This window comes from Mirounga leonina, unplaced genomic scaffold, assembly GCF_011800145.1.
Source record: "Mirounga leonina isolate KUSES-001 unplaced genomic scaffold, KU_Mleo_1.0 Mir_174, whole genome shotgun sequence".
Taxonomy (NCBI): domain Eukaryota; kingdom Metazoa; phylum Chordata; class Mammalia; order Carnivora; family Phocidae; genus Mirounga; species Mirounga leonina.
Genome location: NW_023270451.1, coordinates 16,387,098 through 16,459,186, shown reverse-complemented (window position 1 = coordinate 16,459,186; position 72,089 = coordinate 16,387,098). Strand labels below are relative to the sequence as shown.

Here is a 72,089-nt window from a genome sequence, read left to right as displayed (position 1 = left end):
CCAGTGCACAGCATATACAACATCTTCTCTTTTGTGTAAGAAATAGAAGAAAGTAAAATTTGCTTGTGTGTGTGTGTACATATTTTTTTTAATTCTGACAAGACACATAAGAAATTGACAACAGTGGTTAACAGTGACTGGGGGAAGATAGAAAATGAGCAGATGGGGGATAATAGTGGGATGCAAGATTTTCACAGAGTACTTTTTATTTCCTCTAAGCTTTGAAAAATTTGAATTGTCTTTAAGAAAGGGGGGGATGTAAGATTGATGGGAGAAAGTTAACTGTACAAGCTAACATAATGACTAGGGAGTCTGTCAGGATGTTCAGACTGCATGTGGGACAGCTCAGTGAGGAGCCCCGGGCAGATCAGCAGCTGGAAGAGTAAATGGGTTCCCTGCTGGGCCCACACAGTCCCAGAGCAAGGCAAACCACTGCATTCACAGCTGACCCCAGATTGAAAGGAGAAAGGAAGATGAGTGGCCTATTGTAATTTGGGCATATTCTGACTTCTGACATGTACTTTGATACAGAATCTGGATCTGGATGAGTTTAAACTGAGCAGGTCTTGGGGAAAAAAACCTTTTCTTTTCAATAAACAATGTACCTGCTCTAAGTGGATGACACAGTGAGGGAGAGGCTTATCAATGGGCATAAAGATGAAGGCAAATGGGTGTCCTCCCAAGAACAGATACACACACACTCATGTATGCATAAAAGTCCAATCGTAAGGCTAATTGTTGTAAATCCTAAAGCCAGTATATTGTAAATCCATTTTTATTTAACTCTAGAGAAATGTAAATAAATTTACCAAAACACAAAAGGAAAAACAAAACCATATACATGAAGCTTTGTTGACAGAAACATATTAACAATACCAATACTCTCAATCCTATACTTGGATACTATAAATAAGAAAATTATGTGAAACAGGGGTGCCTGGGTGGCTCAGATGGTTAAGCGTCTGCCTTCGGCTCAGGTCATGATCCCAGGGTCCTGGGATCGAGTCCCACATCGGGCTCCTGACTCAGCGGGGAGTCTGCTTCTTCCTCTCCCTCTGCCTCTCCCACTGCTCATGCTCTCTCTCTCTCTGTATCTCTGTGTCTCAAATGAATAAATAAAATCTTTAAAAAAAAAAAAGAAAGAAAATTATTCGACCAAAAGGATGAAAATATGATTCTCCACCACAGCATTACCAAGCAAAGGCATAACTGTATTCCCATGGTTGCTGGCATAGTTAGGCTACCTAGAGATTTCCCAAAGCTGTTGACAACTTGTTTCTCTCTAAATCTAAATGTTATTTTCTTTTTTGAAATGAAGTCAATATGAGAATTACACAATTTACACTTCAGTTACTTTATCCATAATTTTTAAAACATGCCATTGAATTCTGAGGGCTTGAAACCTCTAAGTGTGTCACTAAATCATAGCACAGAAAGTTCACAAGACCTTTTTTTCTGGCCACTGTCTACCAGATATATGACACAGTTCCTTTAAAAAAAAAAAAAATCTTCTTAGCAAAGATTACTGATCTTTCAAATATTCTACATAGTAAATCTTGCTTTTAAATTGTAATACTGAACCTTAAGCACGAAATCCAGGAGAGTTGTGAGCGCACTGGTTCTCCACTAAAGGAGGTTTTGTCCCTCTCCCCATGCCTGGGATGTTTGGCAATGTCTGGAGACATTTTTGATTGTCACAAATGGAGAGGCGGGAGAGGCTGGTGGTTCTAGCAGCATCTCTAGGGGGTAGAGACCAGGGAGCTGCTAAACACCCTACGTATACAGGACAGCTCCCACTGCAAATTATCTGGCCCCAAAAGTCAACAGTGCTGAGGTTAAGAAACCCTGATCCTGTGTTATCAGAGGGCTAATTATGTTTACATTTCTCAAATTAAACTTGGAATTTTGGCTAAAGCATGAAGGATTTTTTTTTTAGGGGTAATTTTTTTATTATATCAAAGTGTACTCATGCTATCATATGAAGAAGACAGATGCTTCAAACCACCTGCATTAAATTATATTTTTAATACAATTAAAGAGTATTCTTTAACCTGTTTGTAATCACAAACTAAAAATGTGTCATGTGCTTGCCTCCGATAAATCATCATACATAAAGCTCAGTAACAGAAGGGTTGTTTTATGCCTATGGTATTGAATATCAAGTCTATAACTCAGAGATTTTAAGTTGATCAGTTGCTATCAGTTTCTGTTATCAGATCCGTTCTTAAGGTTGACTGTTGTTTTAAGTCTGTCTTGACACCAGTACTTTAGAAAGTGAAAACGAGATCGCGTTTTTTAATGTGCTTGAGGTTAACAGGTTTTGCTTTTTTCACCAGGAAGCACTTTCGTTTGTTCACAATTCTGACTCAAAGGACAATGACAGCCTCGGGAACAAAAGGAGAAAATAAAAACGTTCTAGATTTTGCTCTTTTTCCTTCTCTGATACAAATCACAACCAGAGTTGTCTTTAGGTATGACACGTGTATCTGTACTACTTTATAATTTGGCACATTATGCCAGATTGCACCCAAAACATTAGCCAGGTCTATACAACCAAAACATTACCAGTCATTGACGCTGACTGGGTCACAGAGTGGGAAGAAACATAGCCCTAATAGACCTGTTTTCTTATCATCATTGAAGCCATGCAGTGAAACTGTGATTGAACAAACCAACCATTTGGACTTCACTCAATCTCTCTACAGTTACATAGATAGAATCTTCACATCCATTTTAACCATCCCCATAACATTACAGCTCCTTTTCAAACAATTCCTCCTGCCAAAAATCTTGACTTTTTAACCCAGGTCAAGTGGAGATAAAAAGTAAACAAACCAGTGACATGAGAATCCATTGACCTCTATTGAACTTGCTACACTGGGGAATCTGGAGTTTACTAAAAGAAGCCCGGGTGGGAGGGTAGGGCTGAATGTGAGAAAACCCAGGACTTCCGATCTCATGGTTTAGAAGTAATACCTTTAGTCAAATAGTATATGTTAGTAGTAATATTTGATTATTTTCCAGAAATAAGAGTTCATAAAAGTTTTATCAAAACCCTGCAATTTTCTAGGAAGGTAACTATGAAATGAGGGTGAAAGGGGGCTTTCACAATAATGTGGAGACACCATTTCAACCTAAATTTAAATGTGCTGTTGAGTTTGCATTAAGGTTCATGAATATCCATCATTCACAAAGCAATTTAAAATACATCTGTGACCATGTGTGCTCAAAACAATTCTGTTTTCTTTGGATTTTGTGTGTCATATAAAGCACTTCACGTGCCCAGGGGGACACGAGCCTCACACAGAGTCGCTTTTTTTTTTTAAACTCGTAAAGATCCCACAGACTGGTTCCTTGCCATGACTTTCTCACCTTATAAAAATGGATCCTGAAAGTCAAAGTGTATAAAGTTCAAAACGTAAGCTGCTGTCTATGGTATGAGTCACCTTGACAGTTGGAAGACTCTGACCCAGACTCCCAGGGCCTCCGAGCTCTTTTTAATGTCCCTGTTCCTCCAGTCCATGGGTTCCCATCATTGTCACTGATTGGTCTTATTTTTATCCCTCAAGGACAACATTTCTTTCATTTCTGTACCCTACAGCACAGCCCTGAAAGACTAAGCAGCAGCTCAGAATATGTAAGCTGAATTTTTTAAGCTCTCAAAGAGTGAACCCAAGGAGTCCAGACATCAATTAAAAAAACTTGGAAACAACATGATGCCCTGTACCTCTTAGAGGCTGGCCAGGAGAGATTTTGTAGGATCCTGTGTAAACCTTCCCTCGTCTTCTCAAGACTGATTAGACCGGGGGCACCTGGGTGCCTCAGTTGGTTAAGCGACGGCCTTCGGCTCAGGTCATGATCCCGAAATCCTGGGATCGAGTCCCGTGTTGGGCTCCCAGCTCAGCGGGGAGCCTGCTTCTCCCTCTGACCCTCTCGCCTCTCATGCTGTTTCTCTCTCTCTCTCAAATAAATAAAATCTTTAAAAAAAAAAAAAGATTGATTAGACCATGCCCATGTCTTACTGACAGAAAAAGCAATTTTGAAGAACAGTGATATTGACTCACTTTTTTCAGCAACTTATTATTTGCAAATGTCTTTCTTTCAATCCTCATAACAAGCATATAAATGAGGCATTACTTGCCTTTATCAATTATATTATTAATATTATCATTAATGTTATTTCTGTTGCTGAGAGGGAGCTCTAGTGAATTGGTCAAAATAAAGACAAGTTCAGAAGGTCTGAGACTGCCTTTTCTGTATGGTTTATCTATATAAACTCAAGCAAACTACTTTCATCTCTCTGAGGATCTGTCTCCCTATCAGTAGAGTTGTCCTAAAATAGATATGGCATAGACTTCCAGGGGAAATTAAACAATAAACACAAGTAAAAGGGTCCTACACAGTGCTCACAACACTGCTTACTTAATCCAATTTTTTAAATCCCATTTTTTTTTCAAATGAGGTCATGAGGTCTCAAAGAAATTAGGGAATTTCCCCCAAAGTATCACGGGAGAGTATGGTAGAGCAGAAGTGAGATTTAAGTCTTTGGAGTGGATGCTACGGTGAAACAGCCAGATCAGGAGTCAGGAGTAAAGCACTCATTCCCCCAGGTTCTGGTAGTGCTGGTGGCTGAGAGCTCACTGCAGCACCTTCTCCAAGCATTGCCCGAGCAAGGCCTAAGGGAGCTGCATCTCCTGACAGGAGTCCCTCCCCATACTGGCCACTGCAGGGTACAGAGGGGTCTGGCCTCCTTTCCTCACTTCCCAATAATGCTGAAGGTCCACCCAGGCTCCACAGATCCCTGTAGGATGGGCTGAAAGACCTGTTGCAATTGCATCATACTGCCCCTTCTTCCTCCACCCAGTCTTGTCTCCTTCATGCCTCACCGGTACCAATCTCCAGGACACTCCCTAATAAACCTCTTGCCCATAAATCTCCATCTCCCAGTTTCCGAGTAACCAGATTTAATACAGTCTCCTGGCTCCAAATTCCATGTTCTTGGCACAGCAGTACATGTGAGAGTGGGCAAAAATTTCTTCACAATAAAACTCTATCTGCCTGCCAAGTTATCAGCAAATCTCTTAGGAATGGAAAATAGAACCTGTAATTTTGGATAGCTGTGGGGCAGCTCCAGGATCATGAAGAACAGGGCCCGAAGCAAAAGTAAATACAAAAAATATCCCCTACCCTTTATTTTGTGCAAGGAGGTACAAAATGGGGTAAAATTGGCCCTTACTGTCAAGGACTCTGCAACCAAATTGCCCAGGGTATTAACTCTCCACAGAGAAAGAGACCAGAGATAGGGTTACTACCCAGAAGCCCCTGCTTCAGGGGTCTGCCTCCATCAGAGTGCATAAACAAAGCCCATGGGTGATCGCCCCCAGAGCAGGCACATGCCACTCCAGAGAAAGTGTCTATAGAGCCTGGATGCTGCAGCCACCGCTGCTAAGGCCCCTGAGCAGCCCTGCTTCCCAAGGCCTAGATGGACCTCTTCCCTGGATTCTCCAAGATACACCATCAATTTTCCAGTTGATGTTGGCTAAAGTAACCTGGGTTGGATTCTGCTATTTCAAATCCAAAGAAACTTCACTACTCCAAGTCCTCTGCAAACTTTTATATAAGGTCCCAGAAACTTTAATTACGCCTTTGGCAGAGACAGAGCATTTATCTAATCTAAACTGTCTCCCACATGCTGATGTTGACAAAAGCGACAGAAAATTTGAAAAAATGTCCTGCTGTCTCAATGCCACAGGACAAGACCATGAAATTAGAATCAGAAAAAACCCACGACAGCAACCAAATGTTAATAGGTCACATCACTTCTTTCTCAAAAGCCTTCACTAGCTTCCTATCATGTTTAAAAAAATACCCAGTCCTTACATCAGCTGGACCCTACGTTACCTACCTTACTTGACCTTTGGCTATCTCTGACCTCAACTCCACCAACTCTCCTCTTCACTTACTCCATCCATACACACCAGACTCTTTGTTCTTCTCAACCATACTCCCACCTCAGGACCTTTGCACATAGTTTCCCCTATCGGGAAATCTATCTATCCTGCAGATATCTCTATGGCTTATTCTCTCTCTTTCAGGTCTCTGCTGAAATCCCATCAGATGGACCTTCCCTCTCCTCCTATCTAAAAGAGTAGCCTCTCCCTCTCCCTCTTTATCCTCATATTCCACTTAATTTTTCTTCCTAGCACTTGTCACTACCTACCACTACATTACAAAACTGCTGCATATTTGTTAATTATCTGCTAGATTTACTAGATTATAATCTCCATCATGGTCATGACTCTGTATACTTTTGTTCAATGTGGAGTTCATACCCTTTAGAAGTACCTGACACATGGAAAGGTGTCCATTTATATTTATAAATTGTTTGAATAAACAAGAAATTAAAATGTAAGCACTGAGATATGTCTACTTGGAGGCAGAGTGTCAGGACTGTAGGTTCAGGATTATGAATGACTCTGCTTCAGTCCCTCACGTTTCTTGGGTTGAACAATGACGGGAGATGTGACTCCCAGGAGAAGAGTGTAGGCTGAGGTCCACAAAGGGAGTCACTTCAGCACGTATCTGCTATGGGATCAGGTAATGAGGGCCTTGAGCCTTTAGGAAGACAGAAGTCCTCTGTGAGGTAGAAAGCCAGGTGGTTCTAGTGGCTGCAACCCAAGCAAGATGGCAGTGAGAACTGACAAGAGCAATCCCAAGCTGGGGTGCAGGACAGAGAGACAAGACCTGGGGAGGAGGCAAAGAAGATGTCAGACTAGTCAACTCTATGGAGATATTTGCCCTGAAAATTGCAAGGTCTTTCCCTTCTTGCAAAATAGTTTTTCTAATAACTCTGTGTACATTAACTAAGCACATTCTCTTCTAGCTTCGAAATCTAGCCCAAAATGTGTACCTTCACCTTGTCTTACTCCGTAGTCTCACTTCCCTTAGGCTCAAAGAACAAATCAAGTTCCTATATATTAAATTTTACGACTTACCAAACGAATTTTGTTTGAGAGTTTTCTTTAAAGCCCATTTGTTGGGACGCCTTGGTGGCTCAATTGGTTAAGTATCTGCCTTCAGCTCAGATCATAATCTCAGGGTCCTGGGATCAAGGCCTGCATTGGGCTCCCTGCTCAGCGGGGAGCCTGCTTCTCCCTCTCCCTCTGCCTGCCACTCCCCCTGCTTGTGCTCTCTCTCTCTCTCTCTGGCAAATAAATAAATAAAATCTTTTTTAAAAAAGCCCATTTGTTTGCAACAGAATGAGCCAAAGCAGTAGTATAACTGCCATTCTGATTCACACAGCAATGGAGAATTGGACTGCATTATGATCTCTAAACAAATATGGGTGTGGTATGGCATGCTCTGAGACATTCACGCCACACAATGGCAGGTGTTTCCCTGCCATTCTTACACACTGGACACGGGTGAAGAACCAGGTTACCAGGGGCTCAGATGAGAAAGTGTGAGGACAAATCCATGACACATGTGTCCTTATGCTATTTTCCTCAATAGATAAGTAGATAGACAGATTGATCTTCATTTTACTTAGTGTTCGGGAATCAAACTAGCTGACAACTGTATATAAAATTCATGTTTCCAAGAGCAACAAAACTATTAAAATATACCCTTAGAGCCTGAAAATAGGTACAATCTGTTCAAGAGAAAAATAGATCAAAAGCCTCAAAACTGTACTACTCTTTGATCTAGTGTTTTTATTTTTGGGAAATTAGACTAAGACAATCATCATAGATGTGCAGAAAAATTCAGTTACAAAGATGTCGGCATTGTATATAATTGTAATCATGACAATTTGGAAGTGACATAGATGTCTAACAGCAAGGGCTAAGTAAAGCATGCCATGAAGAGCCATGCAGGGAGATAGGATGAAGCCATTAACATGGTATTTAGATACTGAGAGGTTTTAAAAAGTAACTACAACATCGTTTTAAGGTTAAAATACATTATTATTTAAAAATAAAATAATTTTAATATACTCTAATGGCAATTTAGTTAAAAATAAATATGCATTTTTACTCAAAAGGTTCTGGAGGGAAATACACCAAACATTATTAGTAGTTGTCCCTAACTATTTGAATTATACACAATTTTTATTTCTTGCTTTTTATATCCTTACTCCAAAAATCAGCTCTAATGAATGGATATTGCCCTTCAAATAAAAAAAAATGCTACCTATTTTTAAACTGTATGATAAAGAAAACACACTTTACGTGCATCAGAAGATTGGAAAGAAACGCAGCTCTTCGTTGCAAAGGCAGAGAATAATTTGTGTGTTACCTCTTAGAGATATAGTCCTATCTTGCCACCTTGAAATGATAATAAATAACAAGCACTCTTACAATGAAGCAGTGTCAGAGTGCTACAATGGAAGCCAAAGTAATATTAATAGTCTCAAAGTCGTATGTCAAGCAAATGCAAAAGTTCCCCAGAGAGAAATGCTGGTAGAATAAATAATCAAGAATAGTAGACTATACTTCCAGTAAATAGTGCTCTTTTGTGAGGTGGCATAAACAGAGGAAGTTTTAACAGCATTTAAGATATTAATCACTATACTAATTTTTGATGCATGGTGATAAGTATGTCAAGAGTGATGTTATTAAATTCATACAGTCACTACATAAAGAGTCTGTGAAAAGAAACATTTGGGAAATTTGGATCCACGTAACCACATTTAGAATTTATTTGTGTTAAAGCATTTATAAAATCATTGTATCTGCAAGTTTACGAATATATTAATTCTTCAAATGTAACTTCCTTTCTTAAATTTCTCCTTATCCCACCCGAGCTTACATACTCCCTGATACACACACACGCGTGCACGCACACACACACACACAGACACACACACACTCATTCTCATCCTATTGCCATGATAATCGAAAACAACTCGCATTTCTTTGCAGTTTTACCTGGCAAATTTTCTGCTGTCTGGTTATCCAGTTACAATAGAGCCTAAGTTTTTTATTTTTGCTACCTAGGGAAAATCCAGAGGAAATTGAGTTTCTTTGATTCATAAAGCCACTGCTAAGCTTATGAGCTTCTCTTTTTCATTCAAATCACATTGACAGTAAATTGATCAAAGAAGAAAGGTGTAGGAGTCAAGTTCCATAGAAATAGTCACCTTTTCCTCCCTCACTGCAGAAAAGGAATTGATCAACTCTGCACTTTCATTCCAGCCTAGGAGGACAAATTTTTCTCTATCTAACAATTTAGGAAGGGATTCTCACTGCCTTGCTGGGGGAGAACAAAGAGCATGTATGACATTCTGATCTGGGGGAATCAGGAAGTTATGTCAGCAGAGCAGAGAACATTCTAAACTGTGAGCTTTTCAAGGCGGGGAGCACTGTGGGATTGTCCAAATGGGCACAGTCTGGGCTTTACGCTATTTCTTGTCCAGTGTCACTTAACGGCTCACAATCCCTAAAGAGAAGGCCTCAGGAAAAAGACTTCACTGTAGGTAAAAATTAAATACAGAGCGTTGTGGTTTGGGTTCCCCAGGAAGTAGATCCTGAGGTAAGGATTTGAGTGAACATTTACTTGGGAGGTTCAGGAAACTCCAGTAGCAGAGTAGAAGAAAGATACAGGGAGGGGAAGGCAACAGAGGGCAAGTTGTTAAGCAAGTGCATTGGTTAGTTTGTGCCACATAACAAACCATTCCAATGCTTACTGACTTTAAAATGGAACGCGTGTAGTTTCTCACACTTCTGTGAATCATCCAGATGGTTCTTGTTGTCTGGGTGAGCTCAACTGATTGCTACATTCAGCGGGCTACTCTACTGGGGCTAGATGCCTTCAGTGCTCAGACACACTTCTAAAGGTTGGCCTAGGGAGCTCTCACTGGATAAGCTCATTTCTAAGTCACCTCTCATCTCCAAGAGGTGAGCCTGGGCTCCTTTAGGCAGTAGCCTCAAGTTCCAAATGCAGCAGGAAAACGAGTCCCAGCAAGCAAGCACTTTTCAAGCTTCTGATTGTGTCACGTTTGCTAATTTCCGGGTGGCCAAAGCAAGTTCACACAGCCACTAGATTCAGGGTTGGAGAAATGGATTCCACTTTTTGATGGGAGATCGGCAGTGTCACATGACAGGGGAGAGGAGGATTTGTGCTTATTTTACAACTCACCACCACCAGCAGCCATACTGGGAGGTTGGCATTTAATCCAGCGAGGAATTTCTGAATTAACCTATGCTTCAGAATTAATGCGTCCTATGCAAGGTCACACAGAGGAAACTGGGGTACTTATATGCCAAATCCTCTAGGTCATTGGAGGCCCCCTGCAGGGTTGGTAATACCAGGGCAGCTATAACGGCTTAGTGTGCCTCAGACAAACTGATCCAGATACTGGCAGTCATGACCCTTCTGTCACGCCCAGAAGGAACGAGCTCTCGGGAGAATATGAGACCCTGTCTGTGAATGCTACATACAGCACATATTTACCATTCAAAGTGATCTGAAGCATCCAAGGTGAACAGCTTCAATCAGTTTGTTTCTAATTCCGACTCTGCTGTGTGTGAGGTTTCTGTTGCTGTTGTTGTTTGAATTCCTGAGACAATACAATGCCTGACAAGTGGCAAGTAACAGCCCTTATCTGATTTCTGGGTAAAACACTGGCATAGTTGTTTTCTGGGCCCCATTAGGCAGCCATTTACCAATTGGAAATGTCTGAGAATTTGAAATCAAAGTCAACTTGTTCAATGAACACTAAAGTGTTCGAAGATACCATTCCTCTTCACACAGAGAGGAATGAACTATAAGCTAGCCTAGTCTTAGCATCACACTGCATCTTTGCAGTGAATAAGGATCAAGTCACTGGCAAATATTTTCTGAAATGGAATTGTCAGAGAAGAGTAGTGATAACATTACTTCAGTCACTTTGAATGAGGTGTTGCCAAAGACTCAAATCCACAATGTGATACTAAAAACATTACATTTTTGGTTAACAAAATATTTGTTTCATATAGTGAGAGGTAGTACTATGTAGTGGTCAAGATCATAGACTCTGAAGTCAGATACTTGGGTTGGAATCCTGGCTGGGCCACATGTCAGCCACCAGCTCGAACAATTCTCTAAAGCTCTCAGTGCCTCCACTTTTTCATCTGTAAAATGAGGATAAGAATATTGCCCACCCCAAAGAATTGTTGTAAGAATCAATACATATAATATTCTTAGAAGAATATGGGACAATATGATAAATGTTAACTAATTTAGTAGTGAATTACCATTTCTATATACTGACTAGTGCTCTATTGGCTCAAGTTATCAAGAATTAATTGAAAACAGAAGAAAGCTGGAAACAGTTTACAGATTTGATTTAATTGTACCTAGATGTTAGTTAATACCTTGAGGAAATCAGACTCTAAAATCAGAAGCAAGCAGTTGTGACTCCAGTTGATTCAAACTTTTCTCAATGACGTCTTTGTTTTTAAGTCTTTTTTAAAATTATTTATTTATCTGAAAAAGAAAGAGAGAGAGCACAAGCTTGGGGGACAGGCAGAGGGAGAAGCAGACTCCTCACTGAGCAGGGAGCCCATCAACAGGACTCGATCCCAGGACCCTGAGATCATGACCTGAGCTGAAGGCAGACGCTTAACCAACTGAGCCACCCAGGTGCCCCTCAATAACTTCTTGGTAAGCAATGAATTGTCCGTTGTACACAGACACCCATTTACAATACCCAGGTCCACACCACACACACATATATAAACAAATGTATTTGCACATACACACCTAAAAAGTGTTTCATGAAGTAGCACTCGTTGTGATATTCTCTACTTTCTTTTATTTCAGTTTATTAAAATGTTGATAGTGGGCGCCTGGGTGGCTCAGTTGGTTAAGCGACTGCCTTCGGCTCAGGTCATGATCCTGGAGTCCTGGGATCGAGTCCCGCATCGGGCTCCCTGCTCAGCAGGGAGTCTGCTTCTCCCTCTGACCCTCCTCCCTCTCGTGCTCTCTGTCTCTCATTCTCTCTGTCTCAAATAAATAAATAAAATCTTTAAAAAAAAAATGTTGATAGTAATCTATCATTGATTTTGCCATCATTAATGGGTCATGACCTCATATCTAAAAAAATTCTATATAACCAATCCTTTCAATGAGATAATTACATGCGAAAAATGTGTTCTCTTCCCATTTCTGGCTACTCTTCAGCCCAGTCCTGCACCGTAGTACTAGGGTTAAGCTCTCCTTAGTACAAAGGGAAACAGAGACTCTTAAAGACTTTCTCAAAGATTCCCAACTAGGCCAGACTACCTCGATCTCTGACCCTGTCATCAGCTACTGTCCCTTCTCAGCACTTTCTCAAACATGCAGGATGTGAGAAATGAAGGCTTCTGCCTGGGAAAATAAAGACAACTCTATGATCTAAAGTTCTTCTGCCTATTGTGGACGTGGGAGACATGAGGTTGTAGCAAGAAGGGGTCATTAAACCTCTGGAGAGCTGTGAAGAGCCTCTTTCCAGCCCTAGAATAGAAATTATGACCGCTGCCCTATCATCCAATTTGTGACCAAACAAAAACACAGTACAGCATCTAATCTAATCCTTGGCAATTAGACACATAACAAGATTTTAGGAATGGAAATTCTGTGGCAACAAGGTCAGGTTGAGTATATTTTTATTTTTATTTTTAAGATTTTTTATTTATTTATTTGACAGAGAGAGACACAGCAAGAGAAGGAACACAAGCAGGGGGAGTGGAAAAGGGAGAAGGAGACTCCCCGCGGCACAGGGAGCCAGATGCAGGGCTAGATCCCAGAACCCTGGGATCATGACCTGAGCCGAAGGCAGAAGCTTAACGACTGAGCCACCCAGGCGCCCCAGGTTGAGTATATTTTTAGATAAATGGTGCTTATCTCCTACCACAAAAATCACATAAACCACAGTCCACTTGGTTTTTCCTCTTTTTCTACTCGTGCCAACTGCACATCATTAAATTCTACTTTTAGTCGTGATTCACATTTCTTATAAAGTCGTTCTACTCCTTGATTTCTACACCTGGTAGGTTGAACTAGAGATGTGAGAATTTCACCACATGAAGCAGTATCAAATAACAGTTCTAGAGATAGATGGAGGTGATTATGATGGCACAACCATGGGAGCATACTTAATGCCACTAACCGGTACACTTCAAAATGATTAAGATGGCAAATTTTATGTTATGTGTATTTTACCTCAAATAAAAAAATAATTTTAAAAAGTATTACATAAAAAAAGGATTACATAGAAGTTTTTTTGAATTCAGGTTATATATTTAGACCCTCCTCCTACCTCACCCCCTCATTACTAAAAAAAAAAAGAAAAAAACACAAGCAAGTGTTACATTTTAGTTTGTTAGTCAAGAAATATTTAGTTAGCTATTTAAATCTTTAAATCTAAATGTCATCCGTCACCACTTGCTAATGTTTGTGGTTGTGCAGAATAACCAGAGGAAATGGAAATACCCCTCTTGATCTCACTCACTCAAAAGTTTCCACACATCCAACCACCCCATCACTGAAAAAGTTCTTCATAATAAACATGTATCCATAAAAGACTGATATTTTTGCTGATGCCAGAATTGACATATTAACTTAATCTTTGTGTCAAAACCTACTGACTCACTCAAACTGAGCAGTCAAAAGGAATAAAGATATATTCAAAGAATTGTATAAATATGCTAGTCCAAAAAATATGAAAATGGAGGACTTATTTAAAGTTTCTGCTTGGCTACACCTTGAAAAATCAAGAAAACAAGGACATTTTATTTGGATGCCTCTATTAAATGAGAAGAAAACCAGGGGAGCAGTTCATTGAACATGTGTTTCTCATTGACCTTGTGAGGCATCCGTCCAGCATCTTTAACAAAAGAACACTGTGAATAAGTATACTCTCTCACTGTTGAATTTTGATGGCCTTATAAGCCACTAAAGCTTCACCTTCCTGGTTAATGTATCATCAGAATCTGTTTCTAGTCATTTTGTGGATAGCTTTGTTGTAGCTTCCAATTATAGTAGTATATACACTTCTCTCTCATGCTCACCTTATTACCCAAACCAAACATTCTACTTACTAAGAGCAATCTTATTTCATGTCAGATTCATTTTCAAAATCTTTTAAGTTTAGCTTTTTATCACAACCCTTGAATAATGCATTTAATATCTCAGTCCTAATTCTGATCTTGAAATCTACCTCATTCAAACAGCTTTGTAGCACTCTCATGCCCTACCCTCCCACCATCCCTCCCCCCCCAATTTTCCAACATAATTGATTATACAGGAAATACAGTATGACCGAAACACTCTTCAATTTTAAGGCTAACTATGCAAACGCCTGTTTTTCAATAAACAAGCCTGCTTAAGCTAAAGTCATAAAGTAAAGCATATTTTGTGGCACTGTCCTAATCTAGAACTAAAAAGAAGTTTTAAACATAAACAGCAAGTCCAAGTTTCAGGTCAAAAAATCTATTGTTCTGTATTCTATTTTGTAGTACACGACCTATCCTGTAGTACATAATCAAAGAGTTGAAGAGGGGTAGTCAAATGTATCTAGAATTTCAAGAACAAACAATACAGATAGCTCTGGCAAGATCACGTTTCGTACAACTACCAAAGACCAAATTATATCAACAGCAAGACTTTTTTTTAATTGCCCAAAGAGATTCTGAAATTAACATAATGATCAAAAGATGAAGATTTATACAGACAGGCACACTTTGCAGTACAAACCTCTCTATAAATAAGGAGATCTCAACCTTGAAGCCTTGAAGTCCTAAATCTATAAACAAGAAAGTGTTGCTCACTCAAAATGTAACTGGCATTTTATTTGCACTAAACAAAGAACTATCACATAGTGAAGAGGGGTAAAAGATAGCAAACACATTTCATACACTGGCCAACTCACATTTCTTTAATCTTTGGATACTTCTCCTGAAATCTTTAAGGCCCACATCCAGGAAACTCTTTCAAATGACTCATGTATATCAAACTCTTATTATCACAGTCTAGCTGGCTTAATCTATGACTTCCAAGAACTATTACTTTTTCAATGCCCAACCCTAGCCTTATTATTAACCTCCTCCACTCAACTCAAGAATAAGAAAAGACATGGGATCGGGAAAGTAAAAAGAGGAAAGCAGCAAGGAAACAAGGGGGAAACATGAGGAATCAATGGAAGGAAAAAAACAAGTAAAATCATGATTACAATAGGGCAAAATACCTCATTCCATTATTTTCCTTTTCCCCAGTTTACTAAATTCAGTAGAAAACTTTTCTATATTAATAATGTTTGCTGAGCACCTATTATAAGCCAGGCACTGTTCTAAGCACTTTACAAATATTATCTCATTTAATACAATTCAATGAGATAGATACTATTAATGTTCCATTTTACAGACAAAAAAGCCAAGGCACAGGGACCCAGATCACAGAGCTAGTACGTACCAGATCCAGGATTCAACCCAAGCAATCTAGTTCTGGAGACCATATTTTTACCTAGTAAGTTATGTGCAAAAGAACATGTTACTGCATCTACTTGTGGGTTCCATGTAATTCTGATATGGGAAACAAAGGCAGAAGAAAAAATATTAAATTTCCTTACTACCTACAGCCCACTGACAAATCCTTGAAACAGGCAGAGTGAGGTTACTCTAGGAACTCATCTGCCTCAATATTAATACTTTGCTAAGGGCAAAAGGCAAAATTCTAGCCCTACCCCCAGGATCCTGTAAGTCTACTTTAACATATAACAATTCCTTTGGAAACTTCCTTTATCTCTACCCCCCAAGATACATGCTGGCAATCATCCTCCAAGTATATGACCCACCGATATATAGCTGAAGAGTCTCATAACTGAGTTTTTACTAAAACAGTAATAAATGACCTTTTCCTAACAATAGCTAGCCCCCTCAGGATCCTGGAAACCTTGTTTCCAAAAATACCTGGGAGGCTTACACTATCCCTAACCCCCTCCTAACTTGAAAGACTATAATGGGCCCAGAGCAGCTCTTTCTGCCTGTCCCCTTGCTTTAATAAAACCACCTTTTTGCACCAAAGACTTCTCAAGAATTCTTTCTTGGTCATTGGCTTTGAACTCTAACATCTTCCCTACATCAATACTACTTTGTAATACTACAAACTAGGGGGGAGAGAGACCCTAGGGATCCATTCCTTCAATAAGCATTTATCATGAACAGACTCTAGCTTTAACTTCTTGAAAGGAACACAAAAATGAACAAATCAGATTTCTAGCCTTAGATAAACTCAGTCTAGTGGAGGATATATTATTACAACACAATGAAAACCGTGCTTATAGAGCTTTGTCCAAACTGCTACTGGGGACACGGAATGGAATGACTAACTTCTTGGACAGTGAGGGGAACATATCAAAGAGAGGTGATACAAAATCTAAGTCAGTTAGTTAGTTAGTTAGTAGGTAGGCTCCACACTGGGCATGGAGCCCAACATGGGGCTTGAACTCACAACCCTGAGTTCAGACCTGAGCTGAAACCAAGAGTTAGACATTCAACCAACTGAGCCACCCAGGCACCCCCCATAATCTAAGTTTTTTAAAAGACAAACAGGAGTTTCCAGAAATAGGATGGAAGAAGTAAGTAGGTACCCATGTTTTCAATAATAATGAAGATTCATTTATTAATTTAAAAAAAATGTTTTGGTGCACATAGCCCACACATGTGGGCTAAGTCCACAGAAGACATAAGAATAAATAAATTACAATTTCTTCTTTCAATAAATGTATCATCTAAAAGGGGAGATAACACACAAATGAATATTACAAGGCTATATGGGTTTTTTTGAATGCTCTAGGATTTGTAGGATATGCCCTTTAGATGATCTAAGAGCTTCTTAGAATGAATCCAAGAATTCTGGGAAACTGATGCCTATTCTGCTTCTATAAGCCTGAGTTCAGGAATGTGGCTGGATCAGCTGAACTATCCTCAAGCGTCTGAGGGTAATGGATAAGACTGCATATACTGTTTCAATCACATTTTGCACTCTATAATTTTGAGACTGATGACCTGGAGCAAGTAAGGAAGTATCAGCATGTATCCAGACTAGACAATGTGTAGGCCCTCTCCAGCTTTATGCATAAACACTGGGCATGGAAAGGGACAACTCACACTTCTAGAAAGACTTGCAATCTGCACTCACAATTACATAATCCCTGGTTAGAGGAGGGCACTAGGAAACTTGTATCTTTGTACTAGATGCTGCTACTGATCTTGCCATCATTTATCCTGACTGCATTCCTAAGTGAAATGTGTTTGATTTACTCAAAAAAATGTCTCTGTCTTGTCTTTCCATCAATCCAAGCCTGCTAATGAAATTTTCCAGTATGACAGTTGACCAAGAAGTTGAACAAATTACACAGGAATTCAGAAGAGAAGGCAACTATTGATTAAAAAACCAAACAGTTCGGAGCGCCTGGGTGGCTCAGTCGTTAAGCGTCTGCCTTCGGCTCAGGTCATGATCCTAGGGTCCTGGGATCGAGCCCCGCATCGGGCTCTCTGCTCGGTGGGAAGCCTGCTTCACTCTCTTCCATTCCCCCCTGCTTGTGTTCCCTCTCTCGCTGTCTCTCTCTCTCTGTCAAAATAAATAAATAAAATCTTCAAAAAAAAAAAAAAAACAGTTCTTGGGAGAAGTAGCATTGAAATTATGACTAACTGAATCAATCATCAAATAATCAAGATTTATGTCTGACTTACCCCCTTACTGATTGATATATTCACTCAATAAATAAGTTAATGTAGTAAAGAAAATAGTAGAGTCTAGCCTTGCTGGCCATGGATACTTCCTGCCCTTTACAAGGACTAATTTTACAGTTTATTTATAAAGAGAATGTTTTTAATTCCCTTATTCCCATGTTCTTACAGGTATTTACGATACTAACCAAGTATGTTAACAATAACAATAAACATCTATTGCATAGTTCCTTATAATTTATATGGTATTTTCTGAGAGTATTGTCTCATTTGATTACCTCAGTAGCCCTGTGAAATATTAGTTAAGTTTAGTGACTTGTTTCTTAAATTCCACATATGAGTGAAATCATATGATAATTGTCTTTCTCTGAGTTATTTCACTTAGCTTAATACCTTCTAGTTCCATCCACATCGTTGAGCATAGGAGAAGGGAGGGAAAAATAAAACAATTCAAAATCAGAGAGGGAGACAAACCATAAGAGACTCTTAATCATAGGAAACAAACTGAAGCTTGCTGGAGGGGTGTGGGTTGGGAGATGGGGTAACTGGGTGATGGGCATTAAGGAAGGCAGGTGATATAATGAGCACTAGGTGTTATACTGATGAATCACTGACCTCTACCTCTGAAACTAATAATACACTATCTATTAATTAATTGAATTTAAAGAAATTTTTTTTATTTTTTTATTATTTTTTTTATTTTTTTTTTTTTTTTAAAGATTTTATTTATTTGACAGAGAGAAACATAGCGAGAGAGGGAACACAAGCAGGGGGAGTAGGAGAGGGAGAAGCAGGCTTCCCGCCGAGCAGGGTGTCGGATGCGGGGCTCGATCCCAGGACCCTGGGACCATGACCTGAGCTGAAGGCAGATGCTTAACGACTGAGCCACCCAGGCGCCCAAGAAAAATTTTTTTTAAAGTTTAGTGACTTGCCCCAGGCCACACAGCTAGTAAGTAGACAGGCAGCTTGTCTCTGTTATCCCACCATTGAGTCCTAGTTCCTGACTTTGGGAACTCTTGAATCATTAACTCATGAATCATTAACCTCCTCTCCTTTCTCTGAAAATTGCCCCTCCTCTCTTATTCTGGTAGGTATACCCAGCCATGGGCAGCCATGTTGTACCATATAACATCTCCACTCAGGCCCTAGTTAATTGGACCTCAGGTATACACTGCACCGAGCCAGAAAATCAGATTCTCTAAAGGAAGACTTTGGGAAATGAAACCAAGATACAGAGAGTTTGTGTCTCCATCTGTCAGAAAATAAAGTATGTAAATTTAGGAGCTATGAGGGGCCATGTTCCACTTTGAGAACAAATGTCAGATGAGTCTACAAAGAGAGGGATGAAATAGAAGCACAAAGAGAATCAAGGAACAGACACAAAGAGAGTAGCCAGTGGTTCTGCCGTCCCTGTTCCAGTGCTATGAGACCTACCTGTATTCTTAGCGCTGTATCCCACTTCCTTTCATCTAATTTGAGTTGGTTTCCATTACTTAAAACCAGGGTCTTAAATAGTAATATTGCAGAATCTGCAGAAGGCCAATTAATATCCCATTCACTAGGATATAGTGGCCAAAAGAAAGAAAAGGAAGGAAGAAAAAGGAGAATGGGAAGACAGCAGGGAGGCAGGAAAGAAGGAGAAACAGGGGCAAAGGGGGGAGGAAGGGGAAGAGAAAGGAGAAAGGGAGGAACAGATGGAGGGAGGGATAAGAGGAGAGGTTATTTTCCATATGTGCTATCTATAGCCACAATCCCTCAAGCCTCCCATTCTGTTCCATGGTAGGAAAGGGAACAGATTCGTGGCCTGGGTCTGCAGCTATGTGCATGTGCCCAAGAACAATGAAGTTGGTGGGAAACAAACAAACAAACATTTCCAGACTAATCATAACAGTGCTTTGGGAAAATGAACCTGGTGAATGGGTTTGGGAGTGGAGGATGGAAGCTGGGGGCATAGATAAGAGAGATCAGTTGGAAATGGAGAATGAACCCTAACAAAGAAAAGCCTGTACAAATAGAAAGGGGAAGATGGTACGGAAAATGCTAAGAAAGAAGACTGGATGACCCTTAGCAACCAAATGGCTGTGCAGGATAATGGAGGAAAGCAGGAGTCAAAGGTAACTGTCCCAGGTCTGGGGCCTGAGTGACTTCAAGAGTTAAGACCAGTAACTCCATCTGCAAGCAGGAGGAGCACTAGTTTAAAGGGCCGAAGCTCATGCATACACAAGGTGTCTGCCTGGCCCTCATGGGGACATCTACCAGTCCAGGAGAAAAGACAATCCAGCAGCCACAGATATGGGAGTTGCTCATCAGGGCTCACAGTTGACACGAGCTCATTTAGGCAGAGCTTTACAGGGAGAGAGAAAGAAGGACAAGCAAAGCCTGGGGGAGGAGCCACATTTGGGAATGGACAGATGGTGAAAATATGACTAAAAAACCCCAGAGAAAGCAAAGGAAATCAGGATAGCACAGTGCCAGGGACACTAAGGGAGAAGAAAGAGTGCAGTAGGGGGCAGCCCGCAGTTTTAAACACCTCAGAGAGGTTAGCAAAAAAATTGAGAATTTGAGACTAGCCATCAAAATTCACCTTAAGAAGTCACTGAGCACTTTCAGTTGCTTGATGAGAGAGAATATCAAATGACAAAGTGACAAAGGTCCCAGGGGTAAGTAGGTAGGAGCATGTAAGGAGAATGAGATCTGCCAAGTGTGTCTGGGGAGGAAGAGAAGCAGAGAAGAGAGGCCTGATCACAAGTGTTTCCTCTTCTCTTTTGTTGTGTTTGGATGGTGGGTTTGGGGTATCATGTTGTCACTGTTTTGAATATTGAACAACCTGACTGTAGGGAGTGGGGAAGGGATCAGTGACCCCAGAGACTGAAAATGCATAAAAGGGTGTAAAATTGGTAGGAATAAGATCCTGGAAGGGACAAAGAGCATGAGGGTTCCTAAGGAGGAAAATCTGATTTGGAGAGGGAGACAGTTAAGCGAGCATGAGGTCTTCCATCCTCTGAAAAATCACAGGAGAGGCCTCCCGAGAGAAAGGACAAGGCCAGCATGTGAAATCACAGTCCACAGCACAGGCCTAGTAGTCAGCCTGGAACAAATGCTCGTCGAATGAATAAATGATTCTGCTACTCCAATATGGATGCATGACTGGAGCCACAGATGTGTTTGTCGCTGAAGGTTCTTAAAATTTAGTTCAGAGAACAGAGAGTGTTCTATAACCAGGGGCCCTAAAGAGAGCCAGAAATAACAATAAGTTCCACTTGCCTTGAACATCAGAGAAGGGAAATGCAATTATGTGTCATACCCAAGTTAATTCAGCCACACCCGTATACTCGGAAGCCACAGCATCAGCAGAATAATTTGCCATTATGAAAGGCAAAGTACTATAAACAGAGAGCATTTTCATTTCTGTAAAGGAAACTCCATGACACCCTTCCACGTGGCCTGCCTCTAATGTCCCCTTTTTCCCATGAAATGACTTAATGCCCTCCAGCACCAACATTCTGAGGGCAGCGTGCACCCCGTTTCCAGTGACCAGGCAAAGAAGGAAGGTCAGTACATGACCAAGGCAGAGCAAAGATGATCACGCATTCAGAATCAAAACTGAGAGCCGCAAATGACTAATGATCATAACCGAGTGTACCTTTCAGCAGAAAACAGAACAAAACATGCTCAGTGTGATGGGGAAAAAAAAAAAAAATCTGGTATGCAAGATGTAAATAAAATGTAAAGTAACTAAAAAGAAAAAGAGCTTAGTCATTTTTGGAAAACTGGAATGTTACTTACTGCCATTTATCGATGCCCTTGAAGGGAACTGTGCTAAATAACCTAGGTCTGCAGAAGCAAATGATTTAGGGGCCTCAGACCCTTGTTGTCTTTCTAAGAGCTAATGCAAGGGTTCTTAAATTTCCTGTGCCATCGACCTCTTTGGCATTCTGGTGAAGCCCATGGGCTCCTTCTCAGAATAAAATTGATAAATGTGTAAGTAAGTTTACAAAAGCAACCGAAATTGAATTATAATTGAGTTTCAGTTTGTGTTTCATAAAAAATAGAGAATTTTTGCTCCGAACCTGAATTCACAGACTCCAGGTTAAGAACATTTGGTTGTCCCTTTTATAAATAGAACACATATAATTGGTGTTCACCAACTGCAATTATTACCAAAATAAACACAAGCTTTTACCTTCTAGAACTATTTGGACGTCAGTGAGTGATCAGACAGCAAAGACCCAGAACTGTGACTGCAGCCGGCACAGGAAAGATTAAAGTCCACGGATGCAGAGAATCTCTGATACACTCTGACAAGCAACATCCAAGAAATTCACTTTACTGCTAAACTGGCTCCTGGAAGGGCCCTGAAGAAAGATGAGCACAGTGGTGTTCCTTCAAGTATTCCAGCCTCACATGATTTACTCTCTGTGTCCCGAAAACCCATAATGGGCATATGACAATCTTAACTATCCAAGATCATGTTGCTAAGTATATTTCTCTCTGCAATATTTTGATTAAAATTCTACTAGAAGAAAGATTCATTTCACCAAAATTCTAAGTTAGGCATTGTTCATTAAAATATTTTAAAATGCATGATAATTGTAGTGTTTATAATAATATACATGAAATACTTACAAAGCAAAGCCACAGAAGTACAGATTTCTTTTTATTTACTTGGTTGGTTGATTGTTGTTGGTATTGGGTTGTCTTTATCGCAAAGGTTAGGAGCAACCGCCTTAACTAATAAGGTATCCCAGCAAAAGTGGGCAACTGATGATCTATGAGACAGGAAATAACCATAAAAGAAGCAATAATCAGTAATAGGTGAGGATCTTCATGGCATTACTCAAGCCAAGAATTTGTTATTTTCCCACCTAAAACCAAGTGTATTAATTTCCTAGAGCTGCCATGACAAGTTACCATAGGACTGGTGGCATAAAACAACAAAAATTTATTATCTCACAGTTCTGGAGGCCAGAAGGTGAAAATCAAGGTTTCAATAGGGGCAGTTCCCTCTGGAAGCTCTGAGGAAGAATCTGTTCCAGGTCTTTCTCGCAGCAACCCTTGGCATCCCTTCACTTGGGTCTGCATAACATCCCTTTGCTTGGGTCTGCTTCTGTCTTCATCTGGACTTTTTCTCTGTGTCTCAAACCATTCTCTTACAAGGATACAAGTTATTGGATTTAGAGCCCACCCTAAATCTAGGATGATCTCATCTCAAGATCCTTAACTACTTATATCTGCAAAGACCCGATTTCCAAATAAGTTCACATTCACAGGGGACTCACAGGGTTGAGGACTGGGATATATCTCTTAGGGGGACACCAATTCAACTTACTACACCAAAGAATCTTAAAATTTCATACATGCTAGCTACTGAGGCTTTTGGTAGATGATGACAGGAAATACACAAAGTATAAAGCATTTTTTTTCCTTACACACAGTCTCAGTGGATACTTCTGTATTTTTAAAAAACTGCACATCATAAATTCTTAGCACTGCAGATCTGAACAATAAACACGGGTAGTATATGTAGCTACAGAACTGAAATAGAGTTGGTGCAGACTGTGTAGTTGAAACAGAAAGTTAAGATATTTTAGGGACTTAACTTTGAGAAATTATAGACACAAACCAGAAACTCCCGGTAATCATCTCTGAAATGAGCTGTGCCCAGGCCAGTCCTGGAAGGTGTGGGCTAGTGTAGGATGGAAAAACAGGATGAAGACAGATGTCTCCTTAGTCACTGCTGCCTAAGGGTGTTCCTCGTTCTTGAAGGAAATAGGCTGAGTATCACCCACCCCGTGTTGGAGCTATGACTGAATTGTTTAAGATATGCTGTCTATATTTGTTCTCAAATTAGCACTTGGTGAGTTTTCAAAAATTTATAGTTCATCTAGTGGTATGTAGCCAACTCTGCTAAACTAAGGCTTTTATGTTTACATAAAGTCCTAAAAAAGTGGGGAAAAAGACTCTTAATGAGGTACGAAGAAAAATGGTATCTGAGCTGGGTAGACCAACTTATACTTGCATTCAGAAAAGGGAGACTGCTTGATGCCCAAATATGGAAATTCTTGTTTGGATCCAACACCCTTTATATATCCTAAGACTTTAAAAGCTAGGTGCCAAGGTATGGTGATATGGCCTTTGTCCACATATATAACTTCATGAATATTTTTCATGTCTTCAAAATAGAAAGAATACGGTCACTTAAAAACTAGAAGTATGCATTCAAAGGTGTAAATATTTTATCAATTTGTTCACCTACTTATTGATACTATATAGTCCTCGGTAGATTTACAGTTCTTAGACTTACTAAACAGATTAACCCCACCTTTCCAGAAAGGACCCAGTCTTATTCTTCTTTGGTATCTCCCGTGATGCCTAGCACAGTTCTTGGGGTATAGTGAATCCAAGATTAATGGTAGCTACAAGATTGCCTGATACTTCATACTAAATGTTTGTTCCTTCTTATGGAAATGATCACCTGCAAATGTGATGATCTGAAGGGATTTATGTTAGAGAAACACTGCTCAACATTTTTCCCACTGAAGCAACAATGAGTTGGGAAACACCTAAGTGTGCTGTTACATTCTGTGCCTTAGTCTCCTCACCTGTTGTACATGCCTCAGAGAGTTGTAGTGAGGTTTAAATAAATTAATAGTTGAAAAGTGTCCAGAAGAATGTCTGGCACATCAGAAGTTCTATATAAGCATTTTTCTTAGCACACATGTTCCCATCACTAGCCTTCCAGAAAAAGATTTGTTTGAACAAGAAAACACATTAATACATCTTTCATCCACATTGTTGGGGAACAATGTCTTCCAAATTATTGTAATTACTACCTTGAAGTAGTCAATTCAATCAATCCATCAGTCAGTATTTATTGAGCACCTACTGAATGCCAGTAACTGTTCTCCAGCAATACAGTAACACAGTAATGAAGAAGAAACGGTCCCTGGCCTTCAGCAAACTTACACTCCAGCGGGAAAAGAAACACATAAATATATCAATAAAAAGTTAGATACTTTCGGGTAATATGTACCATGAGGAAAATTAAACTATGTAATGCAACATATTGTGCCTACCTGAACGGTGGTGGATGGGAGAGCTAATCGGAGCTGAGAAGGTCATTAAAGGCAACAAGAAGACAAGCTGAGCTGAGACCAGAATAATGAGGCAGTCACTTGTAGCTCTGAGCTAAGACCTTTCCAAGCAGAAGCCGTAGTAACTACAACATGCAAACATCCCGCAATGGGAAAAAATGCTCAAGGTTAGTGTATGAAGTCATTACTTGAACGCTATCAGCTACAATCCATTGGACAGGGATGGACTGAAGACTGGGAAAAGGAAGAAGATAATTGGAGGAGTGGTCTTTATGCAGGTAGCGTGGGGTGGGATCCAGAGCATACCTGGAGAAAATGGCCTCAAGGGCAAAAAGACCCGGCAGAGTGTGTGAGGATGAATATGGTGGGCTCTTAGAACTGGAGGTAAGAAAATTAGATCATGTTGAGTTCATAACATCTGACTGAGTGGGGAAGAGAAGTGGAGATTTAAGGAGTCATTTCAGAGAGTTAGGCATTGAATATGCTTGCCAGGTACAGTAGGATGTCACTTAGTGTAATGTGCCATGTGTGGTCATGGTTTTGAAATGACTCCAGCCAGCACAACTCTGTGATTTTCTCCAGCAACACTTAGCTGCTTTGAGTGGAGGTGCAAAGTAGGCAGTTAGCTGGGGGAAACCAAGGTTGAGATTTTGCCAGATAAGGGAAATGCACAAAGAGATAGCCAAGGGAATCAAAAAGCATTTGCAAGGAAAGAGTCATAGTAGTATACAGAATCTCAGCTGGGTAAGAGAAGCGAAAAGATGGGGGGAAGCAAGAGCAAGTGACAAATAGAAAAATAAATAAGAGCAGGAATTGGAGGTCTTGATGAAGTTAGAAGCTAGCAAGAGTGGGACAGACAGGGTGAGTGGACTGGATGGACAGAGGTCATGATGAGAAAATGAGAGTTTTGAAGTGAAAGTGTGGCAATTATTAGTTATGAAAAGGTGGATATGCTTGACATGAGTGGTTTCTCGGGAAGGACGGCGGGTCAGTATAAAAGACTGACTTTATGGGACACCTGGGTGGCTCAGTCGGTTAAGCGTCTGCCTTTGGCTCAGGTCATGACCCCAGGGTCCTGGGATCGAGTCCCACATTGGGGTCCTTGCTCAGCAGGGAGCCTGCCTCTCTCTCTCTGCCTGCCACTCCCCCTGCTTATTCTCTCTCTCTCTCTCTCTCCCCTCAGCCAACAAATAAATAAAATCTTTAAAAAAAAAAACTGACTTTATGACAATCATTTGGGATAGAAGTGCCATTAAAATGGTTTTTATACCCTTCTTTGTATGATTGAAGCACATAATGTTTCTTGTCATAATAGGGCTATTAATATAAAGATTAACATACTATGACATATATGGTAATTCCCTTAGTATTTCCTGATTGTTTTGTTCCTACAATAAAGTATCCCAGACAGTCGTACTTGGAGCCCTTGAGTCTGTTTTTTAGAGTTTTCCTGTCTCTTCCTTTTTCTCTTTCAGGCATAGTAGCCTCGAACCTGAACTTCTTAGAATTCACTAAAATGTCCCTGAGTGAGGGGGTCTGTCATGAGCATGCTACGAAGGCACACACGAGTTGTGCCTTTCCACAATGTCAGCTGTATTCAATCGTAAAGCAAAGTTAAATCACAATTATAAAGCAGGTTCAGGATTCCAGACTCAATGACATCTCACCATGTGATTAAACTTGGCTTCTCACACAGCACACGGAGCAGGACAGAAGACAAACCACAAACACACAAGATAACAGAAGGGTGCAGGAAGTTAATGAACCACATGCGAAGTCAGTCTGTGGGCACGCAGCTAAGATGAGGCCTCAGTCAGGTCCGGGTCAGCTCTTGGCACTGACTGCTTCTGACGTTCAAGCAGCGAGGGATCCTGGTTCTGTTCGGAGATCCATCAGGCAGAGCCTTCGGCTGCAGTTGCCTATTTTAAGTGGCCAGACATAGAGGGGTCATGTCTGAAGTCTGACAGTTTACTACCCAAATCCTCTCCTTTGTAAAGGGATTTAATGGATCTCAGGCCCCCGCAGACCTCCTCTGGTTCTACTCATTATCAGTTCTGGGGTGTCAGCTGACACTGGTCCTGGGGATATCTCCTAGCTACAATACCTAAACTGCTTGCGTCATTGCTTGACATGAGAGACTCCATTTTGCTCTCTACAGGGTCCTAATGGCGCTACAGTTAAAGTCAATGTACTTGACTGAATCTGTTTGGGTTTCTTAGGTGTGACCTTTACTTGGCTTCCTTCCTTCCCTCTGGTCAAATAAGGTTTTATTCTTTGAAGGGGAAAAAGGGCACCAGGATCGAAAGATGTCAATCCCTCCAAAAAATAGTAAGGCTTTATTTCTAGCAAGTGGATTTTGACGAGATTTGACAAACTTCTCTATTTAAATTTCTAGTGTTTACTTAAAATATGTCTCTTGCTTTCTTCTTAAGGAACAGCCATTAAGATAGGAATGGCCCTGGATTTAAGTTCAAAGTTAAAATAGTTCTGATCTAGGGTTTTAAGTAATTCATATTTGAGTGACATAAAAAATTATAACCTACCAGTCCACTGCCTCCAAGTATGCTTTCATGTGTGGTCTTCCTCATGTATCAAATCCATTAGGTAATCACTGCTTTACAAAATGCAAGAAAGCACAAATTAAGAATATTCCAAATAGCCACTAGCCCCACCAACTCAGAGATCTACCTAAAGGGGACCAGGAGAACAAGCTATTTTGTTTTCCTCCACCACTTTTTTTTTTTTTTAATGATTCTAAATATTTTTTTACTTAGGCCATTTGAAAGCATCTGTCCAACAGCCCTTTTTCCTGCAATCGTTATATAAAAACACAGGTGACTGTTTTGACTAATCCAAACCCTTTCAGCACCTTCTGTACGGTCCCCAAATGCGAAGAGGGTAGGCTCTCCTTCGTTTTCTATAACGAATGCTGCACATCCTCCCACAGCCTGTTTACAAGTGCTAACTGCTGGGACTTAGTGAGATATCTCACTACAAAGACGCTTTCAGAAAAAAGACCCAGAACTCCATTACATTTTCACAAAATGCGACTGCAAACATAGAAGATACAGAGCTGGGAGGGAAGTAATTAAATGAAAAGGTTATAGCTGAAAAAGAAGTCTGGGGGGGGCGCGGAAAGCAGAACCCTGGGAATAGCAAGAGATAAGTAGCCAGAGGCATTGGCCTTTTCTGAATGATTTTAGCACAAAAATGTTTGGCAATCAACAGAGCCAGTTACTTGAGCTTTCCATTTCCGCTGGTGAAGAGCCGGTTTAATCACATCCATACAGTTTTTACATGAATGGTTTCAAAGATCTTCAATTTCTACATATTTCTCTATGGGTTTCTACCAACGCATCATTTTTCCTTTGAAACACTCATTCATTCATTCATTCATTCATTCATTCATTCAACAATATTTATGGAGAGCCTGCTACGTGCCAGTCACCATTCTAGGTGTTACATACACAGCAGACCACAAACAGCACAAAAATTTTTTGTCCCCATGGCTTCAGCAATCCAGGGGAAAGACAAACAATAAACATAGTAAATCATTCAATTACAATGCAGTAGAAAGTAGTGAGAGCTATGGAAACAAAGCAGAGAAAGGGGGGATGAAGGAAAGGGAGCTGGCCTGGGCATGTAGGGACATAAATTCAAATAGGCTTGCTTGACTGCTCTTTCTGAATGATCTCTAAGTTGCACTGTTAAGTGAAAAAAAGCAAGGAGTAGAATGTAACTAGTAGGCTGTCACTTGGATTTTTTAAGACTAAATAGACATGTTTTCATATGCATAGCCTGTCTATGAAAGGAATCCAATAAATCATCAACAGGGTTGCCTCCGGGAAGGAGAACTCAATGTCTGGGGGGAAATGCTTTCTTATGCACTGCTTTCAAATCTTGAATTTTGCACCTGTGCATCAATTTTTCAAATATTTTAATTAATCCTTTCAAATGAAGTTTACATAACCAAAAACAATCTACAGTAGTGAAATCAATTGTTTGGCAAATAATTTATACATATAAAACAAATCATCTGTATTTGGCATTTCCTTACCAGCATGATAAAGTTTTATAGTTATTTTTAAGGCAATTCAAGGAAGAAAAATAACTCTTAGCAAGTAATTGATCTTTATAAACAGTCAAAAGTATGCGGGGGAAAAAAATGGCCTCATACTTTCATTATTCTTGTCTTTTTTCTCCTGCGATCTGCTTTACACTCATTTCATTGCAAATTCTGTTTGAGCAGAACAATGGATTAAGCTACATTCACCCTTTTCTTTTCTTTTTTTTTTTTTTTTTTTGTCTCTTCTTCAGTATATGACAATTCAACAGTTCAACTAATCTTCCTTACTGGCATCAGGCACAGATTAGCTCGCTGTACTGGATTCACCTCTACCAATATTTCCAATACTAACAGGAGCCACCATCCACTGTTGAAACATGACTCTCCCAGCAACTTGACAATCAGCTTCTTTACCAGGAGGCTGAGATAAAGCTTATTTTCAGTTTTTGAATTACCAAAACAATATCTCCATTAATTTATCAAAACATGTATCATTTATCAAAAATTGCATTTACCAAAACATTAACTCCACTTCAATATTTCTTCATCTCTTCAGGCTTTGAAGATCTTGTTCTTTAAAAAAAAAAAAATTATTTATTTATTTGAGAGAGAGAGAGTGTTTGCGCTACTGGGGGGAGGGAGAGGGACAAGCAAACTCTGAGCTGAGCACAGAGCCCAAGGCAGGGATAGAGCCCAGGACCCTGAGATCCTGACCTGAGCCGAAATCAAGAGGTGGATGCTCAACCAACTGAGCCACCCAGGCGCCTCTGAAGATCTTGTTCTTTGATAGTATCATGGCCAAGTGACCTCCTCTGAGATCAGCAGGTGTGGCCTGGGCCACATCCAGATTTCTCTTGGGGAAATCTGCCAAAGCACCACAGATCTTGTGACTCAGAGAGTCAGAGACTCAGATAAAGTGGACAGGGATTCCTTCCCCATTTCCAAATCCCAGAAGTAACTGCCCTTTACCTCTAGTTGGTGACTTTTTTTTTTTTAAGATTTTATTTATTTATTTGACAGAAATGGCAAGAGCAGGAACACAAGCAAGGGGAGTGGGAGAGGGAGAAGCAGGCTTCCTGCCAAGGAGGGATCCCAATGCAGGGCTTGATCACAGGACTCTGGGATCATGACCTGAGCGGAAGGCAGAGGCTTAATGACTGCGCCACCCAGGCACCCCTAGTCAGTGACTTTTTAAAGTATTATTATTCACTCATCTCACACACTCAACTCTTCCACTTTTACCTTCTCTTGAATTTCTAGTGACAGAATCAGTGTCTTTAGGGCATGTTTTATTTTTAAATTCTTTATTGTCATTCCTGACATCATCGCCTAGCCCAGTCTCCAATATTGTCAGTGTCTGGCATATTTTCCCATCAGAGCTTTTTTGGGTAATGGGTGGGTGGCTAAATGTTGTTGGGTTTTGCTTCCTGTTCTTTGTTGGCAGGAATCCTAGAGATTGGTATAGTAAATAAATTCAGGTTATGAACCCGGTTTTAGCCCTTTGCAGTTTCACAGTTTGGAGGGGAGAGAAGGTGGCTCTATTAGCCCAGGAGAGTAAGAAAGAAGTAGAAAAAAAAGTTGGCTGGAACAAGAAATTAAATTTCCACATCTACCAAAAAGTAGCTGAGAAACCTCAGCCAGAGGTTATTCACTCAAGTCCCAAATCTGCTACCAAAAAAAAAAAAAAATTGTTTTTCCCCCAAACAACAAATGTCACTCTCATTCTGGCTGCACGGTGAGATGAAGCCACCTTAGGAGGCAGTCTGACTGGAGAAGCAAGACTGAGCAGGTGCCCTTCTCATCCCACCCAGTCCCACTTCCTTAGGCAGGATGGTACAGATAACAAACACACAATTACGGACCCGTGGAACTCAAAAAGCCCAGGGTGGAGAACCCTCTTCAGGTGTAGAGTTCCAACAACTTCAGAAATCTGTTCCTTCTCACTTCTTCTTCTTTTTTTTTTTTTTTAAGATTTTATTTATTTGTTAGAGAGAGAGGGAGTGGGCGAGAGAGAGTGAGCAAGGGTACAAGCAGGGGGAGCAGCAGAGGGAGAGGGAGAAGCAGGCTCCCTGCTGAGCAAGGAGCCTGATGCAGGACTCGATCCCAGGGCACTGGGATCATGACCTGAGCCGAAGGCAGTCGCTTAACCGACTGAGCCACCCAGGCGTCCCTCCTTCTCACTTCTTCACCCTCCTTTGCCTTGACTGGCTTCTTTCTCAAGCTCACTCTCTCCTCACAATGACCTAGTGTTTACCTTCTAGCAGCTCACAACCTTCTGTAAAGAACATGCTTCCTTCTGAGTTGTTCCAGGAAAGATACCTATTGGCCCAGCCTAGGTCACATGTCATCACTGAACCAATCACTGTGGACAAGACTGTGTGCTTTGATTGGCCAGGTCTAGGTCATGCATCTATTTCTGAAACTGACACCGCCCAACCCCCCCAGTGCTGTCACTTCCACCTGGACCACAGGGACTGAGATTGTGCAAGGGTGTGTTTCAAAGGAAAATAAAGATGCGATTGGCATAAAGAGAAATGGATTCTGCAAGGCTAGGACAAGAGGAAGTCAGTGGATCACCAAGGCGCCTCACTTCTGGTTCATGGGGGTCTACTTTGAGAGTGAACCCCTCCTCAAATGTTGTGCCCTAGGCTCCCCATTCATCTCACCCTAGTCCTGACCTTGGATGCTAGGCAAGCAAAAGACAAAATACTCATTATACCCATATTCAAAAATATCTCCCAGAGTGCCTGAAATCCATCCCCCCCCCCCTTAGAGATTTATTTCTTTGGATAAGCCAGACATCTCCAGGAACGCTTCAGTTTTGTTTTGTTTTTCAAAAACAGCTAGAGGGCAAATGTTTAGGTCAACAAGAGTTTCCCAAATACATGCTAACTATAGACTATTAAGTCAGTCACTTCTCGAGCCAGCCCCCTTGATAATGTGTGATACACTGTAAGGAAAGGCCTTGGGGAAGAGGGAGGAGTGGTCAAGACCTGTACAGAAAACGGCCCCTTAAGAGGAGAAAAACGACAAAGAAAAGGAGATACAAGGTTAAAGGCATACTTTCATTCAATCATTTAATACTGGCACTAGGCCTACTTCATCAATTTTCCCAAGTTCTGCCACATAGAGAAATGGAGAGAGCAGGCTGGCAAGGGAGGACATGGGAGAAGAGACTCAGGGCAGAGTAAACATGGACATTTCTAAACAGGAATGCTTGGGGTGTGCGAAACATCTGGGAAGGCTTACCTGGAGTTCTGATGATAAGCTTTCAGGACAAGGATGAATTCTGCCAACAGCAAAGCCTTGGGTCTTCAGGTTGCTGGCATCTTTGAAAGTTTAATTTTCCTGACAGTAAGGGTTTAAGGAAAGACTAGGAGAGTTATGAATTTTGTGTCCCTCCTAGGACCAAAGGAAAAATCAATCTTTAAACCGCACGATAAATAAGTCAAGCACCTCTTAAGTTTAGTACTAATAAAGACAATTTCTTCTATCCTTCATATTCTAGTAATTTCATCTTCCCTTTCTGGGACTCTGGTTGCCTTTGGCAAAGAAAAGAGCTTACATAACTGAAATATATCTGCTTCTCATAAAAATCGGGTTTTAAAATTTTTTGCCCACCTGAAAATAAGTATAAAAAGCAATGATTCTGTTATTAGTTGGAGGCTGCATTTGGGAATATGATTGTCCATATGTCGGCTCATTATGGATCCAAACACCACTCAGAAACCAGAGTGACCTGGTCCGTAGACCCAGCTACATGCTCCTGGTGGCAGATATGTCACCATGGTGTCAGTGGTGAATGGCTAGATGCCAGCAAACTTGGGATCTGATAACTCACTCCCCCACTTAGAGAGCAGACTTCTGCATCAAATGGCTTCCTCAGGACATGTCTCCAGTGAAAGAATGTGATGGCTAGAACATTCGGTGCCCTCAGCAACTGTATTTTCACAGTAATTATTTCCTTTATATTCCATTGACAACTAACAGATCAGCATTCTGGTTGTAAGTGTCAAGTTCAGTGTGCTAAGAATCAAGTTTCTGTGCCCACAGGGCTTAAAGCCAGATGCTAGCCCAGGAGCAAGTCACCCAAACCCTGATGCTCAACCATGAGGTCTCTAAGGGACACACCAGGAGGCCTTCTTTCCTAGTTGCACCCCTTTCTCTCACCTTGTCAATCTTCAAGCTGGAAAAATTGATGCTATAACATCAATGAATACCTTTTTAAGTTCTTCCTCATCCAAAGAATACTATCAGATGAACCTTTTACAAAATATAATTGGCAGTAGGTTTATTAATGAGTGCTATAAATACTGAGTACCTATTATAAGCAAAGCACTGTGCTAGGTGTGGTGGAGAATCCCAGGCTGAAAAGGATAGGGTGTCAGCCCCCGAGCTTGCAGTCCAGGAGAGGACATACAGACACAATAACTTTCTCAAGAGGCAAACCGTCCTAACTGCTGTATTGGAAGTATCAACTACACTGTACTGAGAAAGGAAAGTTTAATTGCAAGGACAGGCTCAGAAAAGTCTTCTTGGAAGATGTGAGGTCTGAGCTAACGCCACAAGATACTCTGGGGAGAGCTGCAATTCAGGCAAAGGAAGGGTTGGCTCAAAAGTGCTGGGAACAGGCCTCCATGTGGCTGAACATCTGGGTCTTAGCAAGTATGCCATGGAACTTAAGACCAGATGGCTGGGCAAGAGCCAGACTGGGAGGACTCCAGGTTCTAAACTGTAGAGTTTGAGAGTGCAGGGGTGCTTTGCCCCATAGGTTATCATGATGAATTAAATCTTTAAACCCCTTATAGCTATAGCTTTTGAGCTCCTCCTATACAGAAAGACATATCAATCCAATTGCATAATTACATATTATTATTCAATATTATATAGATATATATCAACAATAAGGTATCTGCGTCATCATCCCTCCCTTTCGTTTGGCTTGTTTCTTTCGAACGATTTAATCTACCTAAATTAAAACCTCCAAATTCAAGATCACCCGCTATGGGCCCCAAGAGAACCCAAGGCTTCCAGATAGAGGGGGAAAGATGTCAAACTCTTAGGCTGAACTGAGACAAAATGGCAACTGGAGAAATGCCTCGAAGTCCAGACCAGGTAGTGTTTTCGCAGCCACTCAGAGCTGTCTGGCTCCTTCAGGAGACGCATCCTCCTCAGTCTCTCTAAACTTCCATCTGCCTGGAATGCACAGATTCTAAGGACTCTGGGGGAAACCCTTGAAAACTCCCGCAGGCTGATACCATTCAGCAACATCTGCAGCAACCGCCGCGGTAGAGCGCCGGAAGTTCTGGTTCTTCCAGTTGCCCGGGATTCCCAGTTTGAACTCTTCCTGGAAACGCTCTCTCCACCGCTCGTCTTGCGAAATCTAGCGGGCCCTCCCCTCCGCCCTCTCCGGCCTCTTATACTCTCGAGAGGCACCACCCGCAGCCCTGAGCGGAGCTGCAGCCGACGGTGGCCGCCTCGCCTCCCAAGCACTTCCCAGCAGGTGGGTCCCGTCGCCGGCTAGTGCCTCGTACCTTTCGCCACGCTGCCCCGCTGCCTTATCCGCTTCAGCCCAGCTTGAGCCCCCGCTTCCAGGACCTCACTCCCCCGCCAGCTCGCACCGGCAAGGAGGTGCGGGCAAACTCCCCGCCGCGCCCCCGCGCCCCTCTCCAGGAAAGGCCATCCAAGAGTGTCGCGCGATCGGTTAAGCAATTCCGCAAGCATCTAGCTTCCTGGAGTTTTATCTTTCATCCCTGCCCGAGGGTGCAGAGAAACCCGAAGGTGGAAGACTTAGGGTTTGTATTCCTCTCCGTACCTTGCTTCTGGACGAGAGCAATCTTGTGACGCTCACCGAGAAGGGAGCCTGGAAGAATGTGGTTTTGGCAATCTCCGCAGTCTCAGATCTTCACCAAGAGCTGAAATTTGTCCTGAGACCTGCAACCACTTCGGTCCTAGACCTTGATTTAAATTTCCTTCTGTAATTTCGTGATTGCTTTTCCAGAGAAATATTGTTTGAAATGTAATTTATTGTGAAGAATAAACATAGCCTGGTTTCCCTGTTTGTCCAGAGGCAGCTAGAAAGTTGTTTTTTTTTTTTTTTTCCCTCCTGATGGTAATGTAGGAACTTTTTAAAAAGATGACCGGTGTAATGAAGGTGAATTGGATGGAGAATAGGGGAGGGAAGTTGGAGAATTCTACTCCTAGTTCTAACTAGCAGCTCACCACCTCAGCCTCCGTTTCCACATATGTAAAATAAAAGGCTACTGGACCAGATGATCCACAAAGTCCAATACTCTAACTCTAACAAGGTGAAAATCCATGACCAAAGGCGCTTGCTGGTTTGAAATCTATTGAAAATCTCATTAATGCAATAAGCATAACTAAGTAATTGCTTTCTTCATAATAATGCAAGTTTCATTTTTATAGGGATACTACCCAGTTGTGGAGCATCTCTTCCCACACAAGTATCTTAGACTTCTACCACATTTATCATTCAGAGAATATTCTCAGCTTTCAAACCCATTCTTCAGTTGTGCTATATGAGAATGTCCTATTCCCTATAAATGGCAGTCATATAAATGTCACGCACATGAAAGAACATTTTTTCTGATACAGTAGGTGTAATTTTTATAAAATGGCACATTTATTTGAAGCCGTAACTTTTTTGAGATATGGCCTTTTGCAAGGCCCGGAGTTTTTCAGAATGCTGTGATTTAGCACAGGATGAAATTCCACCTGCCTGTATCCTACCTGCATGGCAAACATTGCCAACCCAGAAAATGGGATGGAGCTTTCCCCTATTTATCAGGCTTCGAGGTTGTAAAGTAAATGGTACATGTGTACAGAGAAATTGGGTCATAGCACTTTCTCCATCGGCAACATTTATGGTCCTGCTGAAGTTCACATAGAAACTTCAGGTTCAGAAACTGATGTGTACAAGATGTGACCCCTACCTTGAGAATAATTTCCAGACTTCCGCGTTGCTTAAGCTTGCTAACTGTTGTTAGACGTAACCAAATAAATTTGTATAAGCCTGTTAATAAATTGAAAACCTGGGGCCTTGAGCCTTGTTCTGAACAGTTTTAAGAAAAATAGATTCATATGTCATAGAATTTCAAAATGGAAGCAACCCTGGGCACTCTGCTCTTCCCTGTCTCCTAAAGGACCACCCCTAGTCACTCTACCATTGTTAATGCCATTATTAAAAGGACATAAATTCTCCTTTTAAAGTCTCCCAAGTAGCTGATCTCCCACAGAAAAACAATCCAATGTTTCATGATCCTCACCATCTGCTTCTCTTTATAAGTCAGTTGGATCTTTTGTCAACTGCTGTTTAAAAATCATTTCCTTTTAAAATCTTAAGAAGGCTAATAAGCTATGGTCAAATATATGTACATAATCACCCTTCAAACTTGAAGACTTGCTAGGGTACCTTGTAGCTCGTTTCCTCTGGGTTGTCCTCCAAGAAGGAGGTTATATGCTAAGTGCCTGCACCCACATCTACCTATAATTCTTACTCTAAGATTCTACACAGGCTATGAATATGTAGTTTTCTGGGTGGGAGGGTTTTTTTGAAGTTATAGTTCCTCCAGAAATAACAGAAATAAGACTTTACAAATATAAGAGCTCTGAAGTCACCTATTTGACTTTGTTCTTTGTAAATCCAAAGAAAATGAGTCATTAGTTAATGATGAAGACTTTCTGAACAGTTCTGCATGATGTGTTAAACCTATTCAAGATACTTTGAATGACTTTTAGGACATTTCCAAAATGATCTGAATTAACACTTGTTTTTTTGTTGACAAGAAATTAGTCCTGGAAGGAATAAAGCCAAGTAAGTAACTAAAGGATAATTAATGCTTAAAACAATGCATGATAAGAAAACATACTTGGCCTATATACATAAACAATTTGTTCTTCCAAAATCATTAAGGAAAAGAGAACAAAGAATGCTTGTACTGTTTGAAGATCATCTTTCATAAATATATCACTAAAAAAAAAAATGTACTATTCTACAAGTATTTCCACTCTATAACTAGGCAGGACATTGACATCCTGATCCAAATGCTTCTCCACAATGTCCCAGAAGAGTTTATTACACCATGTGTGAGAGTTCTTACCACATTGTACTTTGACAGTCACAGATTTCTGAAAAACTTATTTTGAGAGAAATATGTTTCTTTTAAATGTAGACTATATGAGCAATCCTAATGTCAGGCTAAAGTAAAGTCCACTTTTCATCTTAAAAGGAAAAAAAAATGTGTGTGAAGGGTAATTTTGAAAAGTTAGGAACTATAATTTAAAAAAAAAAGAAACCTAAGAGGTAGCAATATCACTATATATCACGCCTCACAGAAGGTTATTAGAACACAAACTAGGTATTCTCTTTTGCCTCAGCTCCATATACAGAAGGGGAAAAAATAGCAAGGGGCTCCAATCAGGCCTTCAGTGATGATGGCACCAATGCTGGGAATACGAGGGGGACAATTAACGGTCCACACTGATTATGCATGTTTCATCTAAACCTGCTCCTTTTGAAGAGTGTGGAAACAGCTTTGAGCCCAAGTTAAAAAGTGGCTGAAGACATTTTGCACAGACTTTAGTATACTTTCTTGTCCTGTTTCCCAGGTAAATTATTGCCCATTCTTTAACATGGGGTTCACGGTGCACCTTCCTGTGCATGGGTCCTTACACATCGCATTATAGCAGTTTGATTCTGTGTCTACATCGTCCCCAAGACTGGAGCACAGCACAGCACCTGGCACAGAGTCTGTTCAAAAAGTTTACTGAAAACATGAAACCCTACCAAGACATTGATCAAACTGATCTTGATTTTTGGAATATGTGAACCCTTATGGCTGTAGCAGGTTATGAGCCTGGATGCCCCGTGTACTGTACTACTTAAGGTCAAAGTGTCCAGATTTCGACTACTTGCCATTTGAGGAGAAGCATGAACTTGCCGTGTACTGTACAGTACATATAAAATAAATAGTGCGAATTATTGTAAGTATTTTTAAAAAGAAGGAAGAAATTGCAGGAACCTTGGTGTTTCTTCTCATTAACCTTAATTTTAGTAATCTTATTATGTTGCTATACTGGGTAAGTTTCATAAAAAAAACTGTAACTATAATACTTTAGAGTCTAATTCATTTTAAAGAGTGATATAATACGATTAAGGCATTTGACTGAGGTCATGAAAATTGGAATATTGAATTTTTAACGGTTTTAATTAGTTTAACTTAAGTAAAACACGTTAGCCCTTCTTTAATACCTGAAAGCATGGCATAAGCTACAAAACCTATGAACAGTTCAAAAGAATTAAGTTATAGCAAGTCATTCTTATACAAAAAAAAAAAAAAAAATGATTATGCTCCCAGTTATTTCTTCATAGGAAAGGAAAGGATGTTGAGGAGAAAGCAGTTCGCAGGTTGGCAAATGGTTCAATTCAGTTAATGATGAAAGGTGCCAGTTGCCTCTGTTTTTCCCAGACTGTGATGTCCAGTTGTGCATTCTTGAGGCATATCTGGAAAATGGGAAGGTATGTGTTTGGGGATGGTAGTACACAAAGAGGCCCCTGTCTCTATCTCCCTGAGGGAAGCAGGAGTCTAGAAGAATCAGATTCCCAGCCAGCACTGTGTTCATTCCATGTGTGGGGTGGAGAGGGTGTAGGCCCTTTGCTGGGGTAAGAGGGAGCCAACACAGACCCTGTTTTCATTAAAGCCTAGGAGCCTTCTGAGAAGGGAGGCCCCTAAGGAGAGAGATTTAGGTCTAAGGTGCAGACAGGACTGGGAAAATGTATTATCCTATCAGCCAAATTATTTTCCCATTTCCCTGGTCATGTGCCATTCTTGGAGAGAGGGGATGAGAGGGAGGGAAAGAGCCAGTGGAGTGCTGGTAAGTGGCTCTCTAAGGAAAGAAAAAAAAAGTCCTGATTTGTAGCATTTGGTGATTTCTGTGGCGTGGAAACTCCCACCCATGGCTGAGTTCAAGCCCTCACCTGGCAAGCCAGTCTCTAGCTATACCATTGAAAAGAGCTGAGATTGAAAACCAAGGAATTTAAAACAAGGAGCTGTCTCATTAAAAAAATACTTTAAACTAGCACAGCTCTCATGCTTGTATATCAGAATATAACACAAGGAAGGGGGAGGGAGTTTTAAGAGCACTTTGTCCCCTGGGGTAAGACAAGGAGACGCTGCAAGGCCAGATCCTGCCCTGAAGCTCAAGCTGATCAGTCTTGGCAAACATTAGAGGCATTATGGCCACTGGGGAGTCCTTGCCTCTCACAGCCAGCTTAGAAATAGAAGAAAATGATACCCCAAAGATGAAGGAGACTATATTCCTAAGAATGTGTAAATCACTCCCAGGAGATTTCTTTCTTTCTTTTTTTTTTTTTTTTTTTGATTTATTTATTTATTTGAGAGAGAGAAAACACATGCACTCGAGAGCCAGGGGAGGGGCAGAGGAAGAGGAAGAGAATCTCAAGCAGACTCCATGCTGAGCACAGAGCCCAAGGAGGGTGGGGGGTGGGGAGGCGAAGGCTTGATTTCATGACCCTGAGGTCATGACCCAAGCAGAAACCAAGAGTTGGACACTCAACCAACTGAGCCACCCAGGTGCCCCACCCCCAGAAGATTTCTAAAAAAACGGTAAGAAGATAGATAATATGAAGCAGAATGGAGTTCCATCAGCAGGGACTTCAAAGTGGGATCAGATCCACAGCAAAATTCCTCTACCCCTAAACTAATTTGGCAATTATCAATATTCATATAATTCTCAGTGGCCTCAATATGAAGATAAATGACTATTCATAGGAAATTTACTGAAACAAAGTTCATTCAAAATTGAAATGATCAGGGGCACCTGGGTGGCTCAGTCGGTTAAGTCTGCCTTAGGCTCAGGTCACCATCTCCAGGTCCTGGGATCGAGCCCCAAGTAGGGCTCCCTGCTCACTGGGGAGTCTGCATCTCCTTCTCCCTCTGCCCCTCCCCCCTGCTCGTGGTCTCTCTCGAGTGCTCTCTCTCTTACTTTCTCAAATAAATCAATAAAATCTTCAATACAAAAAAATGGAAATGATCAAATCTCTTGCTAAATGTCTCTGGCCACAGTAATCCTAAAAAAAGCAAAACCCACTAACTGACACTAAATATTAAGTGGGTTGTTGCAATCACCAAATTATCCAATCAGCAAATGCTCGTGTAGTGTGTACAAGCCAAATGCCACCTAATCAGTGAGATAGAGTTGTTTTTCTGATGGTGGCAGTCCAGATTCTGTCCTGATGCTGAATCTTTGGTGAACTACAGATTCCTATGAAGTTGTTCAGCATTTAGAAGGTAAATAGAGGTCAAAGCAAATTAACTCAGACTGGACTGAACTCCTGACCTTGTTGTCATGAGCCCCAGGCTTTAATCAAATGAACTAACTAGCCTCGTCAGTGGATAATGAACCTACATGATAAAATTCTTGGCCAGGGAATCATAATACAATCCTCATTTATCTCAACAGATGCAGCTGAGATCTAAATGCGAAAACTTGTATTAATAGATTTTTGAATAAACTAGAATTTCACGAAGAACTTAAATTAAAAATAAATAATTTTTCTCTTAAAATACAATTAAGATAGATAACAGAGATCTGCATCTCTTTGCTGTCTTGGTAATCCATTGGGTGATAGTGAAACGTTACTAACAGAATCACTGTAGTTATAGCACAGGCCAAAGCTAGTTCTAGTTATTAGCAATTGCTGAGGAAGTATATATCCCTATAGAACATAAATGTGAATGTTAGATTTAGTTATGCTCTTGTGACTTGATCAAACCATACAAGTTAAGACTACTGTTTCCTTTTGTATTATTCTATTGCCTAGCATAAAAACAAATCATCAGTAAACTTGGTTGCTCTAAGATAAATAACATTTTCTTACAAAACAACTGAAATAATTTATCAATTTTTCAGCAACCAACCTGCAGTGGGTTAGTTATTTAGATGCTGGATATGTTAGTATGTGACTCTTACTAACAGAGGTACTTCTAATACAGAGGCTAAAATAAGAAATACACTATTATATTTTCAAATAATATATAGACACTGAAGACTGAATGTCAAAAAAGAAAACAATTAGTAGAAAAATCCATTGATTATAGACATGTTACATTTTTCATAAGCTGCAATCAGAGATCTTTTTAAGCCAAGGTCTTCTGATTTTGCTGCAATAATATATACCTGTCAGAAAAGAATATGGGCTTAAATGTGAATATGCTTGCTTTCCCTGAAGAACCTTGATCTCACTAAATACAGAAATAGCTCAATGAATAAATTGGATGGGTTCATGTGTTAGTGGAAGGTTTTAAATTTTTTAAAATATTTTTGCTTTCCATTTGTCCCTGGGATATATTAAAACAAATGTTCTAATCACAAAAAGACTGGCACCTTTGCAGAACTCCCTCCTGCCCCTATGCCTTGTGATGAAAGGAAATATTTGATGGATGGGCTTCACTCAGCTTATTACAAATATGTTGTCAAGTCATGCAGGGCTTTCAGGTTGAAATTCAGAAGGAATAATAAAACAGAAGGAAGGACTAAAAAAAAAAAAAAATCCCTGTTTGCAGGCCTCAAATTAAAATGAAAAACTGCGTCACATCTTATAGTGTTTAAAAGTGTTATTTTTATTCTAACTCCCCAGAAAGGGCCAAGGCAGATCACTGGATTGTGTGTGTTATAACCCCAGTAGAAATATACGTGTGCAGTGGGGATACTACCTGTGGAAGAATTCAACATCTTGGACGAACAATCGTTTCAGAATTCAAAGCTGAATTCTTAAGCGGGAATTATCTTTAATAATGATTTCATCCAAATGTTAATGAAGGAGTGTGTGGCCCTTCATATAATTCTCAGTGGCCTCAATATGAAGATAAATGACTATTCATGGGAAATTTACTGAAACAAAGTTCATTCACTCTCACTAATGTGAGATTAGTATTCAGGAGTACCCTAGGAGATCAGTGGGGGGATTTGATCCAACGGACTTTGTGGCTCATGAAGAACAACTTGTCAAGGTTTACTTGAGATGGTTACAGAGCAAAGCCTACATGACTCTGATACAAGCCCTGAGTCTGGCTCCCTTGATTCTCTTCTTTGTGGGGCCTGCACACTCATTCTTACCTCTGGTTTTCATAAAAATAGGAATTCTCGCCTCTCAGACTCAGCCAATGACTATTTCATGGAAAAAGTTGTTGTAAAGTAGGTGAAATGTTCCTGCAACTCCTCACAACCTCATCAACACCCTGCTTTCTCTCTGCCTTTTCCTTCCCCACCATCCGTCTCCAAAAAAGATAGCCTTCTCTTTTTTCATTTGTAGTGGTTCTCAGTCCTGGGTGCTCCTTAGAACTGATCGCTTGTTTGGGTTGGGGTTTTTGTTGTTGTTAGTTTGTATGTTTGTTTTCTTTGTTTTTTAAAATACAGATGTCTGGGCTCTACCTCAGACCAACTGATTCAGAATCTCAGAGGGTGCCCTAGCATTTAATGTCTACCTAGCTGATTTTAATGTGTGACCAGGGAAGAGAACCACTGTATCAGGCCATTAACTGAAAGCTAACAGGCAATGGTTCACAATCTTGGTTCAACAGTAGAAGCATCTGAGGGAGTTTTTGGGGGAAAAAAATGCCCAGGCTCTATCCTAGACCAGTTGATTGCGACTCTCCAAGAGTTTGGTCATCTATATTTTATAAAAGTTCTCTATGTGATTCTCATGTGCACCATGGTTGAGAACCACTGTTTCTAGTGTAAACCTTTGTGGTGGTATTTGCATTTTATAAACCTTAGTGATTCTAAGAAGTTGCTTTGATGGTCGAACAAAAGTCTGGAGAGTGGCAGGGAGACATCTGTCTGTCTGTCTATACCACCTCATGGCTCCTCTCCCTGCATTCCAATCCAAACCAAATTCTATAAATGGGTCTTTCTTTGTACTTATAGTTCCTTATGGTTCCCAACACACTATTTCAATTACCCAAAATTGTGTTGTGATGATAGTTTTGTCTCTATAGTTCTTTCCATGATTACCTCCAAACCTTTTTAGAGAAACTTTTTTCTGCATTTTTAGTTTGTATAAATATGTAAAATTGGGTAAGCTAAAAAACAAATAATATAATACTGTGTATAGCTAAGATTGAACTTTTATATAAAATAATTTAATTTGTATTTTCTATAAATTTCTCATAATATAAGATAAAAGAGGGGCGCCTGGGTGGCTCAGTCGTTAAGCGTCTGCCTTGGGCTCAGGTCATGATCTCAGGGTCCTGGGATAGAGCCTCGCATCGGGCTCCCTGCTCGGCGGGAAGCCTGCTTCTCCCTCTCCCACTCCCTCTGCTTGTGTTCTCTCTCTCGCTGTTTATCTCTCCCTGTCAAATAAATAAACAAAATCTTTAAAACAAAACAAAACTAGGCAGTCTGGGTGGCGCCTGGGTGGCTCAGTCGTTAAGCGTCTGCCTTCAGCTCAGGTCATGATCTCAGGGTCCTGGGATTGAGCCCCACATCGGGCTCCCTGCTCGGCCGGAAGCCTGCTTCTCCCTCTCCCACTCCCCTTGCTTGTGTTCCCTCTCTCGCTGTCTCTCTCTCTCTGTCAAATAAATAAATAAAATCTTAAAAAAAAAAAAAAAAAGAACTGAGTGCCAGAAGATGAAAGGATAAGCACTTATTCATGGAGTCCTGTCCCCCATTGGTCTATGGTGGCCGTATGGGTCATACATGCCTGAATGCTAAGCAAGTGCAGGTATCAGAGAGGCCTCAGGACAAGAATCAAGAGATAGAAGATGTGAGTCCCCAAAGTGAGCCTCTGTTAGGCAGCGGAAGTTCAGCAGAGCTCCATTACTACCCGGTAACTGGAAATAGAACCAGGAGGATTTGAAGAGGAGCTCAAGATGTGGCAAACACCATTATCAACCTTAGAACTTCTATAACTTGGGGGCGCCTGGGTGGCTCAGTCGTTAAGCGTCTGCCTTCGGCTCAGGTCATGATCTCAGGGTCCTGGGATCGAGTCCCGCATCGGGCTCCCTGCTCAGCAGAGAGCCTGCTTCTCCCTCTCCTACTCCCTCTGCTTGTGTTCCCTCTCTCGCTGTGTTTGTCTCTGTCAAATAAATAAATAAAATCTTTTAAAAAAAAAGAACTTCTATAACTTGATAAGGAGTAAATAACTGCCCAATGGGATGACTATATTTCTTTCTAAGTCAATCAGTAATATTTTAATATCTCCTTACTGTCTTTGTACACAATTTGTCCAGTGATGTCTCTGAAAGTTTAAGAAAGTGAAAATAATTTCAATGGTTGCTATAACAGCCCAAGTGTGTTACACTGGATTGCCAAGCTGCATTGTAAGAGGGAAATGTTAAAATGAGTAAGAATTACAAATGAGAGAAATTCACACTTGAGCTGTTTATACATCTGTTTTGATAAACTCATATGTTCTAAAGCCATTTCATATATGGTTTTATTTATAAGAAATAAGTGGGAAAAGCAGAAACTTCTTAAGAATTATTGAATGCTATTTCAGATAAATTTTATATATTTCCAATGATCAGTTATAGAAGCATAATTAATCCCTAATTTACAGAATTTATATAAAGGTTACATTAATTAGGTAATCAATAGATTTGAAAATTAGAAAATCACTACATTATTTGAATAATCTATTAATGAGAGCCAATTTACTGAGTACTTACTATGTCTTAAGAACTGTTTTAAGATACATTAATTCATGGGGCACCTGGGTGGCTAAGTCAGTTAAGCATCTCACTCTTGATTTTGGCTCAGGTCATGATCTCAGGATTGTAAGATCGAGCCCCTCATGGGGCTCCACGCTGGATGTGGAGCTTGCTTGGTATTCTCTCCTCCCCACCCCTGCCCCATCCTGCACCATCTCTCTTTCCTCTCTCTCTTTCCCTCCCTCCCTCTCTAAGAAAAAAAAAAAAAGATACATTAATTCATTTAATCCTCACAATGTATCAAAAGTAGGTACTATCAATCTCTCATTTGAAAGATGATGAAACTAAGACACCAAGAGTTTGTGTAACTTACCCAAGCTGATAGTGCTAGTAAGAGTTGGGACAAAAAAATAGTGCTGTTTAGTGAATATCTCCATTTAAAAAAAAAGTTTATGACAGGTTAGAATAAATTAAGGTAGTGGCCAAATCGTCAAAACAGACTCCAGAATCACTCTCTCTTTGCAATGATTAAGATGATCCAAGTGAAAATATGTCAATAAAGATATCATCCATCTCATTACAGAACACTGGTAACTTTATCAAATCTGTATTTTGCTTGCAAATGTTCATCTGAATGTAAGAGAGAGAAAAACAATATATGAGGGAAAAACACTGGATAAAAAGTGTGGGGATAGTCAGCCAACTAACATTCTTTGAACACATTCACAATAATCAAGGCATCATTCACCAGTTTGAGAGTTTGAGTTCTAACAAGTAGGTGTTTACTGATTAGCAACTAACCAATATAATATAAATTGCTAAACTAGTTTGCATTTGCAGATGCTACGAAAAATTTCCCTAAGGCCCAGCTATGTTTCCATATGAGAGGCCCTGTATCATACCCTTCTCTGACTCAATTCAGGGTATCAGTCACCAGCTAGTTTTAAAAATGATTCAGTTGTGGTGATTAATTCAATTATTCAAAGAGTTTCTGTGGAAGTACAGGGAAGTCTTATAACTGCCCAATGGAATGACTATATTTCTTTCTAAGTCTTTGGATAAGCTCAGGTAAGAATATAGGTATTTTCTGTAGGCTACAATGGAAAGGGCAAATTTCTGACATCCCATTAAAAAGGGCAAGCTTCCTATGCTCTGCAATCGGCATGAAATCCACCATGGAAGAACTGAAGAGTGACTACAACTGGCTTAAAATTCCACAGCAAATTCACTGAGGGTTACTTTAAACCCATTTGGGTGAAAGAAGTACTGTCTTTACAACATCTTCCCGACTTCTCTCCTGCTCCCTTATTCTTCCCAGTGGTTTCACTTTAATCACTCAATTTCCTCTTCATTATGTGCCCCACGCTGTGCCTGGCACACAGAGCAAACAGCTCCTTCCAACACCTACATTCCATCTTTCTAATATCACTCAACAAATTTTTCAAGAAGTGCCTAGTCCATCATAGTCCATGCTCTTGTTAGCACGGGGCATATGTTACTGAACAAAAGAGACCAAGAAAGGAAAAGGTTAACTGAAAATTTACAGTAAATAATAAATGTTATTTAAAATAAATAATTTTTTGAGAAAAATTCATTACTGAAAGGAAAAATAATATTCTTCAGAATAACCTAAATTATTTTATTGGACCGTAGGAACTTTGAGAACTTTTATTTGGTTTGTTTTTAATTTAAATTTCAAAAGCTTTTAAAAAGTAACTCACATGCTTTATAACAGTATTTCAGTTTAGTTTTAACTTGCATTTCTTTTATTTTGGGTAAGATTAAGATTTTTTTTTTACTATGTTATATCACCTTAGGATGAAAGTCAACTTATATCCTTTGTCCAATTTCAATTGGGCAATTTTTTTTTTAATTTGTAGGAGTTAAAAATATTTTTTGCTGTTTGGTGATGATCTTCTGACTTTGCTTACAGTGGTTTCTTGCTTTGCAGGTATTATTTATTTTTATGTAATCACAGTTTTATGTAATATATATGATAATTTTTACTTTTAAGTTAGATACTAGATTTTAGGTTGAGAGATATACTTTGTATTTTTATTTATCCCTTTATTCTTTAATGGTTTCAGGGATTTGTGGTATAGGAAAAGGGCCTTTTCCCTCTAAAGTCATAAAAGAATTCTCCATGGTTCCTTCTAGCTTTATTATAGTTCTACTTAAAATAGATACATACATACATACATAATTTAAATCTTTAATATATTTTAAATTTACCTTGGAGGGGAGTATGACATATAGATTCAACTTTTTCTTCCAATTGACTATTTAGTTGTCCTAATATTTGCTCCTGAATAATCCATCTTCTTCTCACTGACTTGAGATGACATCTTTATCATATGTGCTTAGGTCAATTTCTGAATTTTTTACTCTATTTCACTGACCATTTTCTATTCCTGTGACACTGCTATATTATTTCATTATTTTAGCTTTATAATATTTAAATATTTGATAAAACTAGCCCCCTATTCATTACTTTGTTTCTCAGAATTTAGAGATTAAATTAGGGAAAACTGACATCTGCATAAAGCTGAGCCTGCCCATCCAGGAACATGCTGTACCTTTCCATTTACATAAATCTTCTCTGGGTCTTAATGGAATTTTACATTTTTCTTCATATAGATCTTGTACCTGTCTTCTTATCGTGTTACATTTATTCCTAAATATTTTCCTATTTTGTTGCAGCTTTAAGTAGGGCCCCTTCTATCAAATCTTCAAACTATAATTTTTTTTATATGTGAAGAATATTGATATTAATTGGGTTCCTAAACAAGATGTTGGATTGATTTTATATGTATGGTACTTCTTCAGTTGACTTTCTCGAGTTTTCTAAGACTACAGTTTCATCATTCACAACCCCTTTTGAATTTCTATACCTCAAATTTTTTTCTGTGGTCTAGTTGTGTTAGCTAGAATTTCCAAACAATAATAACTAAATTGGTCAAAGCAGATACGTTCGTCTGGCTTATGGTCTGTCTGGCTTATCACTTTATTGGGAGTGTTTCTAGTCATTTTTTTTTTTGTGTGTAATTTTCTTTTAAGTTAGATACTAGATTTTAGGTTGAGAGAGATATTTTGTATGTTAAGGAAATACCTATCTGTTTCTTTTTTTACTGAGTCAAAAATAAATGTCAAATTTTAATATATGCCCATTTAGCATACATAAATATGACTGTATTATTCTCCTAGATCTTCCAATATGGTAAGCTATATCAACAGATTTTCTAATATTGAATTTACAGAACTCATCTTTACATTCCTAGAATAATCCCCATTTGATCAATGTGCATTTTCTCTTAACAAGCTGCTGGATTCTGTTCGCTAATGTTTTACTTAGGATTTTTTGTATCATGAAACATAAGTAAATGGCTCTACAGTTTCCTTACTAGTGCATTCTTTGCTAGATTTTGCTCTGAGAACACTTGGAACTGTTAAATGTTGGACAAAGGCAGTATCGTTGCAACACATAGTTTAAAGCATCCACCAGTAAGTGTCCTGGTTTTTCACTGCATCTCTTTATCCAACAGAAGAAGTTTTTGACCAGCGATTTTGTTCAATCAGACACATATGAGAATATATACGACAATAATTTTTCCATGTTGAGCATTCATATTTTGTTGGCTATTTCTGTTATTATCTTTCAGTCATGGAAAAAACTTCTACAGATGCATTTCCTTCTACTATGAATTCTTCAGAAAAGCAAGAGACTATATGTATTTTTGGAACTGGAGATTTTGGAAGATCACTGGCACTTAAAATGCTCCAGTGTGATTACTCTATTGTTTTTGGAAGTAGAAACCCGCTAAGGTCCAGGTTGCTGCCCAACGGTGCAGAGGTCTTGAGCTATTCAGAAGCAGCCCAGAAATCAGACATCATAATCTTAGCAGTCCACAGAGAGCATTATGAGTTTCTCAAGGAACTAACTGAGGTGCTCAAAGGAAAAATATTGGTCGACATCAGCAACAACCTCAAAATCAATCAGTATCCAGAATCTAATGCAGAGTACCTTGCTCAGTTGGTGCCAGGAGCCCACGTAGTCAAAGCATTTAATACCATCTCAGCCTGGGCTCTACAGTCCGGAGCACTGGATGCAAATCGGCAGGTAAGATTAAATGATTAATTTATACTCAGTCTTTAAGAAGTGAATGTTTTGGGGCGCTTAGGTGGCTCAGTCAGTTAGGTGTCTGCCTTTGGCTCAGGTCATGATCCCAGGGTCCTGGGATCAAGCCCCACATCAGGCTCCCTGCTCAGCGGGGAGCCTGCTTCTCTCTCTCCTCCCCGCTCTTGCTCTCTCTTTCAAATAAATAAATCAAATCTTAAAAAAAAAAAAAAAGTGAGGGGCGCCTGGGTGGCTCAGTCATTAAGCGTCTGCCTTCGGCTCAGGTCATGATCCCAGAGTCCTGGGATCGAGCCCCGCATCCGGCTCCCTGCTCCGCGGGAAGCCTGCTTCTCCCTCTCCCATTCCCCCTGCTTGTGTTCCCTCTCTCGCTGTGTCTCTCTCTGTCAAATAAATAAATAAAATCTTTAAAAAAAAAAAAAGTCAATGTTTTAATGTGCACGTACCTCGAAGATGCCAAAATAGAATTCCAAAATAAAATACCCACTAAACATTTCTGATTGCTAATACATGCCGTGGATAATTTTCTTGGGTTTAACCAAGTAAAGTAGTCAATTGTTGTGAGTTATTTCCCATTGTTGGCACCCTCAGCTTTTAGTTTGATGGAACCCAATGCTGTCAGGCTCCAGAGGCCTCATGTAAGTACTAAAAAATAACACAGTTAGATTGTTGATGGATATCCTTTCCATTCCCATTACATTGTATGAAACTGGTTCCATTTATTCATTGAAATTAAAAGTAATCCATAACTGATGTAGCACCCACGAATACAGAAGAAAAATCAAACCATTCACCCTGTAGAGAACCAAGTCCTATTTTATCAGTCTGATATGCTTAAAACCACTCTCAACTTCAACCCTGGTACTTAACCATCCAGCACACGTGTGCAAGTTTAAAACATGTTGCTTCTACATCCTTGTTTGAAAAGCATGTCCCTGTTCTGCATGGTGCTTACATAGATTTTCAAAGTAATGATTAAAGAAAGAATAAGTATTATTTAATTGTTTATTAATTGATTATTCTCAACCAGGTGTTTGTCTGTGGAAATGATAGCAAAGCCAAGCAAAGAGTGATGGATATTGTTCGTACTCTTGGACTTACTCCACTGGATCGAGGATCTCTCATGGCAGCCAAAGAAATTGAAAACTATCCCCTGCAACTATTTCCAATGTGGAAGTTCCCCTTCTATTTGTCTGCTATTCTGTGTGTCTTCTTCTTTTTCTACTGTATTATAAGAGACATAATCTACCCTTATGTTAATGGCAAGAAAGATAGCACATTTCGCTTGGCTATTTCCATTCCAAATCGTATCTTTCCAATAGCAGCACTTACATTGCTTGCCTTGGTTTACCTCCCTGGTGTTATTGCTGCAATTCTGCAACTGTACCGAGGTACAAAATACCGCCGATTCCCAGACTGGCTTGACCACTGGATGCTTTGCAGAAAGCAGCTTGGCTTAGTAGCACTGGGATTTGCCTTCCTTCATGTCCTCTACACACTTGTGATTCCTATTCGTTATTATGTACGATGGACACTGAAAAACAGAACCATTACCCAGGTAAATCTCTACTTATTTATATTCTCCAATGTCTTAAATCAAAGAGAAATCTTGCTGCATCATATTCCATTTCACGATTAGAGAAAATCACTCTCCTAAGCATCTTTATTTTTTAAGTACTAGAGCTCCTCTCAGGTTTTGGTTGTTTTCTCTTTTGTTGTTGTTGTTTGGTTTGGTTTGGTTTGGGTTTTTATTGCTTGTTTGTTTGTTTGTTTTAATGAATTCAGTTGAGACCTTATACAACTATTGAGAAGGAAAGTTAGATTCCTGGGCTCACTTGCATCCAGATGTGTATTCCCAGGACTCACTGGGATACTGGCAAACTGACAGATCTGGGGGCTCAGGAAACCTAATAACACTTACTTGAATTCCTCGGGGAGGGGGTGCAGTCAATAAATGTAAACCAATGTGTTTTCAAGCTTCTATTTTTATGCATGCTACTTCCTTTTGGAAGTCAAAACCAACCATCTTCTAAGTAAGGGGGCTGTTCAAACCTGTGTCACAGGAAGGTAAACAAATTCACAGAAGGGTGCTTATAACTTCATTAATGTTTGACTTGCACAGAGCTGCTCTCAAGAACTAGAAAACTAAACAATTCTGAGCAAATGTCAAATACTATTTTCTGCATAGTCAAAAAATTCAGAGAGAATTAGCTCAGACAGTCTTAAAGCAGTCCCAGAGGAAGTGCTATCCATCCGTTCTAGTTTGGAAATAATTGGTTTTGATCAATCTTACTGCACTCTCAAAGTATATGAGTCGATAACTCATTGATGGTACTTCTGTGGATTTCTCTACATTATTTCCCTAAAAAATACAAGGGAAGTTCTTAGTAAGAGTCCCATTTGAGGGGCCTGATTTTTCTCAATCTGTGGTGTGACATACTTGATGGTATATTACAACAAAAATAAACATGAAAGAACCCAAACTTTGCGTGTGTGAATAAGCATACAAAGCAGAAAAACAGAATCCTGATACAATCATTTGAGAACATCAAGTTTTACTTGGGGAACAAGAAGCCATATGGTAAAGAAGGTTTAAGTAAATGTTTACTTTGTTTTAGAATTTATAGGGTCAATTAAAACTTTCTACACAACTCCAGGAGTCAACTATTATAATAAAGTCCCAGCAGAACCAATTACTTTTTCTACCAAGAAATATCATTTCCAAGTGTATTTTTCTCGACAGTTATTTTCAAGTGATTATTAAGAAATACATACAATTTATCTTGAGCAAATATACCATGCAGAGGTATTTTTCAGTCCCCTTAAAAGTTTGGGCAGTTTGTAAAAAATGTAATATTTAAAAATTGCTTATAATTTTTCTTAGGCAAAAGCCAAGACAGAAGATCCATTTAGCACCTCTACTGCCTGGCTTAATGATTCATACATAGCTTTGGGAATCCTTGGATTTTTCCTGTTTGTACTCTTGGGAATCACTTCCTTGCCATCAGTTAGCAACATGGTCAACTGGAGAGAGTTCCGATTTGTCCAGGTAAGGACTTCAAGATTTAATCTCCTTTATATTGCAAAAAAAGTCCGGCTTTATAAATATTTTCATTTTTCTCTCATACCATGCATAAATTTTCATCTTGCTCCTTCACTTCCCTAGCAATGTCACAAAAATAGAAATTGAGCCAAGTTCAAGTGAGAAAATGCTAAACTCTGGTACCAAAAGGCATACCATAATAGTTTTGTTTCCTAGCTGGGCATCACTTGCCAAGATCACTGCTTACTCCTAGAGCCACAGGTAAGAGTAGAGAGTGAAAAATACTAACAACTATTAAACTTTGTGTGTAGGGATGTGCTAGGCACAACGTGAAGAGAAACCCAAAGACAAAATTTCTACCTCTGACAATCAACCTTAGCATATGGACATATTGATACAAGAGAGCATATATTAAATATATATATATATTTATATATTATATATATATTAAACTCAAGTTTAAAACCATCAAAGCAAGCTATGTTAGACTGTTATCATACCAGACCCAGTGCTGGTCTATAAAAGGGAAAATTGCTGTTTCCCACATATCAACCACCAGACACCTCACTAAAGGCAGTTAGTTACTATTCTTATGGACCAGTAATACTCAAAGTGTGGTACCTAGAATCTCAGCATCACCTGGGGTCTTACTAGAGACACAAGTTCCCAGGCTCCCCCCAGACTTAACAAATCAGAAACTCCGGAGGTGTGGCCCAACAATGTGTTTTAACAAGTCTTCCAGATTATTCTGATGCATGCTTGTTGTGAACCAGTATAATAATAGAAAAGACCATTAGTAACTGAAATCAGATTTGAATTTTATAAAACGATTCAAATTTCAAAAGTCTTGCAGTTTCTCCCAGAGAACAAATGCAGTCAACATTTTCTCATGTTAACACCTTTAGTAAAGGCATTAAGACAGAAATAAACATTGAGCTTTAGAATTTAGGCCAAAACAAGCAAACAAAAGTAAAGTTTGCTAATTGTTCTTTATAGAATAGAAATTAGCTAGCATCTGCTTCTAGTCAGTAACATAAACGAATGTGGTACTTCTTGAGGACATGCTGTGTCTTATTCACCTCTGGCCTCCAGAAAATTTGATCAAGGAAAAAGTTTTACCACTGGGGAAGAAGCCAAGGTATATTATTTATTTTAACCCAAAAAAGTTTACTCTTAGCAAACTTTCCCATCCAGCCAGGTTAAAATGAAACCACCACTTAATCCCCTTCACCTATGTCACCCATCCTGGTAACTGAGGTACAGCACAGGGAATATAGTCAGTAATACTGGAATAACATTGTATGGTGACAGCTGGTGCCTACACTTATCGTGGTGAGCAGTACAAAATGTATAGAATTGTCGAATCAAGATGTTGTACATCTGAAACTAATAAAACGTTGTATGCCAACTATACTTCAAGAATAAAAAATTTTTAGAAGGATGAAATCAACATATCATTTGTAAGCACAATCTTTTTTTTTTAATGCAATATTTATCATCCCAAAGGAGGGTTAATGCTTTCTCCAGTACTTAGCAGAGTGTTCTAAATATTTCAGATGTCAAAGGTTTGTGGTTGGTAATAAATATCTTTCATGGCTTAGAGTGTTTCACTTTAAAATATAAATGTAGGGTGCCTGGGTGGCTCAGTTGATTAAGCGACTGCCTTCGGCTCAGGTCATGATCCTGGAGTCCTGGGATCGAGTCCCACATCGGGCTCCCGGCTCAGCAGGGAGCCTGCTTCTCCCTCTGACCCTCTCCGCTCTCATGCTGTTTCTCTCTCTCTCTCTCTCTCTCTCAAGTAAATAAATAAAATCTTTAAAAAAATAAAATAAAATATAAATGTAGTGTTAATGTATACATATTTTTTTCTTGCTTATATAGTCCAAACTGGGTTATTTGACCTTGATCTTGTGCACAGCCCACACCATGGTGTATGGCGGAAAGAGATTCCTCAGTCCTTCGAGTCTCAGATGGTATCTTCCTTCAGCCTACGTGATAGCGCTCATCATTCCCTGCACCGTGCTGGTGATCAAGTTCATCCTCATCCTGCCATGTATAGACAAGACCCTTACACGAATCCGCCAGGGCTGGGAAAGGAACTCAAAACAGACGTCAAATGGACAGTATTTGAAGCAAAGTTCAATTTAGTATTGTATATTTAGGGAAGACTACATAATGGGCACAGTTAAGAAAGCATTTTTCTCCCACCTTGGCCTGAAGTTTGTTAACAGAGAAGGAAATGTTGCCTGACTTTGAGAAATTGACAGATAGGAATAGAACACCATTTAATCTCAGGTTAGTGATGAACCTATGTAGGTTCCTGCCTCTCTTCTTCCCAGAGGCAGCAGGCTGAGGTCACACTGAGTTTTGTGGCTTCACACTAAAACATTTTTTTGTTATGGGCAACATGCATGACCTAATGTCTTGCAAAATTCAGGGGAAATACATGCAACTTCCTTCTCTGGTTCAAGGGCTGAGTGCAATGAAAAAGAAAACAGTAAGATGGTGGCCACTGATAAAGTCTTTCTGAGGTATGTCTGAAAAAGGGGGACAAATGAAGTAAAAGGAATGAAAATTTTTCTTACTGTTCTTTTTAAATGAAGGAGATCCTAAGTATTGCCATAGTGAATTCTATAGTTATATGTGCTCTTTGATTTTGCTTTTGCCAACATGGATGTGTACTGTGGAGAACTATTTTATAACACAACAAAAATATCACCATTGATGGGAAGTAACCATGGGTTGAATACATGCAAATCTATTACCATTGTCATAAGATTCTTCCTCTACAAGGAATACATGTAGGGAAGATTGAGTTCAAATTGAGAGATATCCACTGGATTTTTTCAATATATAATAAGCAAGGAAGGGTTGATAAAAGCCCTTGCACAATAAGGTGAAATAAGCCAGAATTTTAGATAGCAAGCTAAATAAATTTTGGAAAGTTGCACTATACAAGGTTTGTATGATTAAGGTATTATGGTATGCTTTATGAATAGTATATTCCAAATATTGTTCAATACTAATCATTTACGAAATGGATTTCTAGTATAAAAAAGTAGCTTCTATAATTTTTCAGGGCTTATTTTAATTTTAAGCAGTGAAATTAAATGAATAATGAAAGTATAAGTTTGACCAAGGCATAGATGAGAGAGAATTACATAAAATCTTAGGGTAGAAAGGTGTGAACAGTAGCTGAAATATGAGACATGCTTCTTTCTCAAATCTTTGCTGGAATGCAGGATGGTTTTCTCTGTTTTTCCTGTACTGATATTGCCATTAGCCTTCCTGGCTCATGCATGGAGCTGAAAGAGCCTCGTGCACCCTCTTCCCACAAACTGAAATAACCAAAAGGCCTTGAGACTGACATTTTTCTGCCTGCTCTATAAAGGCCATCTATTTTTCTTTTTTTTTTAACCTTTATTATCATATATTCTATGTGATACAAAATGATTAAAATATATTAAAACAGGGGCACCTGGGTGGCTCAGTCGTTAAGCGTCTGCCTTCGGCTCAGGTCATGATCCTGGGGTCCTGGGATCGAGCCCCACATCGGGCTCCCTGCTCGGCGGGGAGCCTGCTTCTCCCTCTCCCACTCCCCCTGCTTTTCCCTCTCTCGCTGTGTCTCTCTGTCAACTAAATAAATAAAATCTTTAAAAAAAAAATATATATATATATATATATAAAAACATCACCCACCATCCAGGATATTTCTCTACAAAACTTTTTGAAAATAGTTTCATCTATACTGTATAGTCAATTTTACATCCTTCCTTTTTCACTTAATGTATCAGTGGCTTCATTCTCTTACATGGTTTATGTATATTATTAGTGGCTGCAATATATTACATCAAATGGCCTTTTATTTAACCACTGCACTAATTAAACATATAGGTTATAACTGTTTTTTTACTAAAACAAATAACATTTCAGAGAATATTTTAGCACTTAATACTTTTTTCCATATTTTAAATTATTTCCTTGGAATACTTGGCAAGAATTGGGATTACAAAATTAAGAAACTCATAATAGCACTTGATATATATTGCCAAATTATTTCTAAATTGACCTTGTCAATATCATTGGCATTGGATGAGGGTGTTGGTTTCTTCATACCTTTTATAAATTTTGGTTTTTATCTCAGTTTGTGTTCACTGAGAAGGTACATAGAACACATGCTCCATTAATTTATCCTTGATCCACCTAAGCAAGGGTACAAAAAAACCTGGAAAACTGTGAGCAGAGCAGTGGTATATAGTGCTGAGCCTAGAGCATCAGTGGAAAAACAGGAAGAATGTCACTACTCATCCACTCCATTTTGTGCAAAAGGGCCAAATGTGCCAGTGTTGGAGCCTGCTTGTTGTCTAGAGAATGGTTGCTTCAACATTAAATACTACCCAGGCTGATGTAAAGAAAGTCTCTGGGGTTAACCATGTTCTTTGGTAAAGAGTTTTTACTGGGCCACAGTTCATCACTAAAAATAGAAAATGCCACACCTAGGTTAAAAATAAAAAAGCCTATCTAGAGTAAAAATCTACTTTAATAACCTAGTAAAAATGTTTTGCCTGGGTGGTTAATAGAAGCCATCCACACAGCCAGAAGCTGAAGAACACCTCCAGTGGTTTTGGTGTAACAACACCTTGGCAAACCTGACCCTCCGCATCAACCACAGGGCCTCCAAGCCCCATCAGTGGACCAGAGAAGCCAGTTTCCTCCCCTTGTCCCTCTCACCATCCTTCCTCCCCAAACCATCAAACCAACTTGATCCTCCTAACAGCTGACTCCTCCAGTTTACCTACAGTTGGAAAGAATGAGTTTGGAACAGATGGAAATACTGAACTGTATTCCTTTTAATAGGTCCAACCTGTTCTCTATAAAAAAAAGTTAGACTAAACTGCACTGTATTCTAGGAAAATTTTTAAGCTCACGGACCTTTTATTTTTGTATGTTCTCCCCATGGTAAGGGATGACTGCTTCTGTAAATTTGTACTCATTAAATGTTATTTTAAAAATATGTTCCAGTTTTGTTTAATTCCAGTTTTGACTCATCAGCATTCCAAAAAAAAAAAAAAGATTAAAAGCTTTTAAATCACAGCAGTTCCAGTATCTGGAAGTAAAAATACCTCCCTTCAGTCATAAGGAAAAGGAGAGGCAGTACATGAGCTTAAAAGCATATAAACAGATTTGCAGCTTCGTGCAGTATATGCTTGAGCTCAGCAGTGGGTGCACTCCAATATCCTCTGTGTCTCACTTTTACCCTCAGAGAGGGGAGAGCATCAGCTGGCCAAAACAGAGGTAGGGGTACATTATCCCACAATGGACTTTGGTAAGAAGTAGAAAAAAAAAAAAAATGCTTTCCTTCGTCCAGGTAGATGCTACCAGGATGGGGCTAATGACTTCACTAACGGACTGACTTCAGGTTGGATTTCAGCCTGCAGACCAGACATTAAATGTCCTGCACAACTGGACAGCCACAGCCCTGATGGGCATGATCATTCTTTCAAAAGCAAGATAAAAACTGATAAATAGAGGCTAGCAAGGTAGAGAAAGCTAGAAGCAAATAGCAAAGCCCTTACTCAAAAGCTACTTCAGTTAGAAATTGCACTAAAAGCTCTTCATGCATTAATTGTTCAGGGACCACAAAAGAGCCATGATAATGATGAAAGTGTATAATGAATTTTACCTTTAGGATCCCAGAAGATTCTTGACCTCCTCCCAAAGTTAAGGTGGAATGGCCGTCAAGGTGCTGGTTTTATTCTCCATCCCCCGAACCAGTATCCACACCACCTGTCCACTGCACACTCACGCTCCAAACATACCCTTGCAGGATCCTACTCCAATTCTCTATAATAAGTTAAAATTACAATGTAGAAAAATCCTCTACTCTGGAGGATTTAGGAAAAGAGTGTGTTAGTTACTCTCCTAGGCACTGCCTTTCCTCAAACTCAAGCCAAAGCCCTGAGCATTCCGGGCCAAAATGGCAAGCCGGGAGGCTCCTGAACTCACCTCCTCTCATGGACACACCACACTGATAGCTGCACACAGTGCAATTCCCTCTGAAAGCCCCCGAACTCCCAGATGAGAGGAAGTGAGAAGAAGACTACAACGAGGAAAAGCTGGATCAAGGGTGAAAGGGAAAGGAATGGACATTAGAGACAACAGCAATAAGGATGAGCAGGACCGTGCACCCCTGCCCTAGCCCAACAAGACAGAAGCATCCAGTTCTACATGTTTCCTGCTTCAAGGAGATCCCGCAAAGCTTTGAATAATGTTTGTTGCATGATACTATGGGCAAAGCCTGTGCTAAACTTCACATACTGTATCTTATTTAATCCTCCTGCCAATTCTCTGAAGTACAGATAGTATCCCCATTTTTCAGAAGAAAAAACTGAGTCTTCAAAATGGATGAAAGACCTAAATATGAGACAGGAATCCATCAAAATCCTTGAGGAGAACACAGGCAGCAACCTCTTCGACCTCAGCTGCAGCAACTTCTTCCTAGACACATCGCCAAAGGCAAGGGAAGCAAGGGCAAAAATGAACTATTGGGACTTCATCAAGTCCCAAAAAGCTTTTGCACAGCAAAGGAAACAGTCAACAAAACCAAAAGACAACCGACAGAATGGGAGAAGATATTTGCAAAGGACATATCAGATAAAGGGCTAGTATCTAAAATCTATAAAGAACTTATCAAACTCAACACCCAAGGAACAAATGATCCAATCAAGAAATGGGCAGAAGACATGAACAGACATTTTTCCAAAGAAGACATCCAAATGACCAACAGACGCATGAAAAAGTGCTCAACATTGCTCGGCATCAGGGAAATCCAAATCAAAACCTCAATGAGATACCACCTCACACCAGTCAGAATGGCTAAAATTAACAAGTCAGGAAATGACAGATGTTGGCTACGATGCGTAGAAAGGGGAACCCTCCTACACTGTTGGTGGGAATGCAAGCTGGTGCAGCCACTCTGGAAAACGGTATTGAGGTTCCTCAAAAAGTTGAAAACAGAGCTACCCTACGACCCAGCAATTGCACTACTGGGTATTTATCCCAAAGATACAAATGTAGTGATCCAAAGGGGTATGTGCACCTCAGTGGTTATAGCAGCAATGTCCACAATAGCCAAACTATGGAAAAAGCCAAGATGTCCATCAACAGATGAATGGATAAAGACGATGTAGTATATATATAAAATGGAATATTATGCAGCCATCAAAAGGAATGAGATCTTGCCATTTGCAATGATGTGGATGGAACTAGAGGATATTATGCTAAGCGAAATAAGTCAATCAGAGAAAGACAATTATCATATGATCTCACTGATATGAGGAATTCTTAATATCAGGACACAAACTGAGGGTTGCTGGAGTGGTGTGGGGTGGGAGGGATGGGGTGGCTGGGTGATGGATATTGGGGAGGGTATGTGCTATGGTGAGTGCTGTGAACTGTGTAAGACTGATGAATCACAGACCTGTACCTCTGAAACAAATAATACATTATATGTTAAAAAAAGAAGAAGAAGATAGTAGGAAGGGAAAAATGAAGGGGGGGAATCGGAGGGGGAGACAAACCATGAGAGACTATAGACTCTGACAAACAAACTGAGGGTTTTAGAGTGGAGGGGGGTGGGGTGGGGAATGGGTTAGCCCAGTGATGGGTATGAAAGAGGGCACGTATTGCATGGAGCACTGGGTGTTAAACGCAAACAATGAATCATGAAACACTACATCAAAAACTAATGATATAATGTACGGTGACTAGCATAACATAATAAAATAAAATTAATAAAAAAAAAAGAAAAAACTGAGTCTTAAAAACACTGAGTATCTAGGGGCACTTGGGTGGCTCAGTCGTTAAGTGCCTGCCTTCGGCTCAGGTCATGATCCCAGGGTCCTGGGATTGAGCCCCACATCGGGTTTCCTGCTCAGTGGAAAGCCTGCTTCTCCCTCTCCCACTCCCCCTGCTTGTGTTCCCTCTCTCACTGTGTGTCTCTCCATCAAATAAGTAAATAAAATCTTAAAAAAAAAACAAAAACAAAAACACTGAGTATCTTGCCTGGTGAAGGCAGGGCTGGAATTTGAACGGCAGACAGTGTGCCTCCAGGACCACTCCCTTTCAACACCACAGTATAATGGAGGCCACCCATGCTATCCTCCAAAATGTTCCTTTGAATCCATATATTAGGCTGGATAGACAGAACCATCTTTTTTGAAATACTTCTTAAAAAGGAAACTCATTAGCACTTTCAATATTCCTGATTGCCCATCCTTAACGCTCCACATTTGCCTAGTGTTGATTTTAGTGCACCCTATAAGATTGTAGTGACCTGCAACTCGCAGTTTCGGCATTGAGTTCAACTCTGTTGCAACTGCCATGTTCGTCTTCCCACTCCAGTCTGATGACAAGCTGTCCTACGCATCAGAGAGAGCTGGGCTCAGCTGGAGGCAGGCAAAACCCCTGGCCTGAGGACTCAGAGGCGTAGCCAAGGACAGTAGAGCTCTTTTCCAGGAGCCCAAAGACAAATGTTTTCTTTCTCTCAGGTTTTACCCTAGTGCTTTATGCACTGAGTGAACGTGTTTGTTCTTGAGAACCAGTGACTCATCTAGGAAATCTCATAACACTTTACACCTACTATTTTAATACCAGGTGAGAAACTTTACTGGAAAAAAAACAAAAGATTCCGTACCATTACCTAGTTGAGAGTTTCTCAGTTTGCAGATTATAAAGAGCTGCTGGAATGGAACTCACAGTACTCCAAAAACTATTAAAACAGGATCGACTAGAATTAAACCTTCCCCTGTAATTTTTAGACAGTCAACAGGTTTTTAAGGGACATAACCAGCATATTAATTCCACTTTTACTAATCCTTTCTTGTAAAGAAAGAGAAGAAAAAGAAACAATTAGAGAAAGCGGGGAAAAAAATTACAAAACTTAGGGAAAGAGGAAAGACCATTTAAAATTAAAAAGAGAAGAAAAAGAATGACAGAGTTCCTGCTCAAATTTCATTAAGACAGAGTAATAGAATCTGTTGAAATGCAAGAGCTCTGCCACCAGGCACAGGATTCTTCCATCTTAACAGCCAGCCAGGCAGCCAAACAGGCTCCCTCTTCTCCCCCTAAGAGTGTTGACTGCCACCAACATGGATATCTCTTCCTGTTTTAGGCTCCCTGGGCAATTAGAAAATTCCCTTATATCTAAACAAAATTTTTCTAGTTGTACTTTCACCCATTGTTCTTAGTAGCATCATGTAAAGTAGTGCCTGTCCAACCACCTGAGGTAAAGGCCAGATTTTTTGTTTTTGTTTTTTGTCAATTCACCACAGATCACATGCTTAAATATTGTGGCAACATCAAATTGCTATAAAAGTTTCTTTAAAAAAAAAAGATTTATTTATTTATTTTGAGAGTGAGAGAGAGAGAGCATGGGAAGCAGGGGCAGAGGGAGAGGGAGAGAGAATCTTAAGCAGACTCCACGCTGAGCGTGGAGCCCGAGGTGGGCCTCGATCTAGAGACCCTGGGATCAGAACCTGAGCTGAAAGCAAGAGTCGGATGCTTAACTGACTCCACAACCTAGACGACCTGAAAGTTTCTAAAGTTTCTAAAGTTTAAGCTCAGTTTCTGAATTTATCAGACTGGTAACAAGCAGATCGCAAGCCAGCGCCATCTGCAGCCCACACTTGGAGTAGCACTCAGAAAGTACTAACAACAGGGTGTGGCTGGGGTTCCTCCAGAAGCCAATGCTGAGGCAAGGATGCTACTGCACACAGTTTACTTTGGAAACGAAATCATTAAGCGCTGGGAATGGAGTAGGAAAGTAGTGCAGAGAAGGAATAATATGTGGGTTTTCAAGCCAGTTTCCACTGTGGGCGCAACTCCACTGGAAACTCTGGAAGATAGTGTTAAATATATCTCAGATTTATCCCTATCGAGGGGAAAGGAAGATGGGGGTTTTATGCAACAAATCCCCGTTCGTTATTGGATAGAAGAAGCTTCTAGGGCATTAACTTCTGGCTCTTCTGACTTCTACTATCCTCTTGCCGCATATGGCACTGTGGCCAGAAGAAACGCCTGAGGGCAAAGGGTCACAGGTGTTCACACAAGCAGCTTTCAGTCTGTAGAGGTGAACGCCCCCAGGAGGAGGGTACGACGCGAACAGCCCCTACACCGTGCAGTTCAAAACTGTGCAGAGGGCGTGAACAGAGTTCAAGGGGGGAGAATGGCTCTCCAACATATGAAAAGATACTCTCCAACATTTATAAACAGATGCATGAAAACTGAAACTAGATTGAGTCTAAGAGTTTGAGCACACTCTGTGTGGGTGAGGCTGTGAAGACGTGTATTGGCATATACTGCTCTTGAATGTGCAAAGTGGGACCACCCCTATGGACAGCAATAAGGCAGTATCTTTCAAGATTAAAAATGCATAGTTGGGGCGCCTGGGTGACTCAGTCAGTTAAGCATCTGCCTTCAGCTCAGGTCATGATCCTGGGGTCCTGGGATCGAGCCCCGCGACAGGCTCCCTGCTCAGCTAGGAGTCTGCTTCTCCCTCTGCCTCTCCCTGCCTCGTGCTCTCTCTCACTATCTCTCTCTCAAATAAATAAAATCTTAAAATAAAGAAATAAGTTAATTAATTAATTAAAAATATATGCATAGTTAAGTTTGAACCCAGGGGCCCCACTCCCAAGAATTTATCCTATGGATATGCCTGCAAGAATTCGAGGTGAAAAATAGGTATTGCTGCTCATTTTTTCTTCTTTTTTCGTGAATAACAACATTGTAAAAATAGAACACGGGCAAGATTTCAAGCACTGATGTTTGGAACGGGTTATCTGTGATGCCTTCACAGAATGGAATTCTATACAACTCTCTAAAACAAATGAGGCACCTTCTATATATATATATGTGTGTGTGTGTGTGTGTGTGTGTGTGTATGTATGGAAAGATCTCCAAAATATATTGAGTAAAAAAAATCAAGGTGCAAAATAACATGCATAATTTGATTCCTTTTGTGTATGTGTATTTGCTTGTAATTGCCTAAAGAAACACTGTGGGAGGATTGAAAAGAAATGAATAAAAAAAAAAAAATCACACCTAAACAGGATGGGAGAACAGAGTAGAAACAGAAGTAGAAGCACTGATATCTTTTACATCACTTTGATTTTTTGATTATATAAGTAGTTTACCTAATTTTTAAAAATTAATTTAAAAAGGAATTGGTTGCATGTTTCTGCTAAGTCTTCTCTTGTTCAAGCTAAATCTCTCCAGCTCATCCAGTCTTTCCTCTTAGATAATAAGTTCCAAGTCTTTCATCACACCGTTCCCTCATCTTTTGGCCTCCTACAAACATTTCAATGTTCCCTGAACTAAAAACAGAACTCTAGATGAGGTGTAGTCAGGCTGGGGCACAATATGATTGTCGCTTCCTTATTCTGGATCATTAATGTAGGTCTCTATTAATGTAGGCAAGCTTGTATTAAGTTGCCATTGTGAGGGGTTTTTTTGATAGTCAATAACATGCCTAAATTCTTTTCACAGAAAATGTTAAGTCTAGTCTCTCCATGATCTGCCCCAGTAGCCCCATTTCAGCCCCCTCCACCACCAATACCAACCACCCAATACTGATCACCACAAATATTTTTAAACTTAAATGTAAAGTAAAAGTAAATAAGCACTCTATACTATCTTCGCTATAATTCTGGAACTCTAAAACTGTTCTAAAATAAAAGGGTTATTTTTAAAAAGCAGACAAACAATCCACCCTATCCTTATTAAAGTTTATTTAGTAGAAAATCTATTCTTCTGGCCTGGAAGATTGTTTTAAATATTAATTGCACTTTCCAACATGTGTGCTGTCCACACATTTCCTAAATATAGCTTCCATGTCTTTATTTTAGTTTTTGATAACAAATATAGAAACATTTTATCCATAACCTCCAACTTCAACTGCAATATTTCATAGGGTAGATGAAGCCTAGAGATTATCTAATCTAATAAACTCATTTCACAGATGTGGCAACTGAAGCCCAAGGGGGTGAAGTAATTTCTGCAAGGTCACACGGCTACACTGTAACAAAGCAGAATTAGACGAGAGATGACCTGATTCCCAGGCTCAGAGTTTTTCTGGTCCTTTTGGAAGCAGATGACTCCATTGAAAAGAAATTGGCTGGAGATCAAAATCAAAATGTTCAAAAGGACAGAATGATCAGAAACAGGTATAGCCAGTTACTGATTTTTTACTTTTCCGTCAAGTGATGACTACTTTGCCTTTAGAAAAGTGACAAATAAGACTAAAAGAACAGCATTATACAATCTAATAGTGATTTAGATTGCTTATGATTATTAGAATGCTAAATAATGATAAATGATATTTAACTCCTGTCACATTCTCTAATTAAAATAATATTAAAGCCTTAGTAGATGTTTGAGGAATATCCAGCAATAAACGTTATACATTATTAATCTCTGTTGGACTCTTTTCCCATATGAAGAAGATTTTGTCAAACTGCTTTAATATAAAAGAAATTTACAGTAAAAGTGTTTTTTTTTTTTTTAAACTGGCTAAATATATCAAGTAGACATCAGTGGCAACCATAGAGATATTCCATCCCATGGCCCTTCAAGAGAACCAACTGATTGACAGCCTCCAGCTGCCACATCCTGGGATGCACCACCTCATCCACTCAATCCATGATCCACATTGAACCGGGGCTGCTCCTGGCCTGTGACTGAGCATGACAGGGACTGGACCCAAGCAATGACCACTTCGTGCAAGATTTCGCTAATGGGCAAGTTTTGTTTGAGTATTTCCCATTGCCCCGCCCCACCATGAGTCTTTCACATCTGCTCCAGGATCTGAAACTCTTCCTACCTGATCTGTCACCTTCGCCTTTCACAGGTATGAGACCTGCACTGCAGTAGGAAGGCTCCCTCCCGCCTATTCCTTCAGGCATTTCCTCCAACGCGTCTCTTGCTCTACCTTGCTGTCTGCTTCTTGGAGGATCTAACTGACAAAGCATCAGTGGCTGAAAAGCCACAAAATCAATTATTTTTATTATAATGCATCTTAAAACTCATAACATGTATTGTGTCTTTCACTGAAATAAACCCTTCCACAATTAGTTCCACGAACTCGTATATTAAGAGAAGACAAGCACAAATAAGACACACCTAACAGAGCATGCTGGGAAAGGGCTACTGGAGGTGGCATCGACTCTCCCAAGCTCCAATCTCTTACCCATAAAACCGAAGATAACATGTGTTCCTAAAGATTTGAAGACATAAAATATCATGCAAAACACACAAAGGAAAAATATGTATTTCTATTTCACCGAAAATTATTAAACTGATGGTCTCAGAGAGGGGCTAAATGTGCTGAGGGGGTAGCGAAGGGAAGAAGCTTAGGCAAAAGAAGTTGAAAATGGCCAAATCTGAGTGAAAGGTATGAGTTTAGCCCCTCCTCTGCCCAGAGACTGAGACAGCTGGAGGAATGAGGGTTGTGGAATGAAGCATCCCAAGTGACGAGATATGCCTTACCGAGTCTTAGTAAGACACAAAGGTTTTTGTAAGAATCTTCTGACAATGCAATGAAGTGCTCTAAGAAACATCTCTAAGGACCCTCCAAGCAAAGAGCCTAAATCAGACCAATTCTTAACAGCACTACCATGTAGCCAGAGGAACCAGAATGAAGATGCCAACCACCATGGGCACAGGAGCAGACCCCTCCCCATCTTCTAGCCACAAGCAATGATCAGATTCTGTTTTGATAGAAAAGTGAGGGGGCATAAGCCACAAAGAGTTACTCAGATTGAAAATTCTATTGGCTAGTTGAGTGGTAGCTCCATGAAGAGTTACTCCGATTTAAAGAATTAAAGAATTGTGGATTCCTTATACCCAGGAGTTGTGCATCAAAAGTTATGGAAAGATAGAAAATGACAATTGACTGATGTCAAAAAGGAATTGGGAAAAAAGAGCAAAAAATGAGAAATATGAATAGATGCCATAAATGCATAGAAAGGGAAAAGTGAAGGAACTCAAAGATAAAGTTGTTTTTGTTGTTGTTAAGATTTAGGAGACAGTACTAGAAATAGCCAGCAAACAAAGGAGATCTAGTATAAATGCAATTGGAGAACTGTAACATAACATCTAAGAAATGGAACAAATAAAATACTATGACTGTAATTCAAGAAAAGTTTCCTGAAAATAAAAAGAAAAAAAAGTTTTCCCGAATTTAAAAGTTCTTGGATCTAGATCAAGGAGAAATGCTGTATTAATCTATAAATGATATATTTTATTGGACATATCTTAGTAAAATTATTAAACCTCAAAGATAAGGAAAAAAATTCTTTAGGTAGTCAGGAACAATGAAAATCAGATTGTTATCCTTTTTTTTTAAGATTTTATTTATTTGACAGAGAGAGAGTACAAGCAGGGAGAGGGGCAAAGGGAGAGGGAGAAGCAGGCTCCTCGCTGAGCGGCAAGCCCGATGTGGGGCTCAATCCTGGGACCCTGAGATCATGACCTGAGTGGAGGCAGATGCTTAACCAACTGAGGCACCCCAGTTCCCCTGTCATCCATTTTCCAAGCAGCAGTATTTTAAGGTAGAAAATAATTGGATCAACATCTTTAAGATACTCAGTGAAAGAAAATGTGAGCTAAGGATTTATATCTAGTCAAACTGCTCTTCAAATATAAAGACCACAGAGGTGCCTGAGTAGCTCAGCTGGTTAAGCAGTTAAGCATGGGACTCTTGATTTCAGCTCAGGTCATGATCTCAGGGTCATGATCCAGCACGCCTCAGGCTCCACCCTGGGCATGGAGTGGAGCCTCTTAAGATTCTCTCTCACTGGCGCCTAGGTGACTCAGATGGTTAAGTATCTGCCTTTGGCTCAGGTCATGATCCTGGGGTCCTGGGATCGAGTCCCACATTGGGCTCCCTGCTTCTTGGGAGCCTGCTTCTCCCTCTGCCTCTCTCTCTCTCTCTCTGTCTCTCATAAATAAATAAATAAAATCTTAAAAAAAAAAAAAGATTTTCTCTCTCTCTGCTCCTCCCCACGCCTCTCACTCTCTCTCCCTCTCTCTCAAAATAAAAAACAAAAACAAAACGAACAAAAAAACCTAAAGGCCACAGATAAAGAGCTGTAAACACACTAAAGCTCTTCCTGAAGAAGGTACTAGAAAACAATCCAGCACAAGAGGATTGCAGAAGCTTGAGCATAAGACTGACAGATTAAGCACTGAATATATTCACCTGTAGAACAAAGACTAAAAGATACGGATAAGGGTGACAAAGTAGTATATAAATTCCAAATGTTCTGACAACGTGTAAATAATCCATACAAATAGCAAAAATGGGAAGGGAAAGAAAAGAATATAAGGAAAGTAGAGCAGAAATTAGGTATGCACTTCCCAGCTATACCTTTTAAGATACCCAATGGAAGAAAATGTGAGCTAAGGATATCTCCCGAAGCTGATAAGCCAAATAGTAGTCATTTAATTGTACTTAAGAATATACAGACTAAAATTAGATAAAACTACCATGTTTTGTCTTTTTAATATTAAAGATCAAAATTAAGACAAAAAATGAAATTGAATGGTGAGAGGAAGAGCGGAGGAGAGGTAGCAGTAACCAACTATTTTAAGTACTGATTCTCATAGGAAGTCACCGGACAGGATCTAAGTCAGAGAAGACTAAGGACATTAGCAAAGAAGTAATAATAGAATAACAACGAAAAGTATTCCTAATTATGACAGCCACTATAATTTTACAGCCACTATAATTAAAACAGTGTGGTTCAGACAGACACATAGAACAAAAAAGAGAGTGTATATAGAGAGGCTCAAGTATGTATAGAAACCCAATATCTGATAAAGGTGGCATCTCAAATTACTGAGGAAAAAGATGAACTATAATAAATTGTGTTAGGACAACCAGACATAAATTTGGAAAATAGAATAAAATCAGGTCAGTACTTCACACCAGGAAAAAAATCAAGATAAATCAAAGTTTAAATGAGGGGGCGGAGCAAGATGGCGGAGGAGTAGGAGACCTGGATTTCATCTGGTCTCAGAAATTCAGCTGGATAGGGATCAAACCATTCTGAACACCTACAAACTCAACAGGAGATTGAAGAAAAGAAGAGCAACAACTCTCTGAACAGAAAAGCGACCACTTTCTGGAAGGTAGGACATGCGGAGAAGTGAATCTGAGGCGATATTCGGGAGGATAGACGGCGGGGGAGGGGCCTCCATTGGCCGCTTCTGGCAAGTGATAGAGCCGCAGAGCACAAAATCGGAACTTTTAGAAGTCGGCTCCGCTGAGGGACATCACTCTGGTGGCTAAGCGGGGGGTGGAACCCTCGCGGGACAGTGTGGTCTCAGGACCCTTGGGGTCACAGAAAGTCCGGGGGTGCCTGAGTGTGGCAGAGCTCCCAGGAATCGGAGTGGGAAAGCAGGCTGCAGAGACGGAGCCCAGGCGCGGGCTCTCAGCTCGGGGTGGCCATAAACCGGGATCCGCGGCCCAGTCGGGCACCTGCTCCTCCAGCAGGGACCCGACAAGCGGCAGATCCGGGGAGACTCACCTTCCTCCCCTGGGAGGAGCCGCGCGGGAGTGCACCGCAGGGATCTGCTGGGTTTGGAGACTCCACCCGGGGTCGGGTGCCAGAGATAGAAACGCGCGGTCACAGGCCGGGCGAGCACGGAGTGCGGCCGGAGACCGAGGAGACGGGAGTGACTGACGGCTTTTCTCTGGGGGCTCACTGAGGAGCGGGGCCCCGAGTTCTCGGCTCCTCTGAGGCAGAGATTGGGAGGCCGCCATTTTCACTTTCCACCTCCAAAGCTGTACGGAAAGCTCGCAGGGAACAAAAGCCCCGGAGAGCAAACCCGAGCAGATTACTTAGCCCGGACCGGGCAAGGGCGGGGCACTTCCGCCTCCGGCAGAGACATTGGGAAACCACGGCAACAGGCCCCTCCCCCAGAAGATCAGCGAGAACAGCCAGCCAAGGCCAACTTTCCCGATCAATGAGAATGGCAGAACTCCAGCACTATGGGAATACTGCACATAGAATCCATGGCATTTTTACCATGATTCTATAGTCTTTCAAAGTTAATTTTTTTTTTATTTTTTTTGAATTTTTCTTTTTCCCTTTTTCAACCAACATCTTATCAATCCTTTTAAAAAACATTTTTATTTTTCATTTTTAGAGTCATATTCTATTCCTTCATAGTAGTTACCCTTATTTTTGACATATATATATAAGTTGTTCTCTCTTTAAAATTTTGAGATAGTTTCTTCTAACAGATCAAAATATACCCTAAATCTCTAGTGTATGGCTATTTCTACTCCCCTGCCTGATCACATTGTCTCCCTTTTTTTTCTTTTTTTCTTAAATCCTCTGCTTTCTTTTTTCAAACAACTTCTTATCAATTCCTTTTATAAAATTTTTTATAATTTCCATCTTTACAGTCATAATCCATCCCTTCATCATATCAACCCTTATTTTTGTACATATATAAGTTTTTCTTTCTTTAAAATTTTGGGAGGCACTTTCTTCTAAAAGACCAAAATACACCCAAAATCTAGTGTGTGGCACTGATCTATATACCAACCTGATCATATTTGATCATATTCTGGGTTTTTTTTTGTTTTGTTCTGTTTTTGTTTTTATCTTTATCTTTTTCTTTTTTCTTTTTTCTCTCTTTCCCTTTCTTTTCCCACTGCTTCAGGTCTTTTCTGACTGGTTTAGAGTATATTTTCTGGGAATATTGTTACCCTGTTAGCATTTTGTTCTCTCATTAATCTATTCTCCTCTGGACAAAATGACAAGATGGAAAATATCACCTCAACAAAAAGAACAAGAGGTAGTACTGACTGCCAGAGACCTACTCAATACGGACATTAGTACGATGACAGATCTAGAGTTCAGAATCATCACTTTAAAGATACTAGCTGGGCTTGAAAAAAATATGGAAGTTATTAGAGAAACCCTTTCTGGAGAAGTAAAAGAACTAAAAACTAACCAAGTCGAAATCAAAAAGGCTATTAATGAGGTGCAATCAAATATGGGGGGCGCTAACTGCTAGGATAAATGAGGCAGAAGAAAGAATCAGTGATATAGAAGATGAAATGATGGAAAATAAAGAAGCTGAGAAAAAGAGAGATAAACAACTACTGGATCATGAGGGCAGAATTCGAGAGATAAGCGATACCATAAGACGAAACAACATTAGAATAATTGGGATCCCAGAAGAAGAAGAAAGAGAGAGAGGGGCAGAAGGTATAATGGAGCAAATTATAACAGAGAACTTCCCTAATTTGGGGAAGGAAACAGGCATCAAAATCCAGGAAGCACAGAGAACCCCTCTCAAAATCAATAAAAATAGGTCAACACCCCGACATCTAATAGTAAAACTTACGAGTCTCAGAGACAAAGAGAAAATCCTAAAAGCAGCTTGGGAGAAGAGATATGTAAACTACAATGGTAGAAACATTAGATTGGCAACAGACCTATCCACAGAGACCTGGTAGGCCAAAAAGGACTGGCAGGATATATTCAGAGCACTAAATGAGAAAAATATGCAGCCAAGAATACTCTATCCAGCTAGGCTGTCATTGAAAATAGAAGGAGAGATAAAAAGCTTCCAAAACAAACAAAAACTAAAGGAATTTGCAAACACGAAACCAGCCCTACAAGAAATCTTGAAAGGGGTCCTCTAAGCAAAGAGAGAGACTAAAAGCAACATAGACCAGAAAGGAACACAGACAATATACAGTAACAGTCCCCTTACAGGCAATACAATGGCACTAAATTCCTATCTTTCAGTAGTTACCCTGAATGTAAATGGGCTAAATGCCCCAATCAAAAGACACAGGCTATCAGATTGGATTAAAAAACAAGACCCATCCATATGCTGTCTGCAAGAGACTCATTTTAGACCCAAAGACACCCCCAGATTGAAAGTGAGGGGGTGGAAAACCATTTACCATGCTAATGGACACCAAAAGAAAGCTGGGGTGGCAATCCTTATATCAGACAAAGTAGATTTTAAACCAAAGACTGTAATAAGAGATGAGAAAGGACACTATATCCTACTTAAAGGGTCTATCCAACAAGAAGATCTAACAATTGTAAATATCTATGCCCCTAACATGGGAGCAGCCAATTATATAACGCAATTAATAACAAAAGCCAAGAAACACATCAACAACAATACAATAATAGTGGGGGAGTTTAATACCCCCCTCACTGAAACGGACTGATCGTCTAAGCAAAAGATCAACAAGGAAATAAAGACTTTAAATGACACACTGGACCAAATGGACTTCACAGACATATTCAGAACATTCCATCCCAAAGCAACAGAATACACATTCTTCTCTAGTGCCCATGGAACATTCTCCAGAATCGATCACATCCTAGGTCATGTATCAGGTCTCAACCAGTACCAAAAGATTGGGATCATTCCCTGCATATTTTCAGACCACAATGCTTTGAAACTAGAACTCAATCACAAGAGGAAAGTCAGAAAGAACTCAAATACATGAAGGCTAAAGAGCATCCTACTAAAGAATGAATGGGTCAACCAGGAAATTAAAGAAGAATTTAAAAAATTCATGGAAACCAATGAAAATGAAAACACAACTATCAAAATCTTTTGGGATGCAGCAAAGGCAGTCCTAAGAGGAAAGTATATACCAATAGAAGCCTTTCTCAAGAAAAAAGAATGGTCTCAAACACACAACCTAACCCTACACCTAAAGGAGCTGGAGAAAGAAGAGCAAATAAAGCCTAAACCCAGCAGGAGAAGAGAAATAATAAAGATCAGAGCAGAAATCAATGAAATACAAACCAAAAGAACAGTAGAACAGATCAACGGAACTAGGAGCTGGTTCTTTGAAAGAATTAACAAGATTGATAAACCCCTGGCCAGACTTATCAAAAAGAAAAGAGAAAGGACCCAAATCAACAAAATCATGAATGAAAGAGGAGAGATCACAACCAACTCCAAAAAATACAAACAATTATAAGAACATATTATGAGCAACACTATGCCAGCAAATTAGATAACCTGGAAGAAATGGAGGCATTCCTAGAGATGTATCAACTACCAAAACTGAACCAGGAAGAAATAGAAAACCTGAACAGACCAATAACCACTAAGGAAATTGAAGCACTCATCAAAAAATTCCCAAAAAACAAAAGCCCAGGGCCAGATGGCTTCCCAGGGGAATTCTACCAAACATTTCAAGAAAAATTAATACTATTCTTCTGAAACTGTTCCAAAAAATAGAAATGGAAGGAAAACTTCCAAACTCATTTTATGAGGCCACCATTACCTTGATCCTCAAA

At 39.9% G+C, this 72,089-nt stretch overlaps 1 protein-coding gene and 1 long non-coding RNA gene across 3 annotated transcripts; one reads left to right on the top strand and one right to left on the bottom strand.

Moving 5' to 3' along the window:
• The first annotated feature begins 34,307 nt into the window (after window positions 1–34,307).
• STEAP4 (STEAP4 metalloreductase) lies at window positions 34,308–55,201 on the top strand. Its single transcript, XM_035020513.1, has 5 exons — window positions 34,308–34,371; window positions 48,220–48,677; window positions 49,723–50,250; window positions 51,577–51,741; window positions 53,617–55,201. The coding sequence occupies exons 2-5, from the start codon at window positions 48,222–48,224 to the stop codon at window positions 53,881–53,883; spliced, it is 1,416 nt and encodes a 471-aa protein (XP_034876404.1). The 5' UTR covers window positions 34,308–34,371; window positions 48,220–48,221; the 3' UTR covers window positions 53,884–55,201.
• LOC118020724 lies at window positions 38,364–50,109 on the bottom strand. 2 transcript variants are annotated; one of them, XR_004681991.1, is made up of 4 exons: window positions 50,025–50,109; window positions 48,582–48,659; window positions 44,934–44,947; window positions 38,364–38,391 (listed from the first exon to the last, which is right to left on the bottom strand). It is a non-coding gene; the product is annotated as an uncharacterized LOC118020724 (long non-coding RNA). The 2 variants fall into 2 exon arrangements; XR_004681990.1 differs by lacking the exon at window positions 50,025–50,109 and having other exon boundaries at window positions 48,582–48,706.
• Window positions 55,202–72,089: the final 16,888 nt, after the last annotated feature.

Bases quoted from the DNA above. Each gene is read 5' to 3' on its own strand.
- STEAP4 (XM_035020513.1), top strand. From the start codon at position 48,222: ATGGAAAAAACTTCTACAGATGCATTTCCTTCTACTATGAATTCTTCA. The intron at 50,251-51,576 runs GTAAATCTCTAC...AATTTTTCTTAG, and splicing joins AAAACAGAACCATTACCCAG to GCAAAAGCCAAGACAGAAGA. The intron at 51,742-53,616 runs GTAAGGACTTCA...TTGCTTATATAG, and splicing joins GAGAGTTCCGATTTGTCCAG to TCCAAACTGGGTTATTTGAC.